This window comes from Hydra vulgaris, chromosome 12 (assembly GCF_038396675.1).
Source record: "Hydra vulgaris chromosome 12, alternate assembly HydraT2T_AEP".
Lineage (NCBI taxonomy): Eukaryota > Metazoa > Cnidaria > Hydrozoa > Anthoathecata > Hydridae > Hydra > Hydra vulgaris.
The window spans coordinates 2,814,282-2,886,370 of NC_088931.1; the positions used below are offsets into that span (position 1 = coordinate 2,814,282).

The following is a 72,089-nucleotide window of genomic DNA, read 5'->3' on the forward strand; positions in this document are numbered from 1 at the left end:
AAGTCTAGTCATAGTCTAAGGATATAAAGTTGATTGTAAACATCGTATACTTTAATTAACAAATCATTTTATCTTTTAGTAAAAAATAAAATGTAAAAGTTTTACAAAAGTTATACATTTCTATTTAACGGATAAACTTGTAAGACAACATAAAGTATATACCCAGCATAAGTTTTTTACTGTATATAGAAGTTAATATATAAAGTTGCAAACTTTATATAGTTTATATAGATTTTGATTTATATAGTTAATGATTAACTAAACAAAAATGATGAAAAATAATGATTATATAATGAGTATATAATTAACTTAATCATATATGAATAACAAATAAATATATGAAAAAATAAGCTTGTAATAAGATTATAAAACTCTCCTTATGTATCTTCATAGTAAATTGCTTTTATTTTAGATGCAAACACCACGAAAATATGGAAAATGGAAAGTAGAAAACTTGAAAAAGGCTGTTGAAGCAATAAAACAAGGAGAAATCAGCTTAAATGAAGCCGCTTATGAATTTTGTATTCCAAAAGCAACTTTGTCAAGGCATATAAATGAAAAAAACAAAGTTGCTGTTGCCAATGTGAAATTTCATGGTCGACTTACCACCTTACCTAATGAAATTGAAACAGAACTAGCTGATCACTGTTTATTATTAGAATCGATGTACTTTGGATTAAGGATTGATGATCTTCGTCGTCTAACATTTGATATTGCGGAAGCTAACAACATCACACATAATTTTAACAAACACGAATGGCAGGAAAAAAGTGGTATTATGCATTTATGCAAAGGCACCCACAACTGTTGCTTCGTGGGCCTGAATCAACATCAATTGCACGTGCACAAAGTTTTAATAAAGAGCGAGTGCAATCTTTCTTTAATTTACTTTCAAAGTTATACATGGAAGAAAAGTTATCTCCAGACATACTTTATAATATGGATGAAACTAGTTTATCAACAGTACAAGATGGTCAGATAAAAATTATTAGTGCAAGGGGCAAAAAACGAGTTGGAATTATGACTAGTAGCGAACGAGGAAATTCAGTAACAGCTGTAGTTTGTGTATCTGCAGCAGGATTTTATGTTCCACCAATGTTAATATATAAACGCAAAAGAATGAAGCCAGAAATAACAAATGGTGCACCTCCAGGAACTGTATTTAGTACTCAAGAGAAAGGATGGATGTCAAATGAAGGTTTTTTAGATTGGCTCAATCATTTCATTAAAGTTGTTAAACCTTTAAAACAATCAAAAGTTTTGTTGATACTTGATGGTCATGTTACACATTCAAAAAATTTGGCAGCGATATATCTAGCACGAAATGCTGGAGTGCGTATGGTATCACTACCTCCCCATACTACACACAGACTGCAACCATTAGACGTTGCGTTCTTTGGACCACTTGGTACATACTATGATGAAGCTATGCGAAAATGGATGCAGTCACATATATCACAACTAGTAACAACTTGGCAAGTTGCAGAATTATTTGGTGACGCATATAGTCAGGCAGCATCATTGAGAATTGCTATGAAAGGATTTCAGGCTAGTGGGTTGTGGCCTTTGGACATAAATGTATTCACTGATTCTGATTTTACAGCCTCTTCATTTACTGATGTTGGTCCTTCAAACAATCTTCAGTCATCTGAAAGTATAGATGGGATGACAAAACTATCTACAGATAAATCAAGTGAAAAAAAATTAAAATGTCATGTTTCAGTTTCAACTTTGTCTCTTTTGCCAGTGGTTTCACTTGAAGTAAAAAACAAAAAAAGAAGATCACGAACAACTCAGGCGGATGATCTTACAAGCTCCCCATATAGACGTGCTCTAGAAATTACACCAAGAAATCAAAAGCACACACTAAATCAAATAGCTTCCAAACAAATTAAAAAATCTACAAAAAAAAAGCTCACACTAAATCCAGCAACTGCCAAACTATTGCAAAAACCACAGGAAAGCAAAGTAGCACTTGACTCAATCACCATGGACCAAATGAAATTGAGCACATCAAATAAAATCACCATCGCCACCACAGCACACCACATATCACCACTACCATCCCAAGTGCAGAAGCTGCAAGAAAAAAAGACTTATGAATTGCGAAAAAAAGATTAAATATTTGTTGTAATTTTTATTTGTTATTATATCTTTTAAATATCTTTTATTAAAAAGCTAATCAATTAATTTTTCCTTTGAGCCATAAGTTTTATAGCTGTAATTTATTCAAATATTAGAACTGTTCTAATTAAAGAATATATGTGTTCCATTCAAGGAGACCAGTTGCCTTTATTGGAACAAAATGGTGCCTTGAAAAATCAAAGTTTATATCCAATAAGGGTGCGATCAATAGAGTCGAATCATTAATAAAAGCATAGTAGGGTTGTATATCTATATTATTTAATTCATAAATGTTTTCATAGTTAAGCCATCTTTGGTTAATAAATATTTTTTCTTAAAGTGTTCCAATTAAGGCAACTCTCCCCTATATGTATACATATATATTCATATATATACATATAAATATATATATGTATATATATATATGTATGTATATATATGTATTGTATATATATATATGTATAAAATGTTCCTAAGATATTGGTTTGTTAATGAATTTTTTTTTTTTTTTTCTGGATGAGTATTTATTCTCGCGCCATTCGTTTAAAGTTTAACTTTTTTACATTTTTTGAGTTTTTATGGGCAGTTTCAAACGATCAGCGCGAATAGAAATTTATAAACCTTTAACAATTTAACTGCGTCAATACAAAGAATGGAAGGTTTTTTATCCATACCGATTGTGCGCATTTTTATTATTATCATATTTGTTACCAGGTGGTACTTTAGAAACGCAAAAATCGGGTAATATTTAAAAAAAGCGCAGTTAAGAAAACAATTTTTTTATCGAGCTACTTAACAATTTTTAATTTTAAAAAATCTAATATTACCACCTCAAGTAAGTTTATTATAACAACATAACATAATAATGCATGTTATATTTTATAATTATAGTTAAATGAATTAGGTTATTTAAACATTTATAATATTTTAAATAAACTTTTAAAAAATTTTAAACTTCATACAAATTATAAAAATGTTTATAGTGATTAACATTATGATCATGAGTAACATTATGAAATTTTGTTTTAAAGCTAGCTATGACAACAAAAGTATCTGAGGTGTATCCCTGTCCCAAGAAGGCGTTTAAAAAAAGAAGATCGAGTCGCAAGAACATGTTCCTAGTTAACGTCACTCTGGATAGAATGGAAACAAACCAGCTGCCCCTAAGGATTCACGTTATCCAACGCTACTTATTTTTAAGAGAACAATTTCCAAAGAAAGCACTGAAGGATCTTGTCGCTTGTCCTTTAATGTCCAAAACTTTCAAGTAAGCTTTTAGCTTTAGAAATCAATAGATAAGAACGTTATTTCATGTTTTATGTCAAATATAGTAAAGATAATTTAATAAGTTATGTTTTTAATTTACGGAAGTTCTTCATAGATTAAAATGCATAACAAACAATGAATTTTGCAATGTCAGTTGTATCCTTTCCGGAATCTTAATTCCTCGGAGAAAAACTGGCTTCAAAGTCATCAGTGACAAAAGGATGATGTATCATGTCAAGAAGTATGTAGAAAAGTACATAGCATTGAAGAAATCCCAGAAAAAAATTGGAATTGGTTATCTTGAGACAAGAAATAAATTTGAGAAATCAATGACAGGTAGGGGATAAATATTAAATGTTAAGATTTTCTAGTCAAACAGCCAGTACTAAGCTAATTTATTGTGAAGTAAATAGTTTACTTTTTCTTGTTCTTACCTAATAAAATTAAATTTAAAGGATTATTTTGGGCTGGAGAAGACATTACGTTTCTTGAACGTAGTTTAAAGACTGATAGGCTAAGACTGGAAGCAGATAAGATTGAAGATTTAACCTTCATTCGGGACCAGCTAAGTTGCAGAAAGATGGTGATTGGAGCGTTGGACGGTCGGTTTGTAGATGTTAGTAATAGATCTGCATCAAGAAATAACTCTAAAACCTCTGGTATAGTAAAAAAAACTTTCCATGATTTCTCCGGATTTTCCTCTGAAAGTGAAATGATTACTGATGACTCTAATGATACATGTTCCGAAGATGATTTTAAGATTGGTAACGCATCAAAGAAGAAGACAGTTAAAAATATGACTCTAAAGATACCAAAAGACATTTTTTCAAAAACTGCCAGAACTGCTATTGGGATGGGAATATCTACTAACCAGGCAACAGCACTTATCTCTTCTTTTCTTTGCAATGCCGGTGGAGATATAGAAAATGTAACATTATCCCACAGCTCAACTCACAGGATTTTTGATACAATAATAAGAAATGATGCTGGTGTTCTTAGAGCAAACATAACCAGTATGGTTAAGACGAGCGGCAAACCCATCATTGTGCATTTTGATAGCAAAATTATCAAAGATTATACGGGTAGCATAGATGAGACAAAAGACCGAATTTGTGTGCTTATAAGGCATGACAATCAGTCCCGTCTGTTAGGCGCTCCAGGGTTGGAACACGGCAGTGGTGAGGCTCAGTTCACAGCAATTCAAAATCTATTAGATTCTTTTGATCTAGGGCAGTTCATCCACGGAGTTTGTTTTGATACCACTGCTTCAAACACTGGCTATTTAAAAGGAGCTTGTGCAAGATTAGCTAATTTTCATGGCCGACCATTGCTCTTGTTAGCCTGCCGCCATCATGTAGGAGAGCTCCATATAAAACACTTTTGCAATGAAGTTGCAGTAAACAAATCTGTTGGACCAGAGAATCAACTATTTAAATCTCTAAAGCAGAACTGGCATGGTATTGATGCAAACAACGAGAAGATGCTGTTGAAATTTAATCACCAGAATGTTAAGGGTACCTGGTTGGAGAAGCAGGCTCTATTGGCGCTAAAAACTTGCAAGGACCTGATAGATAAAAACAAGTTAAGAAATAGTCAGGTAAGGTTAAAATAAAGAAATATATTACTTTAAAACAACTTTATACCAAATATATATACCAACTATAAAAATAGAAAGAAGAAACATAAAAGTTTTTAATTAAGTTGTAAATTATATACATTTAGACTTTTGAGAAGCGCAAAGATTATTGTGAACTGGCAGAGCTTGTAGTTATGTTCCTTAAAGAAGATCAGACAGTTAGGTATAAAATTCACAAAACCGGAGCTATTTCACACGCCAGGTTCATGGCAAAGGCATTGTACTATATGAAGTTCAATTTGCTTCTCCCTAAGATCAGGCAGGTTCTTTTTCTGAGTGATGAAATTGTCAAAGAGATCAACAGAATGGCTGAATACATTTCTCTTTTCTGGGCATCGTGGTTTTTGACCTGCGAGTTTTCTGATTCTGCAGCTTTTGAAGTAAAACTTAATTTCCTAAATATTTTTATATTAGTCTCATAATTTAAGAATAATTTGTTTCAAAAAAATACCAACTAAATTGTTTTAGAATAATGACATAAATAAATGACACTTATTACATTAGATGTTAGACGTGTCATTATCAACCTTACTTACTATCTGTATTGCATTATTTTTAACTCACACTCTTAGGATCAACGAAACTATTGGCAGATGTGCCATTACAATGCGTATGAGCCTGCCGCAGAAGTGGTATTAAAATCATGGCGAAACCATATGTGGTATTTGGATCCATCAACCGTGGTGCTGGCGCTAGCATGTTCTAATAAAGATCACTACATCGAAATGGAAAAGATGGCAAAAGTTCTTTATTCAACCCAACGGAGTGGCATTAAAAATGTAGGAACGGATAGAACCAAAACTAAAATCCTTTCTGATAGCAGTTTTTTGTTTAATATAGATCAACCACCAGGTCTTGAATCATATATTTCGCCAGATTCCTGGTTAATTTTTGATATCCTAGGTCATACTTCTGAAAAATGTCTATGGATGAAACTCCTTCAGATTTTTTGGAAAGAATTTCCAGGATACAATGAGTTTCAAAGCTTCGTAAAATCTGTCGAAGTTGTTAACGACTCATCAGAACGTGCAGTAAAACTCATTCAAGATAATGTAGAGCGTGCGAAGAGCGAGGAAAAACTTCAGAACCTTCTCCAAATGAAAAACTCTTGGAAAAGCCATTTAAAAAGACGAAGAATGGATACAAGGAGTCAGTTACAACGCCTGCTCCCTCGCTACTGGCTGTGAGTTAATAATTCAAAACCTTTCCAATATCTCTAATAATTAGAATTACCTTACTGTAGACTCTAAACCTTGAAAATGTATTTAAAAAAAACTAAATTATGTGATTTTTAGAGATATGTGTCTTAAAGGAAAGAATTTGTTATATATATAATAAATATAATAGCAGCTATGGCAGTACTTAGAGTTCTTACTTTAATATCGGAGGTCCGAGGATTAATGCCGGTTTAGTCATATAAACGACATTTACTAGTAAAAAATTTTCCCGCGGTGCTCTGTGATGAGCACTTAAAATTTAATGAGAATTTAAAATAACACACACAAAATCTAAGTAGATATTTTCTGAAATATATCAACACATTTTGATCTAGTTAAATCTACAGCAAAATATTTAAAGTCCTATAACAAATCTTTTGGGGGTAACCATTTTAAGTTTGGCTTTGTTTAATCTTAGGTTCCAATAAAAGTAATTTTTTTAAAAACATCATTTGATACCAATAAGAAGTAAAAAAAAAAAAAATATTGCACCATGACTGAAAATGACCTCATAGATCAACAAAAAGGCACTTTGAAATAACACAAATGTTGATTTTTCTATCAAAATCAGTGAACGGTAGGCATTGTGTATTTCTTAACTCGAAAAGCACAGTGTTTTTTTTGGTATGGGAACACATGAAGAGAATATAAATGAAAAAATTAACTGGATTCGACATCAGAATCGATTCGCGCCGTTGTGTTGAAAACTGCTCAATTTTGGTCATAAATTGCCTAGTGCGTAACTTCGAACGACCGGCGCGAATACTTCTAACAGGAAAAAATAAAAAATAAAAAAATTTGACTTATAAATATGACCTCTACGCCACTCATTAGCGACTCCGCATGTAATTTGGTTGTCAAAAAAAAATTATGGGATGGCCTAATATATACACATTTTTTGTGTTTTCTTTCAGCCAAAAACTATATAAATAATATTTATTTATTGTGAACATAATGTGTATATAAAGACAAAAAAGTATATACATAAATATTTAGTTTTAGAAGATGCATCTCACAGTTCCAAATCATTATAACTTAACCCGTTTGTTAGATCAACTAAAAACGAGACTTTTAAATACCGGCAGGTTTATATTACCTTGCTCGTTATATATTAACAAGTAATAATTGCTTTTATATAAACCTGTTCGTAAATTACACAAAGAAAGATGAAGAATCATTTTCATTGCAATTTATATTATCTTATTCATTATTGTTTAAACAGTCTTAACATAAAAAGTATGAATCAAAGATTATTTTTTTAATCTTTTTCTTGGAAACATTCGACTACCATACAACGTGTTGAATAAAAGATTAATTTTTAGTCTCTTTTTCGAAAACATTTGACGTCAAATGTCGTTCTTGTAAACACTCGACAGTTATACAACGCGTTGAATAAATATGAATTTTGTATAGTTCAAAACTAGGTTGTGCAAAAGTGTTGCACAACCTATTTTTGAACTATACAAAAGTATTGCACAACCTAGTTTTGAACTATATGTAAAACAAGCTGAGATTTTGAAACGCATTTTAACCAAGATTTAAATTAGCCTTAAGCTAATCAATAACAATTTTATCAAAAAGTTTGTATAAAAAGAATATAAAATTATTACGTATTAGATAGATAAAATTACATTAACATAATATTGATACAAACTTTAATATAAATTTAAGTAAAATTTTTTTTTTACAACGATCATTATTATGTATTTCAAAAAAGTAATATTTACATGTCTCTAGTTTATATAATTTATATATATTTACGCCACATATATTTACAATACCTAAAGAAAGTAAAGAATGCTGATATGCGCATATGCGCTTGACAAGGGTTTAAAATAACTCATTTAAAAATTCGTGGTTAATATAATTAAGCGCTGGCTATCAACCCACGTATTTAAAAAATATACGCAAGTCCGTCGCACTGGGCTACTAGGGACTTGCTTGTGTTGAATATATATATATATATATATATATATATATATATATATATATATATATATATATATATATATATATATATATATATATATATATATATATATATATATATATATATATATATATATATATATATATATATATATATATTAATAAATCAAAACAATGTAGTTAAGGAAACTCGCATAGCTTTCTACTGTTGTTGCCTTTTCTTTTTTTTTTCTTTTTTTTTTGTTATTAATATTTTTTTTTCTTTTTTTTAAATGTTATTATTAAATATTATTTATTTATTTATTGCAACCATTTATGCAAACCAAGAATATGCAACTTTGCTTGCTATTTAAACGACGATATTCCATTTAATTTTTTTAATTTTTGACTTTCCAAGATTTACCATGTTTCGGAGCCTTGTGACATAATTGAAAATTCAGAATACCGGGTTTTAATTTTTTAATATAATACTTATGAAAACTATTTAATCTCAAATTATAACTTTGAGAAATTGATAACGAAAATATGTATAAAAAAGAGTTTGGTAGCATATTGTTTTTATAGTTGAACATAAAAATAAGAATCTGATATAAATTATATTTTTCCAAGTTTAAAATTTTAATATTTGTCATCACATTAGAAGGATTAACCATTCTACTTAGATAATGAATTGCTCTACAAGCTTGGTTTTGTAAGCCTTCTAGTTTGATTAATTTTATTTTTCATTTTACACTTTCATATTTGAGATGACTATGAATAAGACTAAAGTAAAGTTTTTATTGAATTCAAGAAATGGGCGAGATTTATTTTAAATAATTCTTGCATGTGATATTTTCGACTCAATGTCCATAATATGTGCATAATTTCTTATGATAAATTTTTGTCTATTTGAACACCAAAAAACTTTGCATTTTTTTTCCCGTTTTATTGTTATGTTGTTAATGAGCAACTATGAAACTTTTAACGGTAAAGACATCGATTGACCGGTTTTATGAAATAAAATGTAGTCAGTTTTTTCACAGTTTAAAGATAACTTGTTGCTCTGAACCATAAATTAAAGTCTTCCCGTTCAGTATTCATTGTTCCGAACATCAATTTTAAATTACTATGATTACAGAAAAAGTAATCATCAGTCATCAGCATACATCATTAAAGATACTACAGATAATGCTTTATACTTATTATTGATTTAAACTAAAAACAATAACAGTCCTAAGATTGAGCCTTAAGGGATTATTTAATGCTTTTATTAAATGCCTTTGAAAAGTCTATAAATACTCCCAGTACATCCTCTCCTTTATCAAAAAATTGAAAAAATGAAATATTTTATTTGTAAGTTCAATGATACCTTGCTCTGTTCAACGACTTTTTTGAAAATCAAGTTGATTTTTATGTTAATGTTTGTTCAGCTTAAAGTAATTATAAATTCGATTGTAGATTACTTTTTCATAAACTTTAGAGAACACTGGTAGAAGGGAAATTAGCCGGTAGTTAGACACCTTAACAAAAACCTCCATTTTTTAATATAAATTCTATTGATAAATTAGCAACTTTTAACATATTTGGAAAAGTACTGTGTTCAAAAGAAGATGATTTTAATGAAAATAAGGTTTTCTTTTAATGCATTCAATGACATGTATTGCTACATTGCTAGTAGTGTTGTCAAATCTTATAGTGCATTTCTGTATTAACAATTCACAAACAGATTAAAAACTTAATTTTCATTAATTCTTTAGAAAGACAAAAATATAAATACAATGTTTAGAATTTTCATATACTGTTTAGAATACAATGTTTAGAAGTTTTGTATACTGCATTCAATGTTGCATATACCATACATTTGCATATTTAAACTCAGTAAAACAAATATGCAAATATATACTTAAAAAAAAAACAACATGTTAATCTAATGCGTCTAGACCCTTTTTAAAAATACTTGATCAGAGATAATATTCAGAAGATCGAGAATACTTTGGTGTTCACGTGATAGTTATTTGAAACAGAAAGAACTCTCAATTTTTTTTATTTTACAGTTATTTCCATTTTTTAACTAAGCGTTTGAAAAAAGATAATTACGGCGCCTAGAAGTTACGCTATAAGTCTCTAAAATATATTTATATATTCAAATGTATTTTGCCAAAAAAATCAATTAACATAAAATCTTAAACCCTCAAAACGGGTTTCAATTTTTAAATTAAGTTGTAAATATTATTTTGTTTGATGAAATTTAAATTCTATTGATAAATTTTAATCTGCTTTAAAATAGTTTGTAATTACCCCCCTGTAATCTATTTATCTTGAACACCATGAAATTTCTAATCCTTTTCTTATCATAAATTTAGGTTTTTAACTTTTTGAAATATTAAATGTAGACGGAGTAGCACGATATCGTAGCTCTTAAAAAAAATTATAATGCGAATTCAAAAACGGTTTTAAAAAATGAATAAATTTAAAAACGATCGATAAAAATATTTTTAAATCAAGCATTAAAAAAATATATTGAAAACACCGATCACGTTTTTTTTTTAACTTAGAATTATGCGTAATGAAAACGTGCTGTTTTTTAAAAACAGTTTTCAAACACAAGCACTATTTTTTTTTTTAAACGCACACTCACAACAAGTGAAAACTACGTCTCTTTATAAACCTTTAGTGCTCCTTTTTCTTCGTTACCCGTTATTATATAATATAGACCCGTTATCACGAGGTCTATATTATATAATAACGGGTAACGAAGAGAAAGGAGCTAAGACTTATTACCAAATGCTCAACGAGCATCAAATTATGGGCACGAAATATTAGAAAAAAAAATATATTTAATAAAAAATATTGTGGTAAAGAAAATTAGAATTTCGATTTTGTCTGTTAAAAATAGTGATAAAAGAGTGGGAGCTAATAATGAAAAACGATTCCTTAAGAATCAATCTCTTTTAATAAGATTGAAAATTCATTCCATGAGGTGGTATTCCCTTTTGAATTTCCATTCTAGTTCTTGAAACATTTTCAACAATACCATTTCGATGATTATAAAATCTTGGCTGAACATACCGGTTATTTTGTTGACGCGGGAAAATGTCACGCTTCATTCTTGGAGGTAACTCATATTGTTCATAAGTGTTGGGTGGAACAAAGAATACTTGGTGACCTATTTGTGTCTGTTGATGTGTACCATTTGCAAGATCGTTCTCTTTTTTCAAATAAGAATCGTGCAATTGATTTGTCTAATTGAGTAAATATTAAAATTAAACAAAAAACATATTAACGATTACTTTGCAATTGAGTTCACTTTTTACATTCGAAGATTACATTGTAATATGTAATCTTCGAACGTAAAAAGCGAACTCAATTGCAAAGTAATCGCGTGATATTTTAACATCCAATTTAGGACCGAAAGATAATTCCTTTTTGTTTGTTGGAAGTCACGTGAAAGTAATCCACGACAGATTATAAATTTTATAGAATTTGAGAGATATTCTTTCAAATTTCTCTCCAATTCTGCTACCGTAACTGTCCTTTCAAATTCGCCTATCATTTTAGATCTTATATTTATAAAGAAAATAGATCTAAATATATTTGTAGTACAACGTAAACATATTTACCGTATTTATATCACTAGTCATTAAAGAATGTCGTAATTGTATTTGCGTTTGAAGAGGCAGCGGAAGAATACCAGCTTGACTGGTTAAATTAGGTTGATTGACAAAACCATTTTGCTGTTGCTGAATCATCATATAGTACCACTAATTTTGAAAATGAATAACGTTTCCAAATAAAAAATTAAATGCAGAATACCCATAAACCCAAACAACATAACAAAAAAAAAAGTTTTTAAGTACACGCAACAGAACAATTAAAAATAAGTAAAAAATCTCAACCTGCACACCCAGATTGAAGAAATGTCTTACTGTTGCAATATCTAAAAAAAAAAAAATCATAATAAAAAATTAATAAAAACAATTCAAAAAATTTTAACAATTTGTTATAAATGTAGTATTAATTTATACCTTCTGGAAGATCTTTACCCTCCAAATCATACGAAAATGCCACGGGCGCAATAACTTGATCAACACTTTGATAATACATTGGTAACATACCAGATAAAGGTATTTGCTGAACAAAAGGTCCGTTATAAGACGCTTGAAGAGCATTTTGCTGGCGATCATTAAACGGTTGATCACTAGTGTGTTTTTCAATATGTTCGGGTGGTAATTTTATTTTACCTGGTTCGCAATTTAGATTATCGTTATACAAAGTTGAAGAATGCGAAGCAGAAGAACTGATAATTTCGGTATCCGTTGCAAAGCTAACCTTCTTTTTAATTTTACGATCTTTAATCTCCTCAGTGCCGACTGATTCCTCACTATTGTCTGTTGTACTATCGGCATCGTCTTGAACGTCAGAAACAGTTTCTTCTTTGTTAATATGCTTTAATTCTTCTGTAAAGCTAAATATATTTGTTGAGTAATCCAGTTTAGTTTCAGAACTCGAAATATTTGAAATAGTGTTATTGGAATCAAAAGAGTTTGTCGTACTAGACATTAAAATATCCTTGTTAGACTTTTCTTTATCTACATCCATAAGGGCGTTTGACTTGTTTGTTTGATTAGAAGGAGATTCACCAGGCAAACATTTGTCGGAAACGATAGACAGTTCTTCCTTACTTTGTTCAGAACATTCAAAAGATAATTCTTTTGAAAAATCTTCAGATCTTAAATTTTGAGTTTGAAAAGATTCTATTGGAGGATTTTTGCAATTTTTAGCGAGCAACTTACTTTGAGGTAAAACTTTGGTTGACTTTTTAACTGTACTGTTGCTATTCGAAATAGGAGATTTTATTTCACTTCTAATGTTAACATCGTTTTCATTACAGATGTGATTTCCAAAATCTTCATTGCTATTTTTATGTAAATGTTTAATGTCGACGGGCGAAATTATATCTTTAGATGGCGAAACAGATTTTTCATTTTTGTAAGCATTTTGGTGAACACTAACGTCATCTAAATGAACTGGTTTATGATTTGAGTCAGATGAGTGAGGAGATAAATGATTGGCGGGTTTTACTCGCATTCTTCCCCAAAAAGCAGCCGATGATTCTGCAGGGTGTGCAACTTTAACCTCTATATCACTAGAAGGAGTAGCTGGGAGTATTGGACTCAAACGCTTGTTTCCGTCTTTTATATCAAGCGAGTCAAGCTTAAGTTTTACGTCTTCTGAGTCTTTTTTCTTAGAATCATCTTTCTTGCCACGACGAAAATTGTCTTTTTCATGGCGCTTTTTTTGCTCTCCATTTCGAGAAGGTCGATTTCTATCTTCTTGTCTATCCCTACGACCTTTGGGTCTACGTTTAGGTTGAAGAAAATCTGACTCATTTTCATTTTTATTATAATAGCCAGGTAAATTCTTATAATACTCTTCGTTTTCATTTGTAATAAGCTTTATATCTTCTAAACGTACAAAGTATCTGTGCTTTAGGTTTTCACTTAATACAATACATTTATCAGATTGAATCTCATGAAACCGTACACGAATCGTCTTACTGATATCTTCTGATTCTTTTATAGTAGCAAAACAAAGATCTCCAGGTTTAAAATGTAATGACATTGCAAGTGATCTATCTTGTTGTTGAAGCTTATTCTTACTCTCTTCCCAGACATCAAATTCAATATTTCTATATATATTTGGATCAAGTGAGCGCTGAATTTGGCGGTAATTTTTATCTTCCGAATTTTCGGTCACTAAAATTAAGAAAATCAACTTTTACATAAAAAAAAACTGAATATTATAAATTAAAGAACTTTGTCTCTTCCCAAAATAATCTGCAACCATTTTAGAAATATTAATTAATAAACCAACTTAAATATCAAATAATAAATAAATATTAATTAAACAAACCTACTTGAATATCAATTAATATATCGAATAACATAAATAATAAATCCTTTTTAGCTAAATTTTTAAGTAAACATGAAAAAATGACCTGGGAACTTACTTTTAACGTTATTAGCTTTAACTTGTGTCCATGAGGAGGAGATACCTGCAGCAGAATGAATATCATCAAGTTGACCAATTTCAGGAAAAACTGTATTGATTATTAAGTCATAAAGAATCGCTAAAAAAATAAAAGAGTATAATGTCTTTTTTGTTTTATTTTAAAATAATTTAAGAGCTTAGACTCACATTGAACCATGGCAGCATTTGATTCAAATTGTATAGGGTAGAGTGCATCATAATGGTTGCCATTTGAAAATGAGAGTAAGATCTAAAAGAAAAAAACCTGAAAAAATTTTGACAAAAAAAATTTAAGCCATTCGAACTTTGTAACTTAATTTGATTTTTAAACAACATAATTTCCTATCAAATCTGTTATAAACGACTTTCAATCAATTGCAAGTAACATTTTTTTCAATTAAATTACAAGTGACATACTTTTTTATCATATCCATTACATGTTACGGGACATGGCTCACTGTTAATTCCTTGATATACAATAAAATCACATCTAAAATAAATAATTTTTAGCCTTAAAATACAAATAATTATACTTTTAAAACTAAAAAATCTATTATACTATATAATGATTTTATAGACCAAAAATTTTTATCAAATTGGTAATCATTTATATTGAGCGAGTAAAACACTTTGAAATGTATTAAATAAAAAGGCCTTGTTGTACCTTAAATATGTAATTTAAATATGTTTAGATTTATGTTCCTTATAAATATAAGATCAAAAACGATAAGTGAATTTGAAAGATAATTTTATTTCTTCAAATTTCTTTAAAGACAGAGGTTATAAAGACAAGAGTCTCAAGTAAATTATGCAACAAATCCATTTAAATTTCTTAAATCATGAGGCTCATTAATTAATTGTTAAATAGGTCATTCACATTATTGTTTCTTAGATTACACTTTCTATTATTTTTACAACAAGGTTAGGATTAGTGAGATGAGAGGTAATTATTGGAATTTAAATAACCACTTTTTCTGAACTATGAAATGATATTTCCTAAATGCCAATATTTAGGTAAAATTTTCTATCAAAGGAATAACTAAAGATAATAAATAAGGGCTAACTGATGTTATGCACAAATTAATTTAGGATATATGCATTATTTTAACTAGACTAGAACTTTAATAGGCATTTAAGTTTAACAGTTTTCTCATAATGTCATCCTCAAACAACACTGAATTCAAACACACAGCTTTGATAATTTTCTTTTATTTTGACCTTATTCTTTCATAAATTTTTTTATATATTGGGAGTTAAAAAGCAAAAAACAGAAACTAAAGAAAATAGACAGTAGTCTTAAAAACTTGTATTGAGTCAGAAAAACATGAAAATAAGAATTCCAAAGCACCATTGTTTGAGGAAAAAAAAATTGACGAATTAAAGTTTTTGAGCATGAAAGAACATTTACAGTCAAATGATGGAACATAAATAACGTGTCATGTGAGATTAAGTTTTTTTGATGGAAAAAGTGAGAATAGAGTTTTGCTACCTTTTCTTTGCTTCATTTGCTTTATTTGAACAGCCATCATAGCCGTATTTGTAGAAAGAGAAGGAAAAAAAAAAAATTTACAACAATTCCAACTCAAACTTGGAACCTAGAGCAGATTTAATAACATTTACAAATCATTTTTGTTTAAAAGAGAAAGTGTTAAAATTATTAGAAAAACCAGCCCAAATATGACAATAGTATTTCATATAAGGGCGAATTAGAGATTTATAAAGGTAGAGAATGATATCAGGAGTAAGATAAACCGTGGAGTAAGACAGCGTACAAAAAAACTGTATTTTTTTTGGTTTAAACTCCCTTTTTTCAAATAGGCCTTGTTTAATCAACTTTTTCAATTAAAAAAAAAGCATTAGGCATTTCACATGAGTAAGTTACCTCCTAATAGTATTACTGATATAATTCATCAATTAATACATCATTATTTAATGTTCTGCTTATAAAAACAAACCTTGCTACTTTAACTTCTTCCATCTTGCTTTTTAACTTGGTTTAAGCCACACACACACAGACACACACACACACACACACACACACACACAATATTTAAATTGTTTTTTGATATTGTTTATGCGGCATTTATTTACATTAAATTAAGTATTGTAAAAAATGATAACCGCATTTGTTTTAATTTTAATTTATTTTTTGATTAAAAAAAAAACAAACAGTTAAATAACTTTTATTTTAAATAAAAACTTAAATATGGTTTTAAAAAGTTTAACTTTAAAGGAATGTAAAATGATTTTTCAATACTTTTTAAAAAAATAATTATTTCCTTTTGCGAACTAATTCATTATGCAAAAATGTCAACGTTTACAAATATCTCCACCATAGATTTAATTGTGTAAAAGCAACCATAAAATATCAGTAGGGGTCGTCCATAAATTATGTCACACTCGGGGGAGGAGGGGAGGGGTTAGTGGTTTTGTGATGACTCATATGGGACTTAATTCAATTTCGCGTACATAATTTATGGATGATCCCTGATGGAATTAAATCTTTTTTTTTTCTCATTGAAAATCTTGTTAAGTTCAAACGACAAAAGTTTTATTTACGAACGCAAATCTAAATATACTACTATAGGTAGTAGTGTAGTGCACTTGCCTCATAGGCGAGAAAAACCGAGTTTGATCCCTACCACATCACTGGTGGTACCACGCTCAACTAGTTCTTCAAGGTTCGTGTTTCAGAGTTATAGAGTTGAGAGAGTTGTAACCACAACTAAAGTAGCCACCTCAACTGTAGTGGCCTTCATGGCCTTGGGAAGGTGAATTAAAATAAATAAAAAATAAAAAAATAAAAAATACATGAAAGCTCTTTCATGTTTTCAAAAAACACATGAAAACGCTTTTGTGTAATCTTTATTAACAACACAATCTATTTATTTTTCATAAATTATTTTTACAATAATTGTTTATCAACATTGCTTAAGCAAAGTTGATAATGTTTACACAATAATTATAGTTATAAAAATAGTGCAAAAATGACAATTTTTTTATTAAATGTTTCTTTGCTTTTATTTGATAATGCTGGACATTATTAAGATTGAAATTTACAACTTAAGGAATTTTTATTTGGGCACCCATGCTGGTTAAATGGTAAATGATTACATCTGGGTACGGCACTGTGATTATATCTATGCTTAAGTATTATATCTATTATAGTGATTGTGTGTAAAAAAATATGTTTCATACATGTTTCTACATTATGTGTTACACAAATTCAGGTTTGGGTGTTTGGATTTTATGTATAACTAAACACTTGTACTAGTGTACAAGTGTTTAGTTATACATAACATACTAGTGTACAAGTGTTTTGTTATACACAACATACTAGTGTACAAGTGTTTTGTTATACATAACATACTAGTGTACAAGTGTTTTGTTATACATAACATACTAGTGTACAAGTGCTAACTTTAAATAAATACTTTTGATAACCAATTAATTTTTTTAATAATAATTAAAAGAATTAGATAGAGATACAATGAATCTCTGATTAACTTTATTTCAAAAAAGTTATATCCTGTAAACTGTAAATGTATTTAGACTTTTTAAGACATCTTTAATATGCCTTTAAATAGTAAAAATATGATTGGTGTTAAATACTAATACTTCAATAAAATAACCTATATGATTTTCTAACTGCACCCCCATTAGATTTATATCTAATTTAGGAGGGAATAAAAGATATTTATTAAGCAACAATGAACATCAAAGAATTAAATACAAAGGAAGAAAATAATTAATTAAATAAACACATATGTAAATATAAATTTTTTGAATATATGTATGCAGTGTTTTTGTAAAATAATTATAACTACAGTATTAAAGTTGTTCTAGAAGACAAACACTCTTCTTCATTTCCAGTAACTTCTGGGGTCTCATGAGGTTCCATTCTAGATTTTTTTGGTAACCTCTGAATTGTATTTGCTAATGATACTCTAGTCATGACAAAAAGCCATTTGATTGTTTAGCACAAGCTGATTCTTTAAACTTAGCTCTATTCTTCTTGAAGTTTGCAGCAGTGAATCTTAACCTTAACAAAAATTTGTTTCATAACTCGGAGAGACCACAAAGAAAACTTTCTAAACAAACCTAATGTTGGACTTATAAAACCTGTCACAAAATGAGGTTGGAAGAGTTTTAAAACACATTTTAACTAATAATAATTCTAAGCTGAAAAAAAAAAAAAACAATTTTTGAATCAATGACAAAACACTTAAAACGTTATACATTGGTTTCAAGGCATTAAAGAAAATTCTGTAGGCTTTTAGTCTTTTATTTGATTTTTATCCATTAATTAATGGAAATCTACCAAGTCTACTATCTAAATCTACTAATAAATTTTGCAGAACAACATATCTATAAATAGTGAACAAAAGAACTTCATAGAACATGCAAGAAAATCATTACCATTTAGCAATGGAACAGCTTTAATTAAGACAATGGGAGGCTTTTTTGATGTCACTACGGGGGCGTTTGATGGCTCATAGATTTGCTAATTAGTAGGAATATTTCTTAATAGTATTTTGTAATAGTATTATAGAATATTTCTATAAATCTCTAATGATTTCAATATATATCGAGATGATGGTTTAGCCATGTTTAGGAATAAAAGTGGTCAGGAAATATAAAATATAAAGAGGAATTTTGTAAAACTCTTGAAATTCAATCAAGTACCAAATATACAACTTTTTTAACAAAAATTAATACGTAATAGTAAATAAGATGCTCAACTGGATATTTATCTACTTAAAAGATCAAGTATAGAGATTAAAAATGTGTTGTACCAAGCAACGCCATATCAGACTGGGTTCATATACTTAGTGGGGTTCAATCCAAAACTTTTTGAAGATGACACAAAATTATTGGAACCATGATGATTCCAATAATTTTGTGATGACAAAAATGATTCAATCAGTTTGTAAAATGATATTAACCTTATATCAAAATGGTGCAAAACATGGCAAATGTCTTTAAATCTTCCTCTGAATAATCTGAATGAACTTGTTATCCAAATATAAAACCAGCACATAATAATCATAAATGCAAGATAATTTGGTATAACCCTCCTTTCAATGTAAATGTTATAACAAAAAAAATGTTTTTTGAACCTCATCGACATTCACTTTCTAGTTAACCACAGGCTCTATAAAATATTTAGTAGAAACACAATCAAAACAAGTTATTCCTAAATGCCGAACGTGAAACTTATTAACTCTCACAATAAAAACATTTTATATAAGAAGGTAATTATTCAAGAAAAAACCTGCAACTGCATTGACAAATGCAGTTGCAGGTTTTTTCTTGAATAATTACCTTCTTATATAAAATTTTCTTGAATAATTTATTAATAACTTATTATTAATTTTTTTTAAAAGTCCAATGAAAAACCATCGCTTGTCTAATAACATTGTTTATCAGGCAGGTAATTAAACAACCCAGAATAAAAAGAAAAAGTGTTTTTTAGAGTCAATAGACCACCTTTTAACTTTGGTATGCAAACCATTTGAAACCTTTTAATACAATAAAGAAGTATGGCAATTAAAACAAAAAAATGTTTTATTAAATAAAAAATTATTAAACAATGCAAACCATACAATTCAGATTCAAAAGTTTTTAATCTCTGTTTGAATAAGACCTTTGTTATATACATTTAAAAAAAAAAAAAATACTAAATATAAATACAAGGAGCAAAATAATTTCCAGGTGTATGCACAAAAACAAATGTCTCCTCAATCGATACCGGAGATTAATCCTAAATCATTTACATTAAATTTTAATTTTGCATTTTATGCCTGATGATTGCTGTTATGCATGAAACTTAAAGTTCCTTAGCAGCTTTTTTTATTTTTTATTTTTAATTGAAACTAATTTTAACTGATTTTAATTGAATAAGTTTTTAAAAAATAGTAAACAAACAAAAAAGAAACTCCAATAAATCATTAGCCGTAAAATAATTTATAATAAAAATTTATAAATGTAGTGGAAAAAAAATAACTAAAATTAATATGAGAACTTGAATACAAAGGTAATACAATAACAAAAATGTGTAAATTAACAATTTAAAATTTTTTACCAAAGTTGATTTTGCATAAAACCACAAATTTTAAAAAAAGAATAAAAGATTAATTTATCTTTTTATATCATAGAGCATCTTTTTATATATTTTATATATCTATTATATATCTTTTAATATCTCATAGAATATATTTTTTTACATACTGATCTAAAACACATTACTAGGATTCTTTTTGAATAAAAAGAAAAGCTCCTCACGCTCAACTTGTAATATGTCTTTACAAAAGTCCAGAACTCTCTTAACTATTTAATAAGTGCTTGACTGAATCTTGATTTCCTGTCTGCTGGAAATTGACGCTTGTGTTCCAAATTTTAAAAACTCTGAAAAATATTCTGACCCCTCTAACTATCATCTGATCAGTCTTCAATCTGTAATAAACAAGGTCTTTGAGTCTTTGATCAACAAATTTGTAACATCTCATCTTGAGTCAAATTACTTACTGTCAGACAATCATTATGGTTTTCGATCTTCGCACTCTATGCATAGCTTGCTAACTGCTGTGACTGAAAGATTTTATTGTGCATTAGATGGAGGTGGTAAGGTTAAGGCTATTGCTCTTGACATATCTAAAGCTTTCAATAAAGTTTGGAATACTGGTCTTCTCTATAAGCTTGCTTCAAATAGTATAACTGGAAAAAACTTTGAGATTACTCTCAAAATTATTTCCAGATGAGATTTTACCTCAAGATTATACCTCAAGGTTCTATTCTAATTGGTGACAACTCAACCGTAACTTGCTTGACAAAGAGTCTTCACTTTTTGATCGCTTAGAACAGACAGCTCTCGAACAGACTCGAATCTCGTTTCTGTAACAGATTGGGGTTTGCAGTGGTTAGTGAATTTTAACTCCATCAAAACTTAGTTAATTACTGCAAACAACAATAGCAATACAGTGGACATTCCTATATTGATGAATGGCAACCCTCTCACTGAGTCGTCTTGTTTACATCTGCTTGGATTATTTTTCACTACTGATCTCGCATGGAAACCATACAATCGATTGCTAAAATAACATCTGCTCAGGTTGCTTCTTTTTACCATGCTTATCATTTTCTTACTCCTGATTCTATTCTCTACCTATACAAATCTCTTATTTGTCCCTGTAAGGAATGTTGTCATATTTGGGTTGGTTTTTCTAATGATGCTCTTTCTCTTCTAGACAAGGTCCAAAAACACAACTGAACCTGCTCTATCTGCCAAGCTTGAGCTTCTCTCCTATCATTGTAAAATTGCATCTCTTACTTTTTTCTATAAATGCTATCATGGTTGCTGCTCAAATGAGCTATCATCTCTATTTTCATCAAACAAAACTCATTCTCACTTAACTCATCATTCAGCAAAGTCTCATCCTTTTACTGTTTATGTCCCTGCATGCTCTAAAAACTTTTATTCGTCTTTTTCCCCTGCATTTCAAACCTTTGGAACTCTCTCCTCATAAAACCATAAAAAGATGACATAATAACATAAAAAGTTGAAAGAAAACTTTTCAAGTTTCCTGTCAACTGTTTCCTTGCTCTTTAACTCTATTCTGGATATTTTTGGGCAGGTTTTTTAATGGCAACTTTGACACAAACAGTGTATGCAAGAAAAAGTGCAATTTTTTAAATTTATTTAAAAAAGAACCTTTATTTGAACTTCAAAATTAAAAAAAAAAATAAAAACTAATTAATTTTAAATTTTTAGATAAAACTATTTAAAATAAATTAAATTTTAAAAATTATAAAATTGTCTATTGCAAAATAATTATAAACTTTTATCAGCTATAAAAGAAATTTAAAATTTTAATGATTTAAAAAAAAGGTCTTGAAAATTAAAGAACTCTAAAAAGCCTCCAAGTAAAACTCAGAAACTGAATAAACAATCAAATAATCATTAAAGTACTTGTAAAGTTGAGATAAAGCTGAGATTTCAACCTGACCGGCCCATTCCTAACAAGAAAAAAATATTTTACAAAATTACCAGAAACATTAATATTTTTATTATAAAAAATTCCAATGCTTATTTATAATACATAAACATATTTTGTGTCTTAACTTAGTTCTTTTTGATGTAACATAATAAATATTAAAGATATGTGTATATATATATATATATATATATATATATATATATATATATATATATATATATATATATATATATATATATATATACATATATATATATATATATATATATATATATATATATATATATATATATATATATATATATATATATATATATATACACACACACACACACACATATATATACACACACACACCCACCCACATATTCTCTCTCTCTCTCTCTCTCTCTCTCTCTATTTTGGGATTGTGTCTTTCAAAATATAGTTTTATTATCATTTTAGATTATATATATATATATATATATATATATATATATATATATATATATATATATATAAAATAGAAAATGCGGAAAATAAATTTTGGGATTGTGTCTTTCAAAATATAGTTTTATTATCATTTTAGATTATATACATATATATATATATATATATATATATATATATATATATATATATATATTATATATATATATATATATATATATATATATATATATATATATATATATTATATATATATATATATATATATATATATATATATATATATATATATATATATATATATATATATATATATATATATATATATATATATATATATATATATATATAGAATATGTGGGTGGGTGAGTGTGTGTGTATATATATATATATATATATATATATATATATATATATATATATATATAATATATATATATATATATATATATATATATATATATATATATATATATAGAATATGTGGGTGGGTGAGTGTGTGTGTATATATATATATATATATCTATATATACACACACACACACACACACACACACACACACACACACACACACACACACACACACACTTGATGCAACTATTTTTATTTATATAACAGCTAGGTTGTAGCTATGCTTAACTGTTACCACCAACAAAATTTTTCGCTGGTGAAATGACAGTTTAATATCACCAGAAGCAAGTGTTTTACACTTAGACTAGCATCAGTTTTTTTTACAAACTTCGACTATAAAATAGGAGTTCATAATTTAACTTGGACTACAAAATTCTAAAGACCTTGGTGTCAATATGGATCCTTAGGAGGAGTACTCTGTCAACTTCATATCTATCATTTATTATTATACATTTGAAAATATGTAAAGCTCAAGACGCTTCATTAGTATAAGAAGAATTCTTTATAACACTCAACAGATAACGTTTGACAGATGCAAGGTTTAAAATTTTTCCAAAGAAAGTTTTTTATACCTACTTTATTTTGGTATTTTATTCTATTTAAAAACTAATTAATTAATTTAAGAACTAATTACGCCAAGTAATTAACTAATTGCAGCTCTTATTATGCGCTTATAAACCAAAACAGAAAAAACATTTTTTTTTAATTAATCGATCAATCTAAAAAAAGATTTTTTTTTAGATTGATCGATTGCCAAAACCTTCGATGTATGTGCAAAACCAAACCCATTAATCGATGTATGTACAAAACCAAAACCTTTGATGTATGTACAAAACCAAAACCTTCGATGTATGTACAAAACAATAATCCATGCATGTTCCACCTATATAAGTCTGTCAATGTATATACACTCTCATCAATAAAACAAAAATAAAAACTATATAAATAAAAACAATATTAAACAATAATAAAAAACTTAAAACTGCATTTAAAAGCAATTTATAAGATTTATAAGTTTCATAAAAAAACATGTTTTTGAAGCTTGAAACATTTACATAATCATAACATAAACAACCTTTAAACTTTCTGATCTTACGTAAAACCGCGGTAAAAATGGAATTAAACAGTAACAATAATGAAATAAATTTTTAACAATAATCATACAAAAAACTTTAGGCAAAATTCTAGTTGAAAAAAATTTTAATTAACTTTAGAATTAATAACCTTGCTATTGCCATTCATGCTTTCCTATTGCATAAATAAAGGATTAAAAAAGATAAAAAAAACAATAATTTAACTTTTTTTTCCCCCCATTTAATTAAACTTTTAATACCAACTAAAAATTCAGGATTGCGATTGTATGCAGTAGCAAAATTGAGGTCATTTCTATGCCAACATTACCATATGCTGACCTGGCATAAATATATATATATATATATATATATATATATATATATATATATATATATATATATATATATATATATATATATATATACATACACACACACTCACACACATATATCAAGCCTTCCGGGATACTGCGTGCGGTCGCACCCTTTGTTCGCCCACGTTTAAAGTAATTTTTTAAGACTAACTGACCACAGCAGTTTGCATCTTTTAACTTATAAAGCGTTTCAATTATTTGCGGCAAAAGGCTAAATTTATTTACTAAGAAAAAAAAAACAATTTTTAAATAAGGAAACGAAATTGTAACAAAATATCAAGTTTAATTAAATAAACTAGAAAGTTTATTAAAACAAGTAAATTAAAAAAAAAAACTTTTATTCTTTTTTGTTTAAAGTTGTTGTTGAAAAAAAAAAAAAATCTTTTATAACGATTTAACAACAATTGAAAGTTTTGATATGCAATTTATTTATGACTTTTTATCAGTCAAGAAACTAATTTGCTATGTATGCTAGAACTATAAGAAATTTTGTTAATTTTTTTTCTTACATTTATTTGATCATTATGTTTATTCGTTTATTACATTTTTAGGTCTTTCCGCTTTTAAAAAAGTTTTTGCTATATTTGATGTTTTTTTTCAATACTTATAAAAAAGGAAAATAAGAAAATAAATTGTTATTTATTTGTAAAAAAAAATTATTTGATTTATTAATTTTGTTAATGGCGGAATAAGTTAAGTAAAAGAATAACATAGTTATTAATAAATGTATTTACCGCATATGAAGTATGTATGAAATTGTTTCTTTATAATTTACATAATTTTGCAGCATCGTTTCATTTTTTTACGTAAAAAACCTAATAATAATAATAAAAAAAATTTTCACAAATAAACAGCAATTAGTTTTCTCGCTTTCCTATCCATTGATAAAAACAGTAAAATATAGCAAAGACATTTGAAAAACAAATTTAAAAACAAATTTAAAAACTGTTTATGTTTCTAGCGCAATTTATTAAGCATTTCCTTTTTATACTGACTGAAAAAAGTTGCAAAAAAATTGTATATAAAAAAATATTTTTATTTTCGTTATATTCTTATCTACCTTTTTTTCTCATATTGTATCAATTTTGGTAGTGGAAAATAACAAACCCTCTAAAAATAAGAAAACAAAAACAGTAAATATTTAGGTTTTTTATTTTTTTGAAAACAACGTTATTTTTTTTTAGCTTATTTTATTTAGATTTTCTATTTCGTATAGTCTTCGGTTCTTTTCTTCGAGTAATGCTGATTCTCTAGTTTCTTATAGCTTTATTTTGCCGCGAATTTTTAAAACGTTTACTATATAAAAATGTGGTCAAATTGTCTAAAAAAATTACTTTAAGCGTGGACGTACAAGGTGTGCTTCCCGGGAAGGCTTGATATATATATATATATGCAGCTCTCTCCATTTTTACTATTTACATGAATGTTTACTGTTTACATACAAAAACTGACAAATAGGTAGAACATACAAGGAATGCTGCTACATTGACTGACAAATAGGTAAAACATGCTAGGAGTGTTGCAACACTGACTGAAAATTGGGTAGAACATGTAAGGAGTGTTGCAACAACAACTGAAAAATAGGTAGAACATGCGAGGAGTGATGCTACATCGGTTGAGGGTTTTGGTTTGTGCAAATAATCTATTAATTAAATAAAAAATTTAGGTTTTTAAACTTTTTCCAGTCTTCTGAAACGATTTAAAAAAAAATATAGAACATATAGCGGATGTGAGAAAGTATTTCATAAAATGCCAAAAAAATAAAAAAATGAGACTTTTTTATTTATAAGAAATGAACTTACAAAAATTTAAAAACTTGTGACATTAACTTTTTAATTGAGTCCTTCTCTAACATTCTTAATTAGTCTCCCTGTGACCTTTGACATTCTGATTCATTGACATTCTCAAAGAAGTGTTTGGTATTTTAAGCTTATTTTCGATCTTTCATCAAAGTTTTACACTTTTGGGTTTCCAATAGTTATTATAAACTTGGAGCTTTAAAATTTATTTGAAGCTCTATTGAACAAGTTTCTAGAAAATTAACTCATTTACATACTTGATTTTTTTACGGACGAGATGTGCTGTGACAGCATAATGAGATGATGCTTGGTCAAGTTAAAATACAGCTTTCAATCTTATCACTCTCTCAAAATGGAATAGCACTTAAATTGTTTCTTGTGAACATGTTTTTATTTTAGATAGTACAAACCATGATTTATTTATTTCTTTGGCTAAAACAGCCATTTAACTTTTTTTTTCTGGACAAGCTTTAACATAATTTGTGTAAAATTAGTTGTTACCAGCAAGTTGCTTGAAAAAACTTGTTAAAATAAAAGTATGATTTTTATATTTTTTAGTTTTGGGCACTAAAACTAAAACTAAAGCATAAGTTTTAATTTTAAAGTAGCTTTCTTTTTTTCAAATTTTTTAGTTTTTTGTGTGTGTGTGTTGGTTTACTTTTAAATCAATCTTTCAACATACCAACATACACATAAAAATAATTTTTTTTTTAACTATCTATTATTGGGTGTTTCCTCTGGTACAATTGAAAAATTATTTACAGCATATGCTCCTTTTAGTAATTATCAAATAGCCTCTACCAACTTTCTTCTGTTTCACTTTTTTCTCTTATGGAGATTTTTTCTGCAATATTATACAATGCGATTTGTGAATGTCATGTTATCATTAAGTGCGTATTGAGTTGTATTCTTTATAAAATTTTAACTTTCAAGTTTTACTCTACTATCCATTGATCCTATTATGCTGTATACCTTCAAATTCAAAGAACTGCAAGATAAGAATAATCAAAAACAAAAATCTACAGGATATTTTCCTTTAACAAACCCTGAAAGAGTGGCATGGTAACACAAAGGTACAGGATATTTTGTTTTAAGCTTGAAAAAGTGGCTAGAGAGTAGAGCTATACTGCCCCATCAAGGCAGAAGGAAGCAAGTCGTTAAAATATTATCTCATAAAAAACTTCCTTTTGTCTTATTTTTTACTATTAGTGCTGGGACATCTTTTTGCCATAGGTTATACACAGAAACTATGCAAACTAAACTATATAGAGAGTAAAACAATTCGTATTTATCATAATGAGGAACTTGCTTCTAAAATTTCAACTGAGGGAAACTTGTAGGTCAAGTTAAATTTAAACTTATTGTAGGCCAAAAGTGAACTTGCTTCCTTTTGCTGTGGCAAGGCAGTATAGGAATAATTGTTTTTTTATTTTTGTTTCTCTGAACTTTTTTTTATTTCAAAATGTTTATTTCATTTTTAATTATTTTTTATAATTTTATACACAACAATTTATTTTAAACATCAATTTTCCTTTTTTATGATTTTTTTTTTTCAGTCATACAAGCTTTGATTATGTATAATTTTTAATTTTTTATATAAATATCGTTATATTTCTAATATACACTCAAAAAAATGTTTACTAAGTTTCTTATAGATACAAAAATTTACTAAACTTCTAATACATACTCAAAAAAAAAAGTTTATTAAATATCTTAGACACACAAAATAAAGTTACTAAATTTCTTATACAAACATCTTATACATCTTATAAAAAAAACTAACCTCAGGGCTTTTTAGTAAAAACAGATGATGTTCAAATGATCCTTCAATAAACTAAAAAAATTTAGGAAAATATGTAATAAATTAAAAATAATAATATGAAAAAAATTCAACAAATGTTAAAGTTAGATGTAAAATAAAAAAATAATCAAAAGCAGAACAAGCAAAAAATTTCTTAAAACATCAACCAATTTAGAATCTGTATTTTAGTATGATATAACAGGGACGGATCCAGACCATCAAGTAAGGGGACAATTTTAATGTTTTTTTGATTCGGTGGATCCAGACTCTAATAAAGTGGGGAGGGGGGGATGAGTTTTTTAGTTCTTTTGGAATATTAGTCTTACACTGTTTTAATCTATGTAACTATGAAACTATATCATATTAATATCCCAATATTCTGATTTTTTTTTTTGCACCTCATAAATTTATTAAAATTTCTAATCAGTTTTAAACAGCCTCCCTAATTTACTTCCATTTTCAAACAACATGCTTTGTATATAAATTATATATAAATTTACAATAAAATAATTCTTTTAAAAAACTTACAAATATTTCAAAAAGTTACTGTTACAAAAAGTTACATATGTTACTAAAACTTATAACAAAAAATTACTGTTAAAAAAAGGTACTCATCTTACAAAAAGTTTTTTGACTTTTAATGTAAATACAGCCATCAAGATTCTTTTTTATTAAGTGAAATAGCCAATAATCAGATGGTTTTTTATTAAAACTGAAAGTAGCATTAGCCGATTTGTATCCTAGTCTCAAAAAAAACCATGACTCATGCCCTGTAATAAAATAAAATAGTTTTAATGGGCTTTTTCTGAATAGGGCTAAATTTTTCTTATGTAAAACTCTATTGCCTAAACTTCATTTCTTGTAATTTTGATTATTTATTTGGTGAATTATCCAACATGATGCTAGTTTGCCTTTTTTTAAATAGCTCTGTGAATAGATTGTAAAATGATTAATCAATGTAAGGGCTTTAATTATATCATGTGTTCTTCATCATCATTTTGAATTAGAGCAGCCCACTTGGCAACTGTACTATATTTTAGTGCTTGGTCACCATGAACTAATACCAATTCATCCACTTCTGCTTGTGCTAAAACTCCAAGTAGAGCACATATTTTAACATATGCTCTATATTCAAATGTTTCCATTAAAAAAATTTCCTTTTAAATGAGTTTAATAAAAATAAATAATTCTTTAAATACATAATCAAAAATTTTAACAAGTGTTTAAAATGATCATAATTAAATATATTTTAAGGTGAAACATAAATATATATTTTCTCTTAATGCAACTTATAAATGAAGTTCTACAAACTTTTTTAAAATATAATATATAATATATAATAAAAATACTTTTTTATAATATAGTAAATAAGTATATAATAAAGTAGTAAATTATATAAAGTAGTAATTTTTTGACATTTTTTGACCTATTAATTTTGACCATTTTTACAAAAAATAAATATTAGGGATAACCCAGGGTTTAAAGTTTGTTATTATTTTTACTTTGTACATTCGTTTTTATTTCTTTTTTCAATTTTTATTTAAATGTTTTCACATTCTTTTAGAAAAATGCTCTTCAATTGAAAAAAATAAACATTAAAACAACACATACTTAAAGTATCAAGAGAAGTTCATAAAAATATCTGCTGAATAAAATTTTTTATTACGTGTACAATGTACAATCTACTATAGTTATGTAAGTTTGATGAAAAGCCACATTCCCTGACTTCTTTCTGGTTTTTTCAAATTTTAACCAGATTTCCCTGATTATTTCCTGATTTTTATGCAGATATCTGAATTCCCTGACTTTTCCCTGATTTGGCAGACACCCTTTATCAGAGAATGATTGTTGAAGTGAAAACTGTGAAACTGTCTGCTTCAGCTACATGCAATAAAAGACATTTCTTAAAAAAAAAAAAAAAAGCCAATTGAGATGGCATAGATACAACTTTAACCACCAAATTTTAGAGTTAAAATAGCTGAAAGTCATTACCAAAGAAGATAAAGTATTAACAAAAAGTTTTAGGAAAAAATTATAGAACAGGAAAATTTTTTAAAACAAGTGTAAATAGCAATTATTTAATAACTTACCCATCTTGCTCCACTCAGGCAATAAATCTACAAAATATACCCTCAGTAATGCCTGCTTAATGTTTAAACAGTTTCCGCTTTAATGTTTTTAAAAAAGTAAACATTCTGATACTATTTGTTCAAGTTTAATATTTTAGAATACTTCTTTTAAAGCAATATTCATTTTATCCAATAAATGCCAAGAAAATAACGAGAAATTACCAGCTTCTTGCGTCTTTACAAAGCTTTTATTAACAGGGGTCCCGTTTGAACTAATTGCAATTAAAAGCTGATTTCTCTGAAAGGATATCTGTTGAATTGGTGGGAAGAACATGTTTATTTATATCAACTGATTCTTTTTATAAAAGTACATTGTAAAAAACAAAAATTGTGGAAAAACCATTTCAACAAGTTTTTATGTATTGCTTTTTTTTCATCATTTGTCTCCAAAGATAAAAAGTTACATAAAAAACTGAAATATAAAAAGTTGGATATATTTAACTGACATATTTAAAAGTTTGATATATATAACATTTTCACATACCAGAGATTTTGCCAAAAACCCAACCAATTTTTCCTCATTAAATACTACATTAAGCAACTTGTTTTTTTGTTTTTTCTCAGCAATTTACATATTTGACTTTTAATTCGTGATTTAAAAATTAAAACCACAAATGCCATTTTTCAGCCAGCAGGAAAACAATATTCAGTCAAGCACTTATTAAATAATTTAGAGAAAATTGAAGAGAGTTCTGGAGAACACTTTTGTTAGACTATGACAGAAATGTTGTCTGGACCACAAGCCGTAAAAGAGTTAAATTGAGATATGGCTCTATCAGTTGGGAGAGAAAAGATATCAGCCCAAGGAACATTGTAAAGAAAACAAGAACACATTTTAAGGTCAGAAACAAGAAACAAATCAAGGAGTGAAGGTAGTGATTAGGGTTATCTGGGAAACAAGTCACAAAGTTAATTTCCTGAGTAAGAAATTGAGAAATACAGAAGTTATGGGTTTTAATGCCAGCAAGGTCAGTGGTATTAGAGCCAAGCCATTTAGTGTGATAAGGATTAAAGTCACCAATAACAATACTATTGGCAGAGGTGTAAAGAGAAAGGGTACGGTCTATTTGATCAGAAATTATATCTAAAATAGTGTAGTCTTGAGAAGAAGAAAAACAATAAAGAACAAATAGAAAGGCGGTACAGCAAAGAGATGCCATAAAAGTACATTAAAAAAATGGTCAGAGGAGGACAATTTCACATATAATTACCTAAAATTTATGAAGTTTTGAACCACGGGTCCCCATATTTTCTTTAAACTTTTTTGGCTGTTGCTTGTTAAAATAAAAGTTTAAAAAAAATTTTGGTTCAAAATGTTTAACAGTTCCTGAGATATTTAAATTTTAATATTACTATATTATTATTATTATTATTATTATTATTATTATTATTATTATTATTATTATTATTATTATTATTATTATTATTATTATTATTATTATATCTATGCAACAATGGGCAGACCTATGGTGTATGTGTTTTAATGAAAAAAAATGTAAAGTTATGCACTTTGGAATAAAAAAATAAAAAAATTCAAATATTTCATGATAAATATGACTAATAATAATGAACATGTCGTATTACAAGAAACTGAAATAGAAAGTGATCTGGGTATTATTATTACAAATAAACTAAAATGGCGCAATCAAGTCATAAAAGCAACAAATAATGCAAACCAAATTTTGGGTATGGTTAATGGAGCTTTTAGAAATTTGGATGTCTGCACCATGAAACTATTATACACATCACTTGTAAGACCACATTTAGACTATGCTATCTCGGTTTGGAATCCTCACCAAAAACAAGATATAGACCATTTGGTAAAAGTAACAAAAATGGTCCCATCTTTAAAAAAAATTAAAAGTATGAAAACAGACTTAAAGTTTTTAACCTGGAGTCATTAGAGAAAAGAAGAACTCATAGAGACCTTATACAAATGTATAGAATAGTATATGGCTACAACCAATTTTCATTACAAAAACCAATAAATTTATAACCAACAGAGTATAAGACAGAAAAAAAATCACAACTTTAGATTCTCAAGGGAATACACTCCATAATATTGATAAAAAAGATAAAAGTAAACTTCAACTGTTATAAAGTAATCTCTTATGCGATTACTTTCCGTGTAGTTTTTACACTACAGTTTTCAATTTAATAATAAATAATAATAATATTGACCTGGTTTCCTGAAATGACCAGGTTTTCATAACATTAAAAAACAAAAACATTTTCTTAAATAAAATATTAAATAGCAAAGACGTATATATAAAATAAACATTTACAATGCTTTTTTAATGTAGAGTTCAGTAAATACGAAAAAAACATACTTAAAAACTAATAAAAAAACTAGATTATTGACCCAACTTTGGGGCCCAAAATTTCAAAACATTCTGTTTGAATTTTTTTTTTGACTTTAATATTTTTAGTTACTTATAATGTTATTTATCACAAAAAATCTGACTTGAAAAACAACAGCAATTAATGGAACCATAGTTTTAAAGATATATCACTTTTTCAGACAATAATTAAAAATTGAGTCATATAAACCAAATCATTTAAAAAAAAAACAGGTCATTTTTTAAATTGCCTTATCTTGTCAACTGCTAAACATTTTTAACAGAAATTTTGAATATAATCTTTTTTTATAAATATGAATCATATGTCAAAACCTGATTTCTTGACAAATCAGTGAACTGATTCATAAGTAATGCTCATGCCAAGCATATGACAATTGGAGTCTTTGCAAATCAAAGGACAATACTGAGATCTGAATAAGGAAAAACCAAATTTAAAGTAGTCTCTCAATGAGAAAGCAAGTATGGTGAATTTTGCATAAGGTAAGATTTAACTGATAGAAAGCTACTTCAAAGACCACAAATATTTGTGAAAATATTGAAACAGTTAGGTGATGATTTTTTTATGTTTAATATATTTGGTTACTTAAGGCATGGTTTAAGTTAAAGAAAACTTGACTCATTCATAGATAAGGCAGGGCATTCCAAGCGTTGAGCTATACAGTTGTCTCATTTGAGTAAAGATCATAGATGGCGTAAGACACCATCTGTAGCCTTTACTCAACCAAAAGCCCCAAGACAGGAAAATGTTAGTTGGATGCAGTTAACATCTGCCCAAGATGAGTACTTTAACTATAATCTATCTATTAGTTTTGCTTATCTTAATAGCAAACAACCTTTCCAGAAAAAGAAGAAAAAAACAAAAATTAATAAAAGAAAATGTTGCTGCCCAAGCCCTAACCCTAAGTCCATGTAGAGGCACTTCTTTGCGACAGCAGGCAATAAGATAGTTGATGTATATACTGAAGCCCCTGGCAGCAGGCTATTTCAGTGTGACATCACACTGCTTATCTAAACACACATTTAGAGTTATATATTTTAGCTTCAATCCCAACATTTAATTTTAAAAAAAAACCTTTTTATTTTTCATGTGATTATTAATTTTTACAAATGGGAAATATTATACCCCCCCCCCTCTCCCTCTATCAAAAAAAAAAATTTAACTTACAGATTCAAAGTATTCTCTATGCAGGTGCATAAAATTGATGCATTCCAGACGAACTTGGTAATGCTTAGCTTGAGTATGATAGACCTATTTGATTAAGTTGAAATAAAATTAAAAGAAAATTAATCATATTAGCTTCTTGTATTTATTTAAAAGAGACTTTTTGTAAAAACAAGGCAAATAAAAATTTAATAGTGAACTTCTCTAAAACTAATTTCACTATTCAAAATAAAAGATTTCACAATTATTTCAAAAATTATTTCAAAAAATATTTATTAAATTTCTAGATATTGGATTTCAAAGTTTGACTTAATTTTTAGACATATTGGCCAAATGTTGTCGAGACCATTTTTAAACATGAAAATAGAACAAGCTACATACTTTTCAACAGATATTTTACCTGATTATTGTTTATTAGCTAGTTTAAAACTAAAAGTGATAAAATAGGTAGGTAAATAAACATTACTACCTGTTTAAATATAATTTAAAATTCAAATTTATGATTCAAAAGTACGCAAAAGTTGATTTTTTGTCATTTTTGATTTTCATTTTCAACTAAAGCCGGTATTCCATTTTTTTTTGTTTTTATAAATTTAACATTATACCTAAAAGTACAAAAATAAGAAATTAGACCTTAAAGAGTTCTAGTTGGTGCGATTTTCGTGACCAGAATTATCAGAATAACTGACATTTTAATTATCATATTTATAAAAACTGCCCAAGGGGTATTGCAATAGTAAAAAAAAAAAAAAAAAAGACAGGTTATTGGTGACCCTCTTCAAAAATATTTTTTTATGTTGTTGCTATTCATACTAGAAGATCAATTCTAAAATATTTTTAAAATAACTTTTTTTGTTCTCTAGATATTGGACTTAAAAGATTGACAAATACCTTCAAACTTGAAATTTGTACAAAATCCATATTTTCCCTCATTTATTTCAACTCATTATTATATATTAGCTTTTAAGATCTAATTAAGCAGTCTATAGATTTTTTTTCAATTATAAATTTTCACCTTATAAAGTACCTAAAAACGTGAAGGGTTAAAGATATTTATAAACAACATTATAGGGGTGGGATAATGTAAATTATAAACAGGCCTTTGGTTGCAAAATCCAAATAATTTAAAATATTATTTCTAATCTGATAGTTAAAAGAACTATGCTCAGGTTTCTCTTTTATGATACCTACTTTTGAAAACTTAGGACTATTTTCATGTTACAATTTGCTAAAAGATTAAAACATTGTTTTTGAAATGGATTTCAGAGCTAAGAGTTGTTTATATATTGCATAACAGCATTACCAAGATTTTTTCATGCTTTAGATATGACACTTTCAAACATTGTCAAAAGTTCAAGTTTAAGATTATGTTCAATAAGAATGTTTTACAAAATAATTGTGGCAATGAGAGCTTTTGATACCAAAAAAAAAAAAATTTGCTTCCCTACCCCAACAAGAGGGCAATGAGTTATTAAAATACTTTTTATACTAAATTATTACAAATTCAACTTCAATAATATATTTTATATTTTATCTTATAATCTTTTACATTTCAAAATTTACACTGCCACTGTTTTTATTTTAGGGAGTGTGTAAACTTCACACGGGCATAATTTCTTAACATTAAAAGATTATTCGAATAAATTTAAAACATGCCATTGAAAATAAATCTAGTGTAATTAAAAAATATTTTAATAACTTATTGCCCTCACATTACGGGTGGTGAACTTTTTTGGGTTGTTTCTAGGCTCCAATCACCGCAATTTTTTTGAAAAATATTTATATTTGACATAAACATACTTAATTTCAGAGTTTGTACAATGCCTAAAAGTATCATATCTATAACATAAAAAAATTATGCTTACGTTACAGCATTACAGTTCTTTGGAGCTTTTTTAACTCTTCCCCCTGTCACCAAGTGTTGCAAAAATCAGACCCATTCCCCTCCTTCAACTGGGTGACTATTTATGAACAGCTCTTTTCTTCTCTATAGATATTTATATTTGTACAAGATTATATTACACAATGTATCGTATAGATTATACAAGAAGAGTCTTTTCTTCCCTATAGATATTTTTAAATTTTGAGGTACTTTACTAAAGATTTAAAATTTAAAAAAAATTACAGACCACTAAAAATTTTAGATAAAATAAAGATTGAAATGTTTATTTTAAAAAATCAATTTTTGTGTACTTTTAAAGAATGATATTGAGAGTTATTTGCCTACCATGTTTTATTCTTTATTAGGTCTCAACTAGCTAATATAAAGTAATGAAATAAAACAACGACAAGAAAAAAAATGGGTTTTGTTTTATTTCATGCTTGAAAATGGATTTGATACCATTTGGTCTATACTCCTAAAACATTTGTCAAATTTTAAAGCCCATTATCTAGAGAACTAATAAAAATAATTTAGGATTGATGTTCTAGTATGAATAACAACAAACATATCAAAAAATAACAACTTTTTAGGGGTCACTAATGAGCTGTTTGATTCTTACATATAGCAGTTTTTAATCAAAAAAATTGAATCTTTTATTACCATATAAGTATTTTTTTTTTTTTTATTATTCACCTTCCCAAGGCTGAGAAGGCCACTACAGCCAAGGAGGCTACTTTATGTGGTTACAACCCTCTCTCAACTCTATAACTCCAAAACATGAACCTCAACGAACAAGGCTGCTGCGCGGAGAAACAAGTTATTTTTAACAAATATAGTATATATGTCAACACCTATTTTTGAAAAAAAACTTTTACTGTAAACCCAAGGTTTTAACTACTGAGGTCATGAAAATTGCGCTAATCAACTTGAAGTTTTTTTTAGTTAGGTTTTAAGACTTATACCTTGATTTTTCGTTTGTATTTATAGGTACTAGATAAAGATTTATAACAATAAGAAAATTTATGGGATACTTCTGGCTTTGAAAATAAAAAGAACTAAAATAACGAAAAATCAATTTTTGGATACTTTTAAGGCATGATATTTAAACAGGCCAAAATGTTTACTTAACTTATTTTATCATTTTTAGTCCTAAACTAAATAGTAAACAATAATTATGCGGAAAGAAAAAAAAGTGTAAACAACCTGTTCAGCAACAACACGAAATAAACATGAGCCATCTTTGACAATTGGTTTACGATATAAATTTAACTTTGTGAAATACTCATCCATTGCTGATTCTGAATTATTTGTAGGAGGCACCTTGGAGCCGGCCAAGGATACATCTTTTTCATTTGAGGTATATTTTACTCTATTAACTTTTCCAGACATTGTACGATCTGAAAAATATTATTACAAAGACTTTTGAAGACATTTTAAACAATAATAAATCAAGATAATAAAAAAAAAAAAGAATTTTGAACTTTTATGAAAATCATTCTAATTGCCAATACAAAGAAATATCAAAACAAAATAAAAGTTCTAAATATAGTAAATTAAATTAAATTATGAATATAGTAAATGAAATTAAATTATGAAAGTCACCAAATATTACAGTTATCAGTCACCCACATTTAAAAGAAATAAAATAAAATATATTTATTCCAAAAAAAATTCAAATTTCTTCAAAAGTTGTGCAGGCGGTAAAATTGTATGGTGCAGAGTTAATTAATTCTTAACTTACATTCAAATTGGAATAAAACTTGATTTTAAAAAAATTTATTATATTTAAAACATTTGAAACTAATTCATTCATATTTCAATTTTCTAAATTTTATAAAATATATAAATATTTGCAATTAATTTTTTAATTTGATGGAAATTTATTTAATTAGATTTTTTATTTTATTTTTCATATCAATATTTAATTATAGAAATATTTCAGTAAAATTTATACCTAAAAATTTTTAACAAAATGAGGTGCTAAAAGTCAATCATATTTTCCCTTTGATATCTAAATTGTTTAACAAAATGAGATAATGTTTGCAAACTTAACCATCTTTGATATTTGAATTGTTTGACAAATACTTTATACCTAAAAAAAAGTTTAAAAATAAGATTCCACTTTTTAATAAACACAAACACTAGGTAGATAAGATAGATAAATGCTAGGTAGATAAGATAGATAAATGCTAGGTAGATAAAACGCAAGGTAAGATAAAATGAATTAAATAAAAGACAAAAATATAATAAAATTAACAAACTAAAAATTGTTTTTAGAAGCAATAGCTTTTAAATGAGAATTATAAAATTAACTTATAATTATCAAAACTATTGTTATTTTTTCAAATTTATTAAGATTTTATTTGAAACTGGTAAAAAGTTTAATTATGATATTAATTTAATATATTTATCATTATATTATTCCAAATAACTCCCTAAAGTGTTTTTTTAAAGTATAAAATTATATATAATTATCATATTATTTAAAAAAATTGTAGAAATAACAATAAGCAGTTATAAAAAATTAATTTAGCATTTCTATTGCTTTTTTGAAGAAATTAAAAATTATACTTATTATGATTTATTATTATTATTTTTTTATATATTTTAAAAAAATTAAACTTTTATAAAAAAAAAAAATTTACACCATAACTTTGATAAAAACAGTCAAAAATAAAATAAAATTATATATATATGTATATATATATATATATATATATATATATATATATATATATATATATATATATATATATATATATATATATATATATGTATAAATATATATATATATATGTGTGTGTGTGTGTGTATATATATATATATATAAATATATATATATATATATATATATATATATATATATATATATATATATATATATATATATATATATATATATATATATATATAAATTTAAATTAAAATGAAAACCTCAAATTTTATTTTTTTAGTTAGATGATTTATAACAGAGTAATCAATGATAATCTAAGATAATAGTTTCAAAATGTAGAAATATTTGTTTTTTGTCTAAGGAAGAAGCATATTAAAAACTTTTGAAAGTCTATCACACTTAGTTACAATAAGAGTTTGATATCATAAGGTTTATAGTATACTAAGGTACTGTAAACTTTATAATATCACATTAACAGTATACTCAGATACTATCCCATTAATCAAATCACTTTTGTAGTATACTGAGATAAAATATTAATTACTTTATTCTGACAGGAAAAAAGTTTTCAAGAATCAAATAGGATCAAGAACAAATTTTCTATAGATGAAAAACTGTTGAAAACAAATACACTGGGTTATAAGATGTATATATAGTCTATATATTATAGAGAAAGTAAAATAGATAGATAATGGGTGCTATGTTTTAAAATTTAAATTGAAAATTTAATTTTTTAGTCTAGAGATTATTGTCGCTTACTTTAGACTAAGAATTATTGCCAATAAACCATTGCTAGTTACACTTTGAGCAAACCAACAAAAACAAAAGTAACCCAATATATCTTGAAACATACAAATATTTAAAAAAATATATATAAAATGTATAAGTTTAGTCGTTTTTTATTTATTTTAGTTTATATGGCAAAAACTGCTTAAGATGATTATTAAGACTTAATGCAATTTTTGGGTTACGATTTTAAATAGAAAAATTTATATTTATTTTGATATATTAAAAGTACCACCATATATACGAATCTTCATAGCGGGATCACGTGTTCGAGTCATTAAATTTCAGAAGTGAAAATATCAAATTTGAAAACATGTCGTAAAAAATTTTTCAAATCGCAAACTAACGGGTAACTTGACGTTATTTCGCCCAACACTCAATCTCGCCCACTATCTTTGATTGCTTTTAAACACTAGGGTACATTATACTTTCAAAATTTTTGATTTTTAATTTGGCGAATAATTTTTATAGTGCCTCTATATGTGCATAATGACTGAGAAAAAAAAATTGAAAAAAAAAAAAATTTTACCTTTGTGGGATTGCAGTTTTCGGAAAGATTAAATTGATCATTTATGCATAAATGCAAGGGGGCTACAACTTTTAAATTATTGAATTCTGAAACTTTTCAGATTTTTTTTTATATATTATCATATCCTATGAAACTTGAATATATATATATATATATATATATATATATATATATATATATATATATATATATATATATATATATATATATATATATATATATATATATATATATATATATATATATATATATATATATATATATATATATATATATATATATATATATATATATATATATATATATATATATATATATATATATATATATAATTAATTAGTAAAAAACACTTATCTAACTTTTATCTTCGACTTGAAGTCGAAGATAAAAGTTAGATAAGTGTTTTTTACTAATTAATTATTGCTCTGTTCTTTAAGAACATTGAGCACTCTATTTGTAAAATACACTAACATAATTTACATATATATATATATATATATATATATATATATATATATATATATATATATATATATATATATATATATATATATATATATATATATATATATATATATATATATATATATATACGTAAGTGTATATATATGAATAAAGAAAATATCTTTATATTATCATGTATAATATTGTATACTTGGAAGAGTGCTCAATAGATAAACTAGAGCTACATAATATATATGTTACTGTTACCCGCAGTACCAGGAATTAGAGTTTAAAATAATTAAAATTAGAAATTAAAATAATTTAATATTGCAACTCTGAGTTTCATGTGTTATCACAATCATCAGGCAAGTAGTAAAAGTTTAATTTTGCTACGATTTGTTTAGTGGACGTTACGGTTTATATTTGTATTTTAGATCGTTACGGGACGGAAATTGATTAGTAGTTAGGTTAATAATATTATTAATTTGTTTATAGTTGGCTAATAATTGTGAAATAGTTATATGTTTAATGTTGTTTAAAATATTTTTTATGTGTTAATGTGTATTATTTGTGTATTAAAAAATAATAAAATAAAAATAAGAAAATAAGAATTAAAATTGATATAAAAATATACATAATATTATGAAATATATTACAAAAGCTGTGCATGTGAGTAATTTATTAGTTAGCCTAGAGATATATGGAGCAGATTAGTATAGTTATTTTTATTTATAGTTGTTAGTCAGGTTTGTAGCGAGCTTTGTAATTTTTTAATAAGAATTTATTTTCGTGGCGGCACTTTGATATAATTTCGGTTCTCTTATTTAACAGTTCTTCAGGTTTTGGATATGATATAATAGTAAATTTCTCATACAGACATAGTGGGCATCTTTTGGAAATATTTGAGTAGGGGGGTACTGATTTGAGAATAGACCATGTTAGCATAGGGGTTACATTAAAATTGTTTTTAAATCCCAGACATAGTTTGATAGGGCGGTCGAATTTTTGTATTTAATATTGTTGAATGATGATTTGTGGTTGTTGTATCTGGTTTTCCACTCACCTTCCGTTAATCCTATATAAACTTTGCTGGGTTGGTTTTTTGCTGCGATGATGCATTTATATATAATATTTGTTGATTTGCACTTACCATTCAGGGGGCATTCTGCTTTGTTTCGACAGTTGCATTTTGGATCATTATTTTCAATTCTAGGGAAGATAATTTTTTTGTTGTGGTTTTTATAATTTTTTCTATATTTTCAGTGCAACTGTAGCTTACCTTTACAGTGTTTCTGTTTAAGACTTTGTGAAGTTTGTGTGTCTTAGGGAAGTTTTTTTCTAGTAAATACAAGAACATTTTTGCAACATTTGTGGAGACGTTTTTATTAAATGGGGGGTTGAACCATATGATATTGCGTTTACGATTTTTCTGGGATATTTTTTGTTTGATCTGATATTTGAGGGAGTAGTTTTTGTATCCGCTATTTTTTAGAGCTTGTTCATATTCGTTTTTAGATTGATTAAATATAACTTCGCTGGAGGAATTTTGTGATCTGTTTGATATTGAAGTAGGTAAGTGTTTAATAATTTGTGGTGGGTGATTAGAAGATATGTGGATATATTGAAGATTATCGTTGGGTTTTTTGAAAGGCTTATGGGTGTTTTGGGCTAAATTGAAAGTTAAATCAAGGAAGTTAATTGATTTAAGATTTGTTCTTATGTCTATTTGAAATCCAACGTCTTTAAACTTTTGGATTATATTTTATCGGATTCGCTCCATTTCTTGGCCGTTAAAATTGCGTATCATCAACAAGCCATCATCACGGTAAAGCCCTATGTCGGTTTTTATAATTATATTAGATAATTCGTTGAGAATGTAGATCCCTACAAGTTCGCAAATTTCAGCGCCATCGTAGCTGCCCATTGTTACATCAAAACATTCATGGTTCAATTTTTTTATCCATGTGTAATTGTTGTAGAAGAGGAAGGATTTTCGGCTATGGGTTATAATTCTAAGTTGTTCGTCTGTTATTGTGGTGTGTTGATTTGCAAAGGAAACGGCTTTATTAAATATTTCTGTAGTTATAGATCGATAAAATTCATTTATGTCGAATTGGATGAAGAAACAACTATTTTTGTTTTCTATGCCGTTGAACCAATTAATAAAGTCGGTGGTATTTTTCCATTGGTTTACTTTTAGGCTGTTTCTTAAGTATGTGTTAGTAATGTCTAAGATTTTTTTGCTTATTATTCCGATTTCGCTTTTTGCCGGGTTAATGAGACGGCAAGCAGGTTTTGATTGAAAGTTTTTTTTATGGTCTTTTAAGGTGATAAATGCTGGAGATTTTGCTAGGTATTCAATTCGGTTATTTAAAATAGACATAAGAACAAATCTTAAATCAGTTAACTTCTTTTTCTTAAATCAGTTAACCTTAGATAGAGCCAGTAAAACAATCTTTTGAATTAGTTGGAGCATGCAGTTTAACAGTTATATTTATTACAGTGCAGCATACAAATAGATTAGAATAATTGCCTCCTGGTTAACTATTCCAGATTTGATAGAAAACCTCCATCTTTTCCTGAACCTGTTATGATGGTTGTACAATTCCCCTACAATATCTCATGGGTTGCTCTTAAAACAATCTAATTATATATAATTATTATAGTTACATTGTCTGAACTTTAAATGACGTCATTCGAACAATAAATGTCTGATTGTTTTAAATTTGTATGTCTTATTATATTGTAACACTTTCATTTTAATCTTTTAACGCACATTACCCCACTAGTATATATATATGTATATATATATATTTTTAATTATTTAAGTTTCATAGCATATGGTAATATACAAAAAAAAAAAATCTAAAAAGTTTCAGATTTCAATAATTTAAAAGTTATAGGCCCCCTTACATTTATGCATAAATTATCAGTTTTTCTAAAAACTGCAAACCCGCATAGGTAAAAATTATTTTTTTTTCAAACTTTTTTTCCCATGGTCATTACTCACATATAGTGGGACCATAAAAATAATCCACTGGTTCAAATCTAATAAACTAACACTAAACACCGAAAAAACTAAAGGGACACTTTTTCATTCGCTTACCCTCAAACTTGCCTCAAATCTTTATTGCCAATATTGAAATTAAAAGAGATCCCGTCACCAAATTTCTAGGTGTTTATCTCGATGAGAACATTACTTGGAATCAACACATTAATTACATATGCTCTAAAGTCTCTAAAAATATTGGAGTTTTATACAAAGCTCGAAATTATCTCAATAAGATAACTTTAAGACAACTCTATTTCTCATTTATTCATTGTTACTTAAATTATGCAAATATTGCCTGGGGAAGTACTGAAAAAAGTAAACTACAACGTCTTTATTGCTGTCAGAAACGGGCAATTCGCATAATTAACTTTGCTGATCGTTTTTCTCATTGTAAACCAAACTTTATTGAAATGAGAATTTTAAATATATATGAACTCAACGTCTTGAAAATTTTATGTTTTGTTTATTAGGGAAAAACAATCTCCTCCGTTCTCTAAAGATCTCTTCAATTTAAAACAAACCAACAAATACGAACTTAAAAACATAAATTTTTTAGAAAAATCTTTTTTGTTACACAAATTTTAATCAATTGTCTTGCCTATCGTGCGCCACACCTGTGGAATAAACTTGTTTTGCCAAATTTTGATTTTGATCTCACTTATTCTCTTCATCTTTTTAAAAACAAAGCAAAAAATTTTATTCTTTCTCAAGATAACATTTTACAATATTACTAATCACTTGAAAAAATTTAATTTCTTGTTATTTTAACTTAACTTGTGAACTTTTTTTTCTTATTTCTTTCTCACGTTTTGTATTTTATATTGTTTACAATATTTTGCTAGTTTATATTATTTACAGTTTAACTCGTGTAAAAGATTAATATATATGTATTCTTCATAAAACCTTGCACTTCACAATTATTGTTAAAAAAAAAATATTAAAAAAGATGTAAAAAACGATATATTTTATTATATTTTATAAGGTCCCGATGATAAGATCCTTGTGATCTTCTTTCGGAAACCTAGTTTATATTGTTAGTCTGCTATATTTATATATTTGTAAAAGTATTTTAACAGTTTATTTTATTGTATAACGACTGACTTTGTAAACTGCTATAATAAAAAATAAAAAAAAATATAAAAAATCCGCACTGCTCTGAAATTTGACCGCCATGTTAAAGTTTGTGTCAATTAAAAAAATTTGATTTATTTAGTCTCTACTAATATATATAATTAAGAAACAACTATTTAAAATTGAAATCCCGTGCTAAGTAACAAAAAAAGTAAAAAAAAAAATCCCTTTATTTGAAGGGGGGGGGGGGGGGAAGGTTTAATTTTACATGGTCACCAGTTCTAAACTCCAAAAGATTTTATGATGAAATTTGAAATCTAATGATGAATTTTGATGTTAATTAAGGTAGTCTTAAAAAAATTATAAAGTCTTATTATAGTCCTAGACGATATTGTTAGGGTATTGATGTTCCCAAGCTTCAATTAGCACCTTTTAATTCATTCTTACTTCACAATAAAAAGACACATATAAACACTGATTTTATTATTTGATTCTTCTTGTATTAAAATCAACAACAGCTTTTTTTAAATTTTCTCCATGTTTACTACGTTCTGTGCTGACTTTATATCTTTTCCAAGTAGGTTTAAACTTACCATGCACTACCTCTTCATCCTGTTCTGCAAAATTTCCTAGGCCTATATTATGGTATTTTAGAAGAGGAACAAGGTAATTTACAATAATATGTATTTTTCATTTAGTTTTTATGTTAATCCCTCTATTTTTGCATCATAGATTTCATTTTGTATAGATTTTAAAACCTCAGCAAAGTTGTTGATAATTGTTTCAAACTCTGAGTTTAAATGTCTTCCAAAAGCTGCATCTTTTACCAATTTAAAAGCTTGCAAACAATTTATTACAGATAATATTAAGTTTGGTATTTTGGGATTTCCTTAATCACAGTTGTTCAAGACTTTTAAGTATTTTGTTTGAGTTATTTCCATCCCATCCAACTCCATAGGATCCTTGAAAAATATTATGATATAAAGACTGCCAGATTTTATATCCGGGATCATAGATAAATAATGAAAACTTTGCCTAAAACTCAAACATTTATTATTCATAAGATTGCTCCCATCATCAAGTGCAATTCTGGTGGAGCAATCTTATGAATAATAAATGTTTCAGGATTCTCATCTAAATAAATCAATCTTTTATTAATCACATTGGTATAATTTGACATTTTTTTGTTGGACATTCATCATTATTATATTTATCAGCCCAGTAATCAAGATTTCCAAATGTTCTAAGATTGCCAGAAGTCAATGAGCTTAATCATGTACAGTAAAAACATGCATATTTTCCAGAGTGTGAAGACTAACCCAATATAACATTTGCGCATTTTAAGTCAAAAGCCATATAAAATTTTACTTCTTCCAACTTAAGTTTTAATATGAATAATCCTAAATTCAATTTGGATTCAGGAACGTTCTCATCTACTGCTAATATCTGTGTACGTTGAACTCAACTGTCTTGATACTTTGAAGAAGATGAATGCTGATTATCAGGATCAAACAAATTACATGCAAACTTCGTAAAACCTCCTCCTGCATCTACAGCTATATTAACAAGTGCTTTAAAAGGGTTTAGATTTCTTTCATTTATAATATTCATTACAAAGTTGCTTATATTTTTAACATAAACCAAGTTGCAATCAATTTTTTACCTTTGATTTCCTTAAAACTTAACTAGTTCTGTAAAATAGAATGATCTAACTTGTGACTGAAGTATGTGTAGTTTCCCAAATACATTTTTAGTTATGCAGTTTGCTCCAAATGAACTTTTTAGACTAGAGACTAAAACTTAAGTACTTGCTTTGGAAAGTTCTAAAAGGGTCTGTAAAGTTAGCAGCATCTGAAAAGGCATCATATTTGAAGATTTAGTTCTTTCAATTTTAAATCTGAAACTCCTACAGTAATTTGAAAAGGATTATCACCTGTTGATAGATAAAATGTTGCTCCATGTTTTAAATTTTCGTTCTCCATTTTACTCTTAATAATAATTGAGGCCACCTACTCTGCTTGTAATGCACCAATACCAAAGGCTTAACCAGTATGGCTGGTAACTCTCCTGACTTTTACAGCAATTATGAGCTCTTCCAGCACCTAAAAAAAAATAAAACATTAAAAAACTTACATAAAAAATAAAAATAAAATTAATCAAATTATGGAAAATTTACTTTATTTTTTAAAAATTTTTAAAAAACCCAACCCTGAAACTTAGGGTTAGGATCCGGGTTTGGTTTAGGATTGGCTTAGGGTTTGGTTTGGGTATGGCTTTCAATAAAATAAACCTTATTTTTAGGTTCAAGGTCAGAGTATAATTTTCAATTAATGTTATGCGTAAAACGTAACTCTTTTTTTACGGACTTCTAAAGGGGGTGCCTGAAATACACGTCCGCCCTAATCTCTCCTCTATACAAAGCTTACATATATAGAGAGGGAAAAAAAGAGACTAAATTATTAAATTAGATTACCAAGCAATTTGAAATAAAATTTGATAAGATATTGACATATGGTTTTCAACATATGTTAATAATTTTAGCTTTTTTAAATTTTGAGCACTTTGTTTAAATCAATATGACATTTTGTGTTATAATATTATTTATCTCGGTCCTGTCTTGAAAATTAATATAGTTAAAACAAGAGGTGGGGGATGTAGATCATTACTACAATTATACAGGGAGTCTATTGGAAAGACTGGTTCAACAACATAGGTTTCAAAAAGTTATAAAATAAATCACCTTCACGGTGGTGCAACTCTTTTAACTTCGGATAGTAGTGCACATGACATTTGTGTTAATAATACTAATCATTCAATCGATCAGTCAGTCGCCGTTAAGAAACGGGGCAAAATCATGAAATGAAGTGAAGAAAATATGATAAGTGCAGTTAACCATGTCAGATCAGAGTCATCATTTTCGGGGCGTATGGCAGCAATATTGTACAATGTACCATGTGACACAGGTACTCTGGGAAAATTGCTAATGGAGCAAAGCCAGGAAGAAAACCTACTCTAAATTTTGTTCTGAAAAAAAAACTTATCGATTATGCTAGCAACAGGGCAAAGTTAAGGGTGTGTTTTGGATAGTCACTGTTCTTAAATTATGCTGGAAAGTGTCCGGGAAACTAGAAAGCATAAACTGAACTTCAAGAAGAAACTTCCAATCAAACAGTGTTGGTCTTTGATAAAGCGCAGTTATGGGCATAATTTTATTCTGCGACAACCTTAGAGAACAGCCTCAGTACGGCATCAGTGTATGGATAAAGTAAAAGATATGGATGGAACTGGTTCAAATTAACGTAAAACTAAGAAAAGTGTTTGCAGTGAGATTTAATCACTTTGATTGCCTGTGTGAATGCACATAACAAGTTTATTTTACCTCAAATGATAGCAAAGGGAAAGACATCCAGGTCTTTAATTGATTTTAACGCAGAGTCTGCACCACTAGAAATAAATTGGAACTGGTCCAAAAGGAACAGGTTGGACTAAATAGGGGCTAGCAAAGTTATGGTTTACAAAGACATTTTTGGAAAATACTGGCACACAACGTTCTCAGTTTTTCTTTCTAGATGGGTTCGGTTCTCACAACTTACTTGAGCCAATTGGTATTGTTATCCAAAACCAAATACATATAATTGAAATACCTTTACACACATAATAATGGATTCAGCCGTGCGATTGCATCAAATTCAAGCCACTGAAAATTTATTATTGCTCTATAGCACAAGATCTAATGGGTCAGTTTCCAGGAGTAATTATTTGTCGCTCAAATTTTGCAGGTATTTTTGATTCAGCATGAGAAAAAGCAATGATTCCAAAAAATATATTATTTTAGTTCAGGTTGTGTGGAATTTATCCATTAGATTCTAAGGCAATTCCAAGTGATGCGTATTTGCTAAACATTCTACACTCAGTTTTTTTGCTTTTTAACTACAGTCAGTATATTTTAGCTGATTCGACCGTTGATGACATTTAAATAACTAATGGTACTGATGAGTCATTGATTAGCACAAATGAGAATGAAAATCTGAAAGAACATGAGAATGAAATAGAAAGAAGTTTTCTTATTAGCGCAAATGATGTAATGATTCCAACTCCATGGCAATCAGGATCTTGTAGCTTGTCAAATGAGCAATGATCCATGAAATGGATCCTGCTCATTTGACAAGCTATAACTATCTGTTTGAAAACTGGTTTGATCTTTCTTGTAACAACGGGTTTGTGACCAGGTGCACACTGTAAAATTTAGTTGTAAACAGTATGTTTAAAAATATATTTGAACATCAAAATCAAGCATTTGCTTGAGATAAGGAAACTACTGAAGTCAATTGTTCTTCGCTTAGTATTGGCCTATTGTGTTTCTGCTAAAATAATATAAAATAAAAGTTATAACTTAAATTTCAACATGCAACTTTGATACTCAATAAAAACTAAATTTCTGAATGAAACATAAACTTTTGAATAAACTTTCCTAACTTGCATTTAACTATTAATAATTGTTTTCTCAGAAATTTCAATCATCAACTTTTTAAGAAATTAGTTTTTCAGAAACAGATATCAAATCAAAAGATGAACGTTTTATCGCATTCGATACATACTTTAATGCTTCGCTGGAATCTGGAAAGGTTGTTTTCTAAAATCTTTTAAAACAGTTAAAAAACGACATTGAAGAAGGCTTCTATTTTAGAAACTGAAATTGTTGTTACATATAATCAGTCTGCACCTATGGCCAAGAATTCAGTTAGCAATAAATAATGATGATTTTGATGTGATTAGTTATACCAACTTTACTGAGCTAAAAGAAAATGAGATCGTAGCTAAACTTATAACAATTGAATTCTGTCGCAATTTTAAGTTTTGCGTTTTTCCTGCTTCTAAGTAAATCATTTCATGAAGTCATCATTAATTTCATAACAACAATTCAACTTTTTGTAAATTAAGAAATAATATTTTAAACTTATTTGAATATTTGTACATTTATTTTACGTTATCTATTGTATTTGAATGTTTTTACATCTTACTTTTATTTTTAGCTGGTTTTTCTATTTCAATAATGTTCAATGAAGCTTTTTTTACATGTGAAACATCAACATTATCTAGTTTTGTCTATGAAATTATGGTACCATCCAATGGTTAGGAGACTGAGGATACTGAAATGGACCTCTTTTTTGTGACCACTGTTATATTTTTATTTAAATGCTGTGCATATGATGGACATAATGGTGTCATGGTATATCCTGTGACCAGTGCACGAAAAAAGTTAGCAACCAAAACAGGTCAACATAAATTCTTTGTTTTAACTTCACAAGAAGCACGTTCAGCAAAAACTGAAATATCATCAGGACAGAATCCAACAGAAAAGAAAGAAACTTAAAAGAAAAATAACTGCAACTTATGGATGCTTATAAGTAATTCAAGGAAAAATGAAAAAAAAAACCTGTATTGGCTAAAAAAAGAAAACTAGATCGTGCCAAAAAGATTAAAGCTACAACAAAAAAGAGGTTCATTTCAGTATCCTCTGTCTCCTAACCATTAGATGGTATCATAATTTCATAGACAAAACTAGATAATGTTGATGTTTCACATGTAAAAAAAAGTTTCATCAAACATTATTGAAATAGAAAAACCAGCTAAAAATAAAAGTAAGAAATTTTGAAAAATCAAAAGTCGAAGAAGTAAGTTATCAAACGAAAAAAGGTAAACTGATAAAAAAAACTGCAATAAAAGTAGAACTCCTTTTTAGTCAAGCAAAGTAATTTTTTGTAAAAATAAAAGTGAAAGAATAAAGATGGCTCTTTTACTTACTTTTTTTTTACTTACACGAGTTTTTATCAAAAAGTAAATTACAGTAATTTTACATAAAATTTTAGTAATTTTACAGTAATTTTACATAAAATTACGTAAGTAATTTTACAGTAAGTTACATAAGTAATTTTAAACGTTTTATGTAAATTTACATTTCCGTATAAGTAATTAATTTTTTGAAACGACTTATACTTTATAATGAAAGTTTCTTACTTTCAAAGTAAGTTATGTAAAAGAAGGTTACATTAAAATGTAATTTAATTTTACATATAAAAGTAAGTCACATGAAAAAGCTGTTTACTTTTACATTTAAAAGTTAATTACTTTTGAAAATTACATTACATAATATAAAAATTCCTCAAACTGTAATTTACATTTACCTATAAAAGTAACTTATTAAAAAAAAGTTATGTTAAAAAATAACTTGCATATGAAAGTAAATTACATAAAAGTAATATGCTACCAAATATAAATTAAATTTACAAATAAAATATTATTCTTTAAGTAGGATTTATTTATTTTAAAAGTAATAACAAATCTTTATTAAAAATAAATTGTATAAAATCGTACACCCAGATCAAGAGTGCCACAAGTCAAAAATTATGGATATTGTGTTATGAATGTCATTTGATAGTATGTTATGTGTTGTACATGGTGACAAAATACCACAAGTCTAAAACGAATGTTTACAAAATGACAGATACAAATGGCGCTCTTAGTTGGAAAAAATATTAAAAACTTAAAACTTTAACCCAGATTTTCTTAGTTTGACATTTGAAAAAAGTTTTCAAATTATGAAACCTTTTTACATCGTTTTTGACGTGATATAATACCATGCAATACTTGTATTTAAATCGATTTAAAATTAAATCTTGTATTTTGTTTAATTTATACTTTCATGGATAATATTTTTTTAAACCGTTTTATTTATATGTTAAAAAAATAAAATTATTCAAAATTATGCTTTTTATAAAATAACATACTAAAACATGAGAATTCGGTATTTCAGCTACATATATATTAATTTTTCAGACATATTCCCCAAAAATACAAAGCTAGAATTGTCAACTAAAATAAACTTATTAAACTCAAACTTCAGAAAAACACGTGATCAAACTTCAGAAAAACACGTGATTTTTAATGACAAGTTTTTAATGACTTTATTATCTACAGATATTCAGGGGCTTGGCAATAAGACCATTTTTGACTTTTTCTTGCTTCCGCCATTCGTATATTTTACAGAAAAAAAGTAATAATTTCTAACGGCAAGTTTAGAAAAAACAAAAATTTATAAAAATTAAAAATCGATCACTGCATTAAAGAATGTCTTTATGTAATAAAAAAAAAAAAAAAATCAATGACGAAATTAAGTTTGAAAAAAAATCAATTTGATAATTATCAAATTTATAATAACAAAAATAAGAATAATTTGAACAATATTATAATGTAGTTTAAAAAAATACAAATGAGCTTGTAGACTAAAGTCACTTATAAAAACTTAATTTTCTTCGTAATTCTTCGACAAATTTTAAGTCCGCGTCATTTGATTACTTATTCACGAAAAAAGAGTTAAATTAACTTTCGGTCCGAACTTTTGAATGAGGAACAGAATTTGATTGTCGCACGAACTTATAACTTAATTAAAGATAATATTTTAAATCCCCTAAATTATTGGGGAGGTTGCTCAAAATTAATATGGTCATTTTTGAACACTAAGAGATTATTGGATGACGTTAGAGACTTGTTAATTAATTTAAATTTAGTTTAAAATGTTAAACAAATGTATATATAAATGTTATAAACTCATCACTCTAACACTAATGGCATGCAAGGGAAGTTAACATTTTAGGGGTTTATTGTTAACAGACTCCGATTATCGCAATACTTTTGAAAAGCTTTACAAGCTTTACTTATAAACATAGATATATAAATGTTTGGAGTTTGCTCCGTGTCCTTTCATAAAGTTAAATTTTCAAACAAAAACAAAAAGCTTGCTACGGGCCTGATTTTAAATATGTTATTAGAATCTGGTTGTTTAAATATTGTGATTTGCACTTTTGTTAACTTTTTTACTTTAAATTTTTGAAAACTTAAAGTAAAAAAAGTAACAAAAATCTACTGAATAATAAAGAACTTGATGTTATTTCATCTATATGATAAAATAACATCAAGACACTTTTCTTTACAATCGATTATATAATTTTAAATTTGAAAGTGTGCTTTTTTGAACCGTTCTACTAAATTCGCTATATGAAAAGTTACAAAATAAGTTTTTTTTAAGGTTTTTTTAAAGTCAGTCCTTTACTTTTTTAACTTTAATTTTTTTTTTTATTAATCTAGATGTTATTTACATGAGTTATTTTAAAGTTTTTTTAAAAGACTGTCTGGTTTATTGTTCTTGCTTTGAAAATGGCTCTTCCTTTTTTCAATTTTATTCTGAGTTTTGTATTTTGGCTTCTTTTATTCAGCGTGGTTGTTGCTAAAAATCAATCTAACCAAAATGAAAGTTATTGTAAGTATTGAGAAAAAATGTAAAATATACCAAAATCTTTTTTAAAAGCGAAAAGACGTAAAAATAAATAAACTCAATAAACGAATAGATGTAATAACGTAATAAACGAATAAGCGTAAGAAAAAAAATAGACAAAATTTCTTCTGGTTCTAGCGTACATAGCAAATTAGTTTCTTAATTATATGGACTGATAAAAATCGTGAATAAATTGCATATCTAAACTTTCAGTTATTGTTAAATCGTGACAAAAGATGTTTTTTTCAACAACGACTCTAAAAAAAAGAATGAAAAAAATGTAGAAAAATTTTATAAAAATTTTTTTTTTAGTTCACTTTTTTTAGTTAATAAGTTTTCTAGTTTATTTAATTAAACTTGATATTTCGTTACAATTCTGTTTCCTTATTTAAGAATAGTTTTTTTTTTCTTAGTAAATAAGTTTAGCTTTTTGCCGCGAATTATTGAAACGCTTTATGGGTCATCCATAAATGATGTCAGTAAATATAGGGGGAGGGGGGAGGTAGTGCTGGAAAGTTTGACACTAATTGACAATGGAATAGGGGGTGTTGAGGCCAAAATGATGTCAGTTTAAATAATTTTTTTAGTTTTAATGAGCAGATTTTAACGGTATAAACATCTACTAAATGGTATAGAAATGATGTTTTATTATATTTTATTAAATTATTTATAATATAATATTATAAATTAATTTAATAAGTTTCCCAGAGACATTAAATAAATAACAACTGCTAACGTAAAATAAAAATTACTATCGTTTTATTAATATATTATCATTTGACTGCGAATCAAATTATGTTAGAAATATTAACTCTTTGTATATAAAATTCACAATCGTTATTCGCTCCTTAGCGGATTATAAAATGTGGTTCAAAGTAAACTCATAAAAGTAAACTCATAAATTTGTCATTTTTTGAAATTAAATTGTCGTTATTTCAAATACGAAACTCTAAAAGTTGTTATATGTTCTCAAGTTGTTTGTAAAACGTGATGCAATGCAAACAAGTAAAGTCTATTGAAAATTCGAAGCGCTAATTTCTCCCTACTCAACGCCGTTAATGCAAGTTCTCAAACTTTTTTGTCTTGTTTGTTCTCGGTGATATCAAACATATTTTTTTTCCGGTCTGCAACATTTGTTTTTAAACAATATGATATGTTAAGTTTTAAAAGATATGTTAAGTTTAAACAATATCTATATATATATTTTTTAAAACTTAACATATCTTTTGCGATGGAGTATGAAAATATGTATATATATTTTCGACAAAAAAATAAAATATATATATATATTCAAATAAAAAATATATAATCTATGATAATTTAAAGACCTGAACTTTAGTTAAATAGTTTTATGGCATTATAAAATAGGGATGGCTCACATCACAGTAATGTTTGAATTTTGAGCTTAGACTTTTAAATAAACCTTAAGAGATTTAACTTTAAAAGTCTAACTAGTCGTATGTCAATTTGCGTGTTCTTCACACTCATACTAATAAAAACTTTCATATAAAATGGAAAAAACAGATTTTAAACTTGAAATAACTAATTTTTTTCGACCTTTAGTATGTTTGCAGACATATGACTGGTTAGAAATTAAACATATAACTTAAAACTTGTTTGAAAAAGTTGTTTTCTCATTTTAATGTTTTATCTTCATTGAGAGCAGCACTATTTTATACCAAAATATGGTCCATCAACTATAAAGCAAAATTTTATATCTAAACTTGAGTAATTAAAAAAAAATTTAACTTTTTTGACTTTAGACAAACTAAAGCGCTAGGAGAAAAAAAAACTTTTTTTTCTAAAAATTATTCGGGTTAAAAAAATGCAGCGAAACATAACCTTTTTATAAAAACGCAAAACTCGTGTATTTTCCAGTACATGCATTAACCGCGTTGAGTAGCGGGTTGAAAAAACTAAAAAACTCTTTTAAAAAGCTTGCGGTAACGATGAGCAAAATCATTATTCTGATCGTGATGTAAACATTACAAATGAATCAATATTAAAATATGGATAAAGCCGCATTACTTAACTAATTGATGGTCTCGTATGGAAATGCTCATCCCCGTTAAAAAAAGGCTAATATCCAGAAAGAAGTCCATAGTATATGGAATTCATTAAAAGAAGAGAAACTGGTGCATAAGGACCTTGAATCAAGAGTAATGTATTTAATCAATTTATTTAATGAAAAAGCAATGAAGTTCAAGAGCAAGCAATTATCATTTTGGGCCAATACTCCAAAACTTGAATTTGACAAGAATTCCTCACAGCTTGTTGAGCCCACCAATGAGCGATCTGTTGTTGATGATCAACAAAGTGCATTAACTTTGAGTTTGTTGACCACGAAAAATCAAAAAATTGCAAGAACAGTGGCTCAAGATCGACTCAATTTTTAGATTGCAGCTTTAAATTGCGAAGTTGCCGGACTGAAGACTAGAAAGAGAAGTGGATTTATTGCTGAAGCTAAAGAGGATGATTTGAAAAAGAAAAAGAAGAAACTAGCTCATCTATGTAAAGATCTGGCCAAAAAAAAGTATGATAAAGCTCAACAGAAGAAAACTGGAGAACTGAAAAAAGCTAGAATGGAGGAAATCTGCTTGGAGCATCCAGAAGTCAAAGAAAAACTGAAAGTCAGAAAGAAACCTGGTCATCCGCGATTAGAAGTAGATCAACCTCTTCTTTTGAAGGCGATTATGGATATTGCTCTCCAAGGTTCGTCCACTGATGAAAGACGTCGCACGTAGGAGTATTTGACGATTTTAGCTGGCCAAAATTGGAATTATTAAAAGTGGCCGTACCCACTTAATTACCTACCCTTATTATCTCTCGATAATGGTCGCTTAATGAGCAGTTAATGGTTTGGTTATAAAAGTAGTAATTGGAACTACACAGTCTAGTTAAATATCCGATCTATATCTGCGTGGTTCATTTTATTTACGAACGATTTTAGTGGTGTTTATTGAAGCTGTGTACAAGTGTTTACAACAGAAGTTTTACAGTGTTATATCATGGATGAATCTATGACAGTTATGTACATTATTTACTCTTACTACCGTTTTGAAATAATAATTACCACAAAAGTTATGTACCATAAAACTTAGCATTTTTGTAACAAATTTTAAAGTAAATTTTGACTTTAAAAATGAAAAAGTTGTAGTGCGCATTGAAACCCTCTTAGTTTTTTTCATTTTTCTATGAGTTTACACCACTAGCTATTTAAAAATCTTAATTTCAACTGCCTGTTGATGCCATCTAAATTTTAATCATGTTCTAAGCACATCAAGGTCCAAGATGAATTTTTCTCCAACGTTATTGGTATTCCCAAATCCAACCTTAGGTATGTCGACAAGAATGCCCAAAATGGGCATTCTTGTCGACATACCTAAGGTTGGATTTGGGAATACCAATAACGGCAACACAAGCAGGAGATTCTTCAACGACCCGGAAACATCTGCAGATATCACTGGAGTAGACTTCCATTTAATTTCCAGAATGAAAATTATCCTAGAAGTAATTTCCAGTGGCCACAAGATTGATGTAGAAAAGTTCAGACAGTATACTTTGGATACTGCAAAGCTTTATGTTGAACTATATCCCTGGTGTCCAATGACTTCAACTCTGCATAAAGTTTTAGTACATGGTCCTGATATAGTAGAGAATGCGCTTTTGCCAATTGGACAATTGTCGGAAGAGGCTGCCGAAGCCAGAAACAAATATTTCCGGGAGTACAGACTTAGCTATGCTAGAAAATTTTCTAGAAAAGATTGTAACCAAGATATCATCAATAGGTTATTGATAACATCCGACCCTCTGTTGTCCAGCAATGGGAAAAAGAAACACAAACTTACAAAGCCTTTTTCAAAAGAAGCTGTGGAATTGCTTCTTCCTGGAGAAGTCCAAGATTCTGACACTGAAAACAACGAAAATGAAGAATATTCTGACAATGACGAAGTGGAATCTAATTAAATATCAAAATATAGTATGTTATTTACCATATTAAAGTTTGAAAAATAATTTATCTTTTATTTCCTCAAATCCTATTGAATAGAATAAAATGTAATCCCTAAAGTACCCATCTTTCTCTTATATTGAACGCCACTGGCTTGGATTTGTACAAAAAATATTTAATTTACAATTTCTTGTCATATGGTAAAGGTTTCAGCTGTTAAAAAGAGAGAAATAATTTTGGCCAGCTAAAATCGTCAAATACTCCGACGTGCGTCGGTTAGAGGTTCTTCGCAGTGCCAGAACCTTGCATTTTTTGATCTTTGAGATAGCTAACTTCCAGACATTGCAAAACCTGCTCCAAATATGAGAGCAATAAGTTGGTGAAATATTTTTTATACTATTCTCAACTAGACTTATATTCATTGGTAATTTTTAAGTTTCATAGTATTATCTCTCAGCGTTCAAAATTCATGACCATATAAAAATTACAACCCCCCTTAAATTGAGGGGGATTTAAATTTTATATGGTCATAATTTTTGAACGCTTAGAGATAATACTATGAAACTTGAAAATTATCGATGAACATAAGTCTAATTAAAAAAAATACAAAAAATATTTTATCAACTTGTTGCTCTCACGTTTGGGGCAGGTGTTGCAAAAATTTTGGGGCTTTTTTTTCCCCAGCCTCCAATCATCGCAATTTTTTGCAAACCCTTATTATTTGACATAAGTATAAACATATAAATGTTTGGAGTTAGCTCCATGTCTGGAAGTTAGCTATCTCAAAGATCAAAAAATGCTGGATCCGCCACTGCTTCGGATAATGATAGCTTAGCTATGTTAGTTAATATTGTATTTGTTAGAATTTTACTCTTAATTAGTACTTGCACTATTGTAAATATCCTTGAAATTTTAACAACTAATTTCAAGATTTAATTTGAATATAATTTACGAAATAAATCCCGTTTTCTGTAAAAAAGTTAATTATATTCCAAATATAATTCTTTATTATTTAGAGCATTAAAACTCTCGACGAATTGACATCCGAGATGAACAAAATTGGATTTGCAATCAGCAAGAGCGTCCTCTATACTTGTCTACTTCCGAGAAGCTACGGAAGATTAGAAGGCAAAAGGCACGTCAAAACAGTCCCTGTTAGATTGATCAGTTCTCAGAATGAATCTCATTTAAAACATGTTGACGGACTCTTTTGCGATTCAACTATAAAATATGTGGAAGAAGTTTGTTCTATTTTAGGGCCAGATGAAGTGTGTTTCATTAGTCAAGACGACAAGGCAAGAGAGTCAATTGGAATCACAGCAGCCAAAAAAAGAGGCACCGTTGTTGATGCATTTGGAGTACCGGGAAACTCTCCCGGACCACGACTGGTTCGTGGCTGCTAAACACAAGCTTATACCATCTGTATACGCTGGAATTACGATCAAAAAAGATGGTCTCGGAAAAACAGATGCTGTTACTTATTCTGGACCTACCTACATTGCTGATCAGGAAAACACGCATCCTCGACCGCCTTCGCTTATGGATTAGACTTTCAGCGGCTCTTGGATATCAAAGAATTCGACTCTATTACCAGAGATCCTCAAACTAATATGGTTAAGCCTATCGTTGTGTTTAGCGTCGATGGAGGACCTGACGAAAATCCCAGATACTAGAAAGTAATTAAAATCGGGATTCACCATTTCTTGAAGAATAACCTTGACGCTCTTTTCATCATGACAAACGCTCCAGGCCGCAGTGCATTCAACTGAGCTGAGCAACGAATGGCACCTCTGAGTTAAGAATTATCTGGGGTGATTCTTCCACACGAACATTACGGAACTCATCTTGATTCACAAGGTAATTACATTGAAAAAAGTTAATTTGTAAAAATATTAATATAATTTTTAACCTATAATAACCAACATATCTTTTTAAATCAGGCAGGACAATAGATTAAAATTTAGAAAAACAGAACTTTGGTTTTGCTGGACAGGCTTTGGTTGATATTTGGTCTGATCTTAAAATTGACGGTTACCCAACCATTGCAGAGTATATTGATCCAGAATAATCAGAGCTCGATTTAAGGAGCCTTTTATTACAAGATCAACGTTGGATTGCCGATCATCTTCGTACAAGTCAATATTTTACTCAAATTGTGAAAATCGTTCTTGTTGTCGGACTATTAGAATCTAATTAGAGCAAGATTTCTTCCGCCACCTGTCCCTGTCAACCAAACGAGAGACGGGCTCAAAGCAGTAGATGTCTCATAAGGAGCAAAAGAACTATTTCCATTATCCGTCTTTATGCTCATCGCATCAAACATTGAAAGTATTCTTCCTCGTACTGCTAAAGGATTTCTAATTTTGCCGTATGATGCGTTTTGTCCATCAATTCAGTCTAGCCTAGCTAATATAATCTGTAAAAAGTGCAATCTCTACTTTGCCTCTCAAGCTATGTTGAAAAAGCACGCTTCTATCCATTCTTCTGCTATAACTCTCCCTCTAATCAAAAGGGTCCAACGTGTTCGTATCGCTGCCAAGCGTCAGACAGAATTTTTGGCAGTCATTGCCTTGCAGAAGAGTTTGGAAACTGCTGAATGATTAGATGAAAATGAAGTTGATACAACGAATTTGATTGTACCTCAAGAATACGATATCCTATTTGAGCGCGGAGAGCATTCACTACCTATTGTTTCAATCGATGATCACTTCAACAACCCATGGGAAGATTATATTAAAGATATATAATACTATTTGCTTAGTTGATTATTTAATGAGATATCGACTATTATATAATATAATTTGATGAGATCTACTATAATATAAATGTATAAATTAGTCAGAAAAAAAATCAATGGTTATTAAGCAAGTAAAAATTGACAGAGTTTGGCAAAGGGGGAGGGGGAGTCGAAAAATTGAGAAAAAACACTGACGTCATTTATGGATGACCCCTAAATAAACCAACTAGAATCATCAAAAATAATGCAACCTCAATTAATCAAATTATAACAAACAAATTTACAGGCACAAAAGTTAAAACTGGAACAATTATATCCGATATATCGGATCATTTTCCAATTTTTATTGCAACTTGAATATATAATTTTTTAAAAAACTCGCAAAAAAAGAAAATAAATATGCGAATCATTAATGACGTTTTTATTGAACTTTTTAATCAATCTTTATCTTCTGAAAACTAGTAAAATATGTTACAAATAAAAAGCACTAACAAAGCCTATGACAATTTTCTTCAAATATTTCAAACACATTACAATAATGCGTTTCCGGGGATAACAAAAATTATTAAATCTAAAATGTATTTGAACCCATGGATAACGAACGGAATATTAAAATCATCAAAAAAGAAAAAATGTACGTACGAAAAATTTCTTTAAAAAAGAGCTATATGTAATAATGAATCCAATTATAAAAAATATAAAAGTATTTTTGAGCTAGTTATAAATCGTTCAAAGAAATTATTCAAATCAATTACTAAAATTCAAAGGCGGCACTCAGAAAACCTGGAATGTCATTAAAGAATTAATGGGTAAAAAAAAGTTATCAACTACTTGTCTTCCAAAAATAATAAACTTTAATGGCGTTGATATACTTAAGGAATCAAAAATTGCAAAAACATTTGATCAAATTTTTGTTAGTGTAGGATCAAATTTAGCCTTTAAACTAAAACTTGGTAAATTTAGCGTAGAGTTATATTTAACTGCTAACAATACAATAATGACCAACAACAAACTGACTAAGAATAAGTTATTGATTGCTTTTCAAACGTTAAAACTAAACAAAGGATAAAGAGTTGATGAAATAAGCAGTAATGTTGTGATAAAATCTATGCATTATTAAATAACACCACTGTTGCATATTTTTAATCTTTCTTTAAAACAAGGAATATTTCAAGAAAGTTTTAATACTGCAAGAGTTATACCGGTTTTCAAATCGGGTAATCCTTCTAATGTCTCTAATTATAGACCTATTTCCATTCTTCCTTGCTTCTCTAAAATACTGGAACGAATAATGTATAATAGACTATTCTCTTTTCTAGAAACAAATAATATTTTATTCAACAAACAATTTGGGTTCAAAAAAAGTCATTCAACTGATCATGCTATTCTTAAACTTGTTCATGATATATTTCGAGCCTTTGATAAAAAAGAGTATACATTAGGTATTTTTATAGACCTTAGCAAAGCCTTCGACACAGTTGACCGCCATATTTTATTAAAAAAACTAGTAAATTACGGAGTTAAGAATGCAAATATAGTTTGGTTTAAAAGCTACTTGTCTAATAGAAAGCAGTATGTTTCTAATGATGGTGGTAAAACTGACAATAAGACAATTATTTGTGGAGTTCCTTAAGGATCAATTTTAGGACCGCTTTTGTTTTTAATATACATTAACGACTTAAGCAGAGGTTCGAATATTTTTAACTCTATTTTGTTTGCTGACGATACCAATTTATTTTATTCCCATAGTAATATAAAAGCTCTACTTAAAACAGTCAACTAAGAATTGTTAAAAGTAGCTGAATGATTTAATACAAATAAATTGCCATTAAATTTAACAAAAACTAAGTATTTTAAAATTTTTTTTCATCGCCTTTATCAAAGAGACGAAATTTCTCTAAAGCTCCCAAATGTTAGCATTGGGAATCAATTTATACTCAATGAAGTTTCTAGGTGTTCTTTTTGACGAAAATATCACATGGATAAACCATTTAAAATTAATCGAAAATAAATTTTCTAAAAATATTGGCATACTTTATAAGGTAAAACCTTATCTAAATCAAATTTGCTTAAAACATATCTACTTCTCTTTTATTCATTGTTATTTCAATTATGCTAACATTGCTTGGTGCAGCACCAATAAAAAAAACTAAACAAACTATTTAACAAACAAAAACATGCCATAAGAATAATATCCAACGCAGATCGTCTCTCTCATTCACAACCACTATTTATTAATCTAAAAATTTTAAATGTTTTCCAAATAAATATATATCATCATATAATTTTTATGTATAAAATCAACAACGATACGATGGCAAATATTTCTAAAACGCTATTTAAAATAATACAGCACAAATACCTTACTAGACATGCAAACAATAATTATATTCAAGCTAAAACTCACTTGAAGCCACTAAGTTTTCTATCACAACTAGAGGCCCCCAACTATGGAGCATAGTAATTGGAAATGACATCAAAACGCTTGCAAACATAAATACCTTTAAATTAAAACTAAAAAAAATAATTTTAATTAATCAAAAAATGAAGGACTTCTTCTAGAGCTATATTTATTTGTTGGCCTTTAAAATAATACGTAGCTTATTTTCATTTTGTTTCCAAAGGTTTTAAAATTTAGTTCTCTAAAAATTTATTTTTTATTTTTTATTTTGAAGTATGATGTATGAAGTATTGAATTTTTTAGTATGAAAAACTAAAAAATTTTCCTTAAAATCTTAAATTCTTTTCATTATACTTCCTAATTAAGAATTCTTAATCGCAATAATTAAAAACATCTATATATGGTTTTGAATATGTTTTTTTTTTTTTCATTTGTTTCTTTTTTATTTTTGCTTTGTGTTCAATTATATTTGAAAATAAATTTTAGAATTTATTATTTTTACTTTTAAAAAAAATATATATATATATTTTTTTCTTTTTATATTTGACAACATTTTTAATGACAAGTTTTGATAACTATATTATTTACGGATTATTGGGAGCTTGGCGATAAGACTATTTTGTCTTATTCTTGCCCCCGCCATGTGTATATTTTACCAATACGAGAGTTGTAATTATTTTAGGCGGCAAACTTATAACTAAAAAAAAAAAAAGTTGATATATGTTTAAAACATTCATTTTTCTTTGAATGAGTTCGTCGATCACAAGAATTAACTTAACTTGCTATATATTTCTTTGACGATGAAGAGAAGACGATGAAGAGAAGACGATGAAGAGGCTCTAGTTAACTTTTGTTAGTACTGCTCCACACAATATTTGCATAGTTAATATGGCAGTGAATAAGTGAATAATATAGTTACATTAAAATGCGCATGTTTAAATAGCTTTTGATTTGTATTATTATACAAATACTTTTTTTGTAAATTTTGTTGCTTAAATTTTCGATGTGTTGTCTCTATGTAAGATTTTCATCAATATATATTCCTAAAAACTGAGTGGTTTTTACTCTTTTTTACTTGAATATTATCAATGAATTTAGACCACTTTCCAAAAAAAAAAGCAAATACCATAGGTTTCCTATGGTATTTGCTTTTTTTTTGGAAAGTGGGTGAAATAGAGTCCAGTTAGTTTTGTCAATATTTACTGAAAGTTTATTTACTTTGAACCAGTCGGTAACTTTTTTAAATTCTAAGTTCATAATTTCAAATAATATAGTAATGTTGCTGTGCGATAAAAATAAATTTGTGTCGTCGGCAAACATTTTTGTCTTCAGGCTGGATGCTTTATGGAGATCATTGACATATATAAGAAAAAGAAGAGGTCCGAGTATAGAACCTTGTGGCACGCCACAAGTAATGTTTAGTAATGTTTTTGGTACTTTATCGTCAATGTGTACAAATTAAGCACGATTATTTAAATAACTCTTTACGCATTTTAAAATGACTCCTGTGATTCCATATAATTCGAGCTTTTTAATAAAAAATTGGTCAATGATCAATCAAAAAAATGGTCAATAGTATCAAAAGCTTTTCATAAATCAATAAAATATCCTAATGTATATTCAGATTCATTAATTTCTTCCGTGTGATAAAAAAAAAGATGTAATAATCACAATTTTCATATTTCCATGATTTTTGAAAACTTATCAAGTACTTACTAAATATATCGTTTAATCCTAATAAGTACTTTTTAAGTACTTAGTAGGATTACACGATAGTCATCAGATTATTCGGAACTTAATAATTTAAGCTGTATTAGGAAAAAACTTAATAGGATTTTCGGAATAGCTCGTACTTAACAGAATTAATAGGAAATTAGACAGTTTCCAAGTAATATTAGTCAATTTTTTTTTCTCGGGTTAGGTCTATAGAACTGGACATTACCCCATCCCATTTTGACCCTCATGAACAAATTTTAATACGAGGAAATTTTTTTATTTTTTATTTTGGATAACTATTTATACACACGCCACTCTTTTGAAGTTTAACATTTTTACATTTTTTGAGTTTTTACGGGCAATTTTAAACAATCGGCGCTACAAGTCATTAACTATATGATGACGTCATTACGGATAGTGGAAGGCTTTTTATCTATACCGATTGTGCGCATTTTTATTACTGTTACTTTTGTTAACTAGTGGTATTTTAAAAACGCACAAATTCGTTATGAAATTAAAAAATCGTGGTTTTTAAACATAATAGCGTTGAGACCCAATACACAGCAATTAGAAATTTGTTAGGTTCTTTTTATCTCATACAGTTCACCCACTTCAAGCCCTGGTTATTTAAAAGGGGTTTGTACAAGATTAGCTATATTTCCTGGCCGACCATTATTCTTTTTAACCTCCTGCCATTATACCGGAGAGCTTGTCATTATATCGGAGAGCTTCATATTGCCGTAGCCGTAAATAAAACTGTTAAGTTGGAGAATAAACTATTTATATCATAAAACCATAAAAGGTTAAAAAATAGTAAGGTAAAGATTCATTTTATAATACCTTTTTGCAAAAACAAAATGTATAAGTTTCTAATTATAAAATTATTTACATTTAGACTTTTGAGAAGTGCAGAGATTATTGTGAACTTCGAGCACCGTTGACTGAGTTTTGTTAATATTTGCAACGGTGTTTTACAGTTGTTCCATCAACGATGAATCGCTATTGCTTTGTTATTGTTAATTTAACGTTGGTTGAATGCTTTTTAGAAGTGTTGATCAACCGTTAGCTGACTGCGGAGTTTTGTTAACATTTGCAACGATGCTTTAAGGATTTTTGACTGTTGATTTCACTTCGTTAATGAAGTTTAACCGTTTATAATTAAAAATAAATACAATATAAAGTAAATAAAAGTATATAATTGCTCATTTAAGTAAATATATAGTTTTAACTGTTTTGTGTTTTAATTATATAATAGTAATTAAGAAAAAAGAAAGTGTTGAAGCGCATTTTTTATATTATTGTAACAAAAATATATATAGTTTTATGTATACAAATGTATACATTTGTTTTATACTTGTTGCGTTTATTCCAACGAATAACTTAATTTTATTCGTAATTTATCTTAAAAGAATACCCTCATAGTAATGTCCTCTAGATCCTCAAGGATTTTCTTATCAAAAACTTACGGATACATAATAACTTTTTCCGCTTCTATTTATCTAGTTAATAATTAGAAACAGAAACAATATTAATTAATAAGTAAAATATTTTCTGCATTTTAAATTAATTTTCAAATAAAACGATGTTATTTTTTATTTTATTATGTATACTTTTTATTTATTATATATATTTATATGCTTTTCTGTCGTTTGACAGAAAAGCATATAAATATATATAATAAATAAAAAAGTAACAACTCGAAATAAGTAACAATCCGAAATAAGTAACAATTCAAAATAAGTAACAAGTATTACAATACAGCCGGTCAGTGGCGGATTATCCGTTAAGCAAAAGTAAGCAGTTACCTAAAGCCCGTATTGAATATAGGACTGTAACTTTAGTATGAAGTTAGAAAATAAACGTTAGTTACTTCTTTACTTTACTTATTGACTTCAAAAAAAAATCTAACTATACAAAAGGTATAATAATACATTTTGTAATCCTAATTAGGCCTTCTGCCTTAGGCATAAAATGACTTAATCCGCCACTGAACAGCATTTTTATGACAACCGATGAAACTTTTTGGGGTTTAAGTGGTCAAAACAACAAGGTAAAAATTCAAAGATGTACTTACCAATATTAGCAGAAAACAATATTGGGCACTTTTCACAAAAGTAGATTTTATGAATACTGCCTTTTATGTTAAAATAACATTAAGCCTCGTCGCTCATCAATTTTTTTATGACATTGTATGTCATATTTATGGTAGATTTTCCACCCACAATACATAATGATTTTACCTGGGAAAAAAAAGTTGTTAACTTTAAAAACGACACAAAATTCAAGGTAAAAAACAATTCAAGCCAAAAACAAAAATAATAATGTATAATTTCTCACTGTATAATCCTTTCTTTTACTATTAGTTGACATATCAACTTCCAGATCCAAAATTTCATCAAAACGTAGTTTTGATACATGTTATAGTTCGACTAAAGATTTTAAATCATTCTGCTTAAATGAGACTTTGAAGTCATTAAAGTTTTTTTCTATTCGTGCTATTGCTGCTAACATTGTTCTTTTGAAGGCTTTAAAAAAATTAAGATAAATTTGATTTAGACAATTTTAATTTACTAGCTACAACTAGGGTTATAAAATTACCAGAATAAAATTACTAGATTTGATCATAAAGAAATATTAATTGAACTTCTTCTTACTTTGATCAGAAATATGGTCTTTATCTGTTTCCACAGCATTCTTACGAACTTCTTTGTTTATTGCTTTTTCACAAGTTAACTAAAGAATGAGTATAGTTATCAGTTCGTTTGCAGATAATCACAAAAATAAAAAAAATTTTACCAATAAAAATCTTTTTTGTAAAAAGTCAAATAAACTCAAACAAAGACTACTCCTTATTATTAAATTCAACATTACTGACCCCTTCACTGGAACTATTTGCTGCAGAATTGCTGTATAAAGATACACAAAAACCAATATCTGTAATTCATTGTTAATAAATCCATCAGTATGAAAAATTCATTCATCAGTATGAAAAAAGGACAAAAAGAAAACAAAACTTTGATGAAACTGGATTTTTAAAATACATAAACATAATCTTTACCCTCTAATTTTGGAAATGGTGTACTGGATTAACAGACTTCATCCACACTTGTTTCTGTATCCTTTGACTTCTTTTTTTTTAATTTTCTGGCATTAGCAAATCTTTTTTCTAGAAATGTAACAAAAAGCTTAGTTGTACTTATTGTTGTTTCTTTTTTGTTAAATATTTAAATTTATTCAGTTAATAATTTTGAAGTTGATCTATAAATAAGAATTACTTTAACACTGCAAGTACTTGTTGTGGTTGTCTTGACTAATATCAGTAACATTCAATATAATCTGATTCAAATCAAAAAGTTTCATACAAGAAATACACTTAAAAAATGCTCACTGGATTGCTTTTGATATGCAAATGAATCAATTTGGTTGTATTTTCTTTTTCCTAATTGTGGATTGTAGTCAGATTCAGATTCTGAGCATGTTTTAATGGAATCACAACTGATGTAACTGTCTAAAAATATACTAATTCACTTAAATAAAATTCATTTAATTTTAGTATTATTTTGATAAATAATGAATTGAATTCCTTCATAAACACCTGCACTTTTGCATTACAAAAATTAATTTTTTATGTGTGGCTCTACATCTTTAGCATTGCAAAGCCAACGAATAAACTCTTGTTCTTCTTCTTCTTCAATCCATGTGGTTCTACTCATTTTACTTTTGAAAATGCCATAATTAACTTATAAGTGTTGGAATTGTAATCTATTTACAAAAAATCTTTATTCATGTAATAGATATTTAAAATCAAAAATCAATTTTAAATAAGAAGAAAAAAGGTAGTGGTGTAGTAATAGAATGCTCGCTTCATAAGCGAGAGGTTCTAGGTTCGATCCCCACCACGTCCCTGGTAGTACCGCGCTCAACTTGTTTTTCCGCAGCGGTCTTGTTTGTCAAGGTTCATGTTTCGGAGTTATAGAGTTGAGAGAGGGTTATAACCACAATTAAATAGCCTCCTCGTCTGTAGTGGCCTTCTGGGCCTTGGTAGGTGAATTAACATAATAAAAAAAAAAAGGTATTTGATAGTATTGATATGTGAATATTGACATTATTGGCTTTCTATATATATTTAATAATTAATAAAATATATCCAATAATTAAATTACAACTTCAAAACAAAATTAAATACTTAAATCAACCAAACAGTTAAAATCAATCGAGCCAAATATCTATCAACTCAAAAGATAGCAAAAAAACAACATCACAGCAACAACACACACCAATAGCACACACCATAAGTTAATATAATATGCATATAACATAACTTAATTAACATAACACTCATATATAACAGAACATAAGTAACAACATTACGCAAAATGTTATTAAAACACATTATTATGTATTTTTAGAATAATTAATAATAAAGGCTCGAAAACACCTAGACCTAAAGCAGTAACAGTTTGACACTCTCGTGTAACCTGTTATATGTACATCACTTGGCTAGCAAGGTTGACAAATCTTTCTCTACACGTTTACCAGGTCACAGCACTTTGAATACATGGAAATAACATAATTATAAACATATGTACCAACTATAAACACAATATATATATTTAACCTTATATAAACATATTTAAACACATTTATAAAACAGTTATATAACACATATTAACACAAACACAAGCAATAAAAAAACACTTTACATTATTATAAAAACACATTGACAAAACAAATATAAAGCACGTATTACCACATACACATACTTATCAAAAAAGCATATATGCAAACAATAAACATGTGCAAACAAAAATTTTAAAAATGACGTGAAAAAATTTAAAAAGATTCAAAGTAAACAAAATATATATATACAAACAATACTCTTTACCTTCATTTTTTTTCATAAGAACTGTAATCCCCATAACAAAATTTAACCTTTACATACAATAACATGTGACATGATTAAAATTTACCAAGCACGCTTATCACGGTTTGTAGATTTGGGGTGCTAATATCAATGAAACACCCTATGAAAATCCTTTTAATTGGTAATAGTACATGTCTATGTGAGTCCATATTGATGTGTTTAGAAATCCTTCAATGACATTCAAATGGAAATTTGTATCTCTAAGTATTTGTAAACTAAATGATCTAAATTCGGACTTAGTCAGTGCTAATTTCATACAGTAAACATGCTCTGTAAAAAAATTAATAAAACAAGAAATGTTGCCAATCAAATATTCAAGTTTTCTTATTTTTATAACTTTTTTCAAAATTTGATTTACTACATTGATTCAAAAGCATTTTTGAAAGCTTGAACCTTGCGTCCGTATCCAGAGTTTTTTCCGGAAGATGAAGTTGTACAAAACAAAGAAAATTGTAAACAAAGCTTTTGTGAATATATTTGTTAAGTTTGAAGATGCCAACGTTTGCAAAGACCCTTGAAAAATACAAAAAATCTGTTTGTGTCATTTGCATGAAAAAAGGTGACCAAGAGCTGATTGAAAACTACAAATCAAAAATCCTTCAACAAATCCAGAATGATCCAGAATAAGAGAGTGGCAACTTGTATATACTCAATGATGAGAGAGTTGGCAACTTGTATCTCATGCCGATCTCAGATTGGAAAGTTTTGTGATGGGAAAACAACCGTTGGGCCAAAACTTTACCACTTTGAGACATTTTTAATCAAACCTGCAACTCGTTTTTCTAATGTTTGTGAGTGTTTACTCTGCCAAATTGCCAAGCTCAAGGGAAAAGAAAAGCATCCATTCAGCAAATTCCAAGACTCAGAGCCCACACTCCCACAGCAGGCTTCTCAAAGTGCTGAAAAACGTTGCACAAAGTGCTTGCCAATTATTAAACGTGGGCTACCTCACAACTGCACTTTAGGAACTCACCATGAAAATCTGAGGAAAATTGCAGCTGCAGATCCCGTAAGGGCAGAGCAAGTTGCATCAACAGTTTTGGTTTCTAAAAGTGCCTCTCCAAATGGAACCATCAGGCTTAGTCAAACAAGTGGAAAGATGTTGTCTTTGAGAAGAGGTATACTGTGTTGATTTTTGTTTGTAAATTTAATTTAAAAAAACATTTGAACTTGTCAATCCAATATTTTAATAGGGTTACATAGGGAGAGGCAAAATTGAAGTAAATTAAAAATGCTCCTTCAATATTCTTAATTCATTCTAATTTAATTTGCTTAAAAAATATTCTTATTATAGTTTTTTCTAAATTAAATTCTCAAATCTTTATCTAATTTAATCACTTGATTGATTTTGAACTTCCTATTTTTTTTGTTTAGGTCCATCATCAGCTCAGCAAATCTTTAAAGAACCTCTTACAACGGAAAATATGGTTCAAATACAGCAGAATACTGGACTGTCCAACAATGGAATGCGAAAACTTGGCTCAGTCCTGAATCAAGTTAGTCCTGTAAGATTTGTAGTTTCCCTCTAAAGTTTGCTCAAACTGGCCAAATGCTTCATAATCAGTTTATTGTCAGCACTTTGGCAGAAAATAAGGAATCATGCCAGGTGGTTCATTGTTAAAGTCTCAGCAGTCTCAGTGAAGCCTTTAAATCAACTCGAAAATTAAGAGAACCTACCATTTCATCATTTCTTGCAATCTCAAACAAACATTTTATGTGGAATACAATCTCACACCAGCAAGCATCCATGTTGTTAGTGTGATGCCTTATCACCAAATCTCCAAAACTGTGGCCACCTCAGAACTTTTGGTGAGATCAGAAGACAACTTTCCGAATTCATCAGAGCAGGAGGAGATTTGAGAAAATCAAAGGACTTCAAAAATGTTGTTCACTTGCCAATACTCGGTTTTCCAGATGAAAAGCTCTTCCTTGAGGCTATCCCACTCATGGAGCTTCATTTGCTACGTGGTGTGGTAAATCGCTTGATCAAAACTCTTTGTGATCTTTAGCCCAAAGCCAAGGAACGGCCCTCATCACTTTACATTCCCATCCAGCTTTTCCATGGTGGTCATTTCAATGGGAATGACTGCATGAAGCTCTTGAGAGGTGTGAGCAAACTCCAACTGCTTTCAGAAAAGGAAAATTTTGCTCAATGCTTCATTCAAACAACTACGCTATTTAAGGATGTTTTGACTACATGCTTTGGCCAGAACTTGGACCCTGACTATGAATCCAAGATTGCTTAATTACAACAGAGCTACATTAAACCTCCGATTTCAGTTACCCCTAAAGCGTATGCAGTGTTTTTCCATGTGCCTCAGTTGATCAAGACAAAAAAAATGAGATTGGGCTTCTTCAGTGAGCAGACAACAGAAGCCTTGACTAAAACTTCAAGGTTCATTGGGATAGGTACAAACGAGATTCTTCCCACCCTGATTATGTATCTCCTAAAATGTGTAACTGAGTGCAATAGCAAGAAAATTTAAACTCTGCACTAGAAAGTTTTTTACATAATTTGTTTCAGAAAAAAAAAATTGAAACATTTGCTTTCCCATGTGTCTTTCCTTAAAGAGTATTCTAATTGAATATCAGAAAGAAAATTGTTATTTTTCTCGTAAGTGAAGTCTTGTAGAAAATAAATGTCCCTATTTTTACAGATCTAGATATCATATTTTATTAAAATTTCACGAAAACAAATATTTTGGTCTTAAAAGTTATCTATAGCGTAAAAACTTAAATGTCAAATAAGTCCGTTGGATTTAATGCAGGATTTTGAAAGTACTCATTTTGTGCTACATTAAGTATACACAATTACCACCTAAAAGGATTTTCATAGGGTATTTCATTGATGTTAGGATCCTAAATCTTCAAACCGTGTTGTATAAATGCGTTGTTGATAAAGTTTTACTAGCGCTAAAACGACGTTGAAGCAACGGTGTCATTACAACGGTTGTAAATGGCAATTTTAATACCGTTAGTTTATTAGTGTTAATTCGTTGATCACCGTTGATCACCACTCAACATCACCGGATCAACGTTGAATCAGCAGTGTTCTGCACAACAGGTTGTAAAAATTAACAAATATGGAGGTGTTTCACACGCCTTGAATTTCATGAAATTCACGTTGCTTTTCTCTAAAATCAGGAAGGTTTTTATTCAGAGGAATAAAATACTCAAAGAGATCAATAAAATGGCTGAGTAAATTTCTCTCTCCAGGGCATCGAGGATTTTGACCTGTAACTTTTCTGATTCTGCAATTTTTAAAGTAAAACTTAATTTCATAAGTTTATGTCGTAAAGGAACAAATTGTTTAAAAACAATAGTTTGCAAAATTGTTTAAAATCAGATGTAATATACAAAGAAAATAACTCTAAACCAATTATCTTTTCTAATGACAGACTTTTCTTAAAATCAGTAGAAATATAATAAAAATGAAATCGATAGAAATAGCACTTTAATTTTATCTTATCAAAAATAAATGTAATAAGTAATTAACAATGTCATTTTAAACCTTATTTTATCTATATTGCATTATTTTTAATTTCAACAAGAATATTGGCCGATGTATATTGAGCCTGCTGCAGAGGTGAAATTCAAATCATGGTAAAACCTTAGAGGTGTTTGATGCGTTAGCAGCTTTTGACCGAGACTACAATACAAAAATGGTAAAAAGTTCCTTATTCACAAACAAAGGGAGGTCCGAAAAGATGTAAAAACGGATAGAATCAAAGTTGAAATCCTTCTGAAAGCAGTTTTTGTTGATAAAAACTAGCCCCTAGGTCATGAGTTGTATATTTCACCAGATTACTGTTAATTTTTGATATTCTAAGTCATAGTTTGAAAAAATGCTTACGGATGAGACCTCAGATTTTTTA

The 72,089-nt window shown here is 28.0% G+C and overlaps 3 protein-coding genes across 6 annotated transcripts; 2 read left to right on the forward strand and 1 right to left on the reverse strand.

Moving 5' to 3' along the window:
* The first annotated feature begins 3,502 nt into the window (after positions 1-3,502).
* LOC136087771 (uncharacterized) lies at positions 3,503-7,118 on the forward strand. The gene is made up of 4 exons (XM_065811242.1): positions 3,503-3,726; positions 3,846-4,987; positions 5,113-5,406; positions 5,599-7,118. Exons 1-4 carry the CDS (start codon positions 3,612-3,614, stop codon positions 6,211-6,213), a joined length of 2,166 nt encoding a protein of 721 aa, XP_065667314.1. The 5' UTR covers positions 3,503-3,611; the 3' UTR covers positions 6,214-7,118.
* Positions 7,119-11,081: 3,963 nt separating this feature from the next.
* Positions 11,082-39,355, reverse strand: LOC100215194 (uncharacterized). Of its 4 annotated transcripts, none has more exons than XM_065811244.1 (14): positions 39,295-39,338; positions 39,033-39,114; positions 37,554-37,691; positions 36,803-36,996; positions 33,721-33,804; positions 28,049-28,099; positions 22,151-22,197; positions 14,599-14,671; positions 14,350-14,431; positions 14,162-14,281; positions 12,177-13,907; positions 12,048-12,088; positions 11,772-11,912; positions 11,082-11,393 (listed from the first exon to the last, which is right to left on the reverse strand). In XM_065811244.1, exons 4-14 carry the CDS (start codon positions 36,986-36,988, stop codon positions 11,103-11,105), a joined length of 2,847 nt encoding a protein of 948 aa, XP_065667316.1. In that variant the 5' UTR covers positions 36,989-36,996; positions 37,554-37,691; positions 39,033-39,114; positions 39,295-39,338; the 3' UTR covers positions 11,082-11,102. The 4 variants fall into 4 exon arrangements, with proteins under 4 accessions (XP_065667316.1, XP_065667317.1, XP_065667315.1 ...); XM_065811245.1 differs by having other exon boundaries at positions 39,292-39,335; XM_065811243.1 differs by lacking the exon at positions 39,033-39,114 and having other exon boundaries at positions 39,295-39,355.
* Positions 39,356-68,271: 28,916 nt separating this feature from the next.
* Positions 68,272-70,763, forward strand: LOC136087772 (uncharacterized). Its single transcript, XM_065811247.1, has 2 exons — positions 68,272-69,332; positions 69,589-70,763. The coding sequence occupies exons 1-2, from the start codon at positions 68,828-68,830 to the stop codon at positions 69,741-69,743; spliced, it is 660 nt and encodes a 219-aa protein (XP_065667319.1). The 5' UTR covers positions 68,272-68,827; the 3' UTR covers positions 69,744-70,763.
* The last annotated feature ends 1,326 nt before the right edge of the window (positions 70,764-72,089 follow it).

What these genes read in the sequence shown, in the direction of transcription:
- LOC136087771 (XM_065811242.1), top strand. Translation starts at nt 3,612, where the DNA reads ATGATGTATCATGTCAAGAAGTATGTAGAAAAGTACATAGCATTGAAG. An exon ending in ATTTGAGAAATCAATGACAG is followed by an intron (nt 3,727 to 3,845) that starts GTAGGGGATAAA and finishes TTAAATTTAAAG; the next exon opens with GATTATTTTGGGCTGGAGAA. An exon ending in ACAAGTTAAGAAATAGTCAG is followed by an intron (nt 4,988 to 5,112) that starts GTAAGGTTAAAA and finishes ATATACATTTAG; the next exon opens with ACTTTTGAGAAGCGCAAAGA.
- LOC100215194 (XM_065811243.1), bottom strand. Translation starts at nt 36,988, where the DNA reads ATGTCTGGAAAAGTTAATAGAGTAAAATATACCTCAAATGAAAAAGAT. An exon ending in TTCGTGTTGTTGCTGAACAG is followed by an intron (nt 33,805 to 36,802) that starts GTTGTTTACACT and finishes TTAATCAAATAG; the next exon opens with GTCTATCATACTCAAGCTAA. An exon ending in AAATGCTGCCATGGTTCAAT is followed by an intron (nt 14,282 to 14,349) that starts GTGAGTCTAAGC and finishes TTATTTTTTTAG; the next exon opens with CGATTCTTTATGACTTAATA.
- LOC136087772 (XM_065811247.1), top strand. Translation starts at nt 68,828, where the DNA reads ATGATCCAGAATAAGAGAGTGGCAACTTGTATATACTCAATGATGAGA. An exon ending in GATGTTGTCTTTGAGAAGAG is followed by an intron (nt 69,333 to 69,588) that starts GTATACTGTGTT and finishes TTTTTTGTTTAG; the next exon opens with GTCCATCATCAGCTCAGCAA.